The sequence below is a fragment of the Marmota monax genome, unplaced genomic scaffold (assembly GCF_021218885.2).
Source record: "Marmota monax isolate L192 unplaced genomic scaffold, Marmota_monax_Labrador192_F-V1.1 WCK01_AAM20220418_F8-fsc00038, whole genome shotgun sequence".
Taxonomy (NCBI): domain Eukaryota; kingdom Metazoa; phylum Chordata; class Mammalia; order Rodentia; family Sciuridae; genus Marmota; species Marmota monax.
Genome location: NW_026692498.1, coordinates 6,780,302 through 6,832,495, shown reverse-complemented (window position 1 = coordinate 6,832,495; position 52,194 = coordinate 6,780,302). Strand labels below are relative to the sequence as shown.

The following is a 52,194-nucleotide window of genomic DNA, read 5'->3' as shown; positions in this document are numbered from 1 at the left end:
TTATGCCAAGTCCTCACACTCTTGATCCTTGATAAATAAGTCAGGGAAGTTCTCTAGCTGGTATCCAGAGAGGCGTGTACAAGGTCCTTTCACCACAGTGTCCTTTGTGGAAACAAGAGTTGGGAGCAACCTTGGCACTTCCCAGCAGGAGAGTGGACTAAGTGACGTGTGATGGAGGAAAACTACAGAAATCTGCAGTAGTGAGAACCAACACAGGAAGATTTTAAACACAGTAATATTGAAGAAACAGAGTAAGGAACAAAAATGAGATCTGTACCATTTATACAAACTAAGAACACATAATACCATTTATATAAGCTAAAAACATGAGAGCCACGAACAGCGTCAGGAGGCAGGCACCAACGTGAAGCGTGGGTACGACCAGGGCTTCAATCACTGATTTGCTGGAAAGTTCCTCAAGGGACCCATGCATCGACCTCTTTAATCACTACCAGCAGTGTGTTCAGAAAGCAATAAAAGAGAAAGAGGTTCCTGGCAAAGAAAAGCCTGAAAACTCTTTTTGATATTATCAGTCATCTTTTTTTCTTAATTTTTTTTTTTTAGTTGCCAATAGATTTTTCACTTTATTTGTTGACTCATTTGTGGTGCTGAGGATGAAACCCAGGGCCTCACACATGCTAGGCAAGTGCTCCACCTCTGAGCCACAGCCCCAGTCCCTTAACTGTCATCTTGAAAATAGATTCCTATATCAGAAAATTGAGGACTCTGGATTTTGTCAACTAAGACTATGAAGATAGCTGTGGAATTCAATGAATTTAGGAGGCAGATGTTTTATTTCTTCTCTATTGATGTTTTCCTTTCACTTGTAAAAGATGATGAACCACCACTCTGCTTTGAGATGATTTCTCACTTGTTCTGGCATCTTCCAGAACTCAGTGGGCTAAAACTGAATAGTTTCTTGGGATTATGGTTGCAATACATGGTCTGGATTCAGCTTTAAATATATCTTGGGGGCTGGGGATGTGGCTCAAGCGGTAGCGCACTCGCCTGGCATGCGTGCGGCCCGGGTTCGATCCCCAGCACCACATACAAACAAAGATGTTGTGTCCGCCGAAAACTAAAAAATAAATATTAAAAAATTCTCTCTCTCTCTCTCTCTCTCTAAAAAATAAAAATAAATAAATAAATATATCTTGTATATAAATTATTGATAAACTAGTCAAGATGATCAGGGTTGCCTGACTTCTTGGTTTTGCTGCAGAGGACATTAAGTACATTGTACTGGGGTCATTGTTCACGAAAGCAATTGGTTAGGACCTCTTTCTTCTCTCAGGGAGCTAATGCTTTAAAAAGGAATCCAGGCACAACAGTTTCATCCAGTTTATTTTTATATAGTAACTAACAGTTAAAGATTGCTGGTGGCCTGGGTTAGCAAAGAGGAAGATATTTTTTATCAGACAGTTCCCTGCCTTAATAAGAGGTGTTCAATTAAGACATGAAAGCTTCAAGATGTTAAAATGAACACCATTTCAGAGCTCACAGCATAGTTCTGGAATTACATTACTTGGAGTTGCTATGGCAAAAGAACCCAAACTACAAAAATTTGTTATTGCCAGTTATCCACCCAAGTTAATGAATTAAGTCATGCTGCATATCATAAAAACATCAAAATGGTGAATCTGGTTAAATAGAGGGGAAAAGTGCTTGCTTCATTTGCCTTGTTTGCCCACCCTGCCCTGTAACGTCTATAATCATAATGATGGAATAAATTTTAACATTTAGTTTTTATAAAAAAAAAAAATGAATACACAAAAAATGACATTAGATACTTCAAAGGACCCATTCATCTGTAACTGGGATGGGAATGGGGATAAAAGATACAGAAGAAAAATACTAAACCAAAACAAGAAGGTGGCCTTGCATCCACTGATGCTTGTCATACCATGTGAGACAAGAAAGATAATGAACTCTGCTCTCTGCTCCTGAGGACTAAAAGAAAAGGAGATGTGTGCAAAGGACATGAACAGGCAACTCGTACAGAAAGCACCAATGGCCTATCGAGAAGAAATACCTGAGTCTCGTAAACAATGCAGGGAATACGCATTATAGCAACAAGAAAAATATTTTTCATGTATTTTCAGGAATTTGAAAGATTATAATAGAAAGATTCAGATACTTTGCTGGCTGATGGAAATCTACGTTGATTTAAGTATTGAAGGCAGTAATTAGCACTGTCAAAATGTAAACTGCTTAAGGCACTTATCTTGCAGAAATACTCAGGTGTGCAAAGGCACATTCGCAAGGACATCCCCAGCTGCCCTCTCTAGGAGGGAAGCAAGTGGGGGCTATGCCCAAGTTTGACAAGAGAAGATGGGTCAAGTACATTATGCTGCTTGTAGTATGAAACACCATGAAGATGGTGACAGCTGGGGTGGCTTGTGTGTACTGATAGGGAAAGAAGAACAACTACTTCCCCACACCTTCAGCCAGGACGTTCTGCTGCCTCCATGTCTGTCAGTCAGTAGTCATAATCACCCACATTTACCTAGTGCGTCACCTTTGTGATTTCATTTAGTCCCCAAAACGCACATATGACCTGGGCTCATCACCCAGTTTTGTAGGGTGAAGAAGTGGTCACAGCCCCGATGGTTCCCTGGACCCTGCTGAACTCTCCCCGTGGAAAGAAGTAGGCCTCACATACATACTGACCCCACCTGGCTGTGCTTTTTGACAAAGCCCTTGAAACTGACCAAGAACTGGTTGCCATAGAGATGGCCATAGAGATGGCCTGGAGGACAGTTCCAGGGCTGGCGGGTGGGAGTGGGGAATGAAGCCGGACACCAACATGCTAAACACCCATCAACAGTTGGTCAGGGCCAACTCTGAAAGACCAGCTCAGGACCTGGGCCCTCAGACTCCAGAGACAGCCACAGGCCTACTCCAGCTTCTGTCCGGCTTTTCCCCGGCAGAGCAGGTGAGGGAAGCGGGCCCAGTGCGGGAGACTGCCAGCAGCCTAGAGCAGGCCAGGGCCGGGGGAGGCTCTGAGAACCCAAGAGCCTGGAGCTGAGGTCTGGGTGACCTCTGGGACAGGGACTGTGGGGAAGCCTAAAGGATATGAGGTGAGGATGAAGAATGAGGGAGCAATTTAGGGATCACTGCTGGGGGAGCAGGTTTTGGAAAAGAAAATTAATTCCTTCCATCTTGGCTGTAGAAAGTCCAAGGCCCTGTGGAACATTCAGAAGAACTGTTCTTCATTATTTGTTTTAATTCTTTATTTTTTTTCTTGGTTAATTGATTCTCTTTTAAATATTATTATTATTACTTTTTTTGGTACCGGGGATTGAGCCCAGGGGTGCTTAACCACTGAGCCACATCCCCGCCCTTTTAATATTTTATGTAAAGACAGGATCTCATTAAGTTGCTTAGAACCTCCTAAAGTTGCTGAGGCTGGCTTTTTTTGTGTGAGGAGGGGAGGGGTACTGAGATTTCTTTCCCCCTTTTTTGTGTGTGTGTGTGTGTGTCAGGGATTGAACCCAGGGCCTTATGTCTATTGCCAGGCAAGCACTCTACCAACTGAGCTATACCCCACCCTTTTTTTTTTTTTTTTTTTTATACTGGGGATTGAACTCAAGGGCATTTGACCACTGAGCCCCATTCCCAGACCTATTTTGTATTTTATTTAGAGACAGGGGCTCACTGAGATGCTTAGCGCCTCGCTTTTTGCTGAGGCTGGCTTTGAACTTGAGCTACTCCTGCCTCATCCTCCCGATCTGCTGGGATTACAGGCGTGTGCCACTGCACCCAGCTTAAAAATTTATTTATTTATTTTTAAATTTTCAAAATTTTAACTGACACATAATAATTGCACATATTTATGGGGAACAATATGAAACTGGATAGATGTAGACATTATGTAATGAGCAAATCAGGGTAATCAGCCTTTCTATCTCCTTAAACATTTATCATCTCTTTGTTGGGAATCTTCAAACTCCTTCTTGGCAGCAGAGGGTGACAAACAAATCTGGATTCTGGCAATAGACTCCACGTGTGCTGGTCCTCCCTCTACAAATTACAAAGGCTGTGTGACCTCAGCTCTTAGACCTCTCTGAGCTTCTCTGATCCTGTTTTTGCATATGCATGATGGGGTGATAGCCCTTGGGAAGGTTGACTGTGTTGTTGCCTCCAAGTACTGAGCACAGGAAATCTGCTTATTCAGGCTGTAGTTTTAATACGGAGAATGGTGGTGGGTGGGGATCAGTGTGAGAGGTAATGAGGGCCAGCCAGTGTTCACAGGAGGCCCTTGGGAGGCGCAGAGTGGTCCAACAGGCTGCTCAGAGCTGGCCCCCTCTCTGGTCCTTGCCCAGGGGAGCCTGGGGAATGATGATGATGTGCCCAGGCAAGGCCGGCCACAGAGGTCTCAGAGCGCAGGGCAGAGGTCAAAGAAGGACTGCGGAACCCAGGGGCGGAACAAGAAAGGACAAGCCTCCGCTGAGGCTGAGGAGTAAGCAGTTGGGCATGGGGTGGGAGGGATGCAGGGGGCCAGGAGGATCCTGATGCTGACCCCTGTCCTCTCCCTCTTCAGTCTCTTCCCGGCTCCTCTCCGGAAACCCTCCTTCCCCTTCCAGTGGGCCTGGGAGAACTTCATCATGGATGGTCAGGCTCTGCTTCAGACAAGTTCCCCTGAGGCCCCTGGCCACCAAGTCCTGCCCTCGCCCCTAGCAATCCTCCAGCACAAGTCCAGGCGCAAATCCATGCTCAACTTCCCAGAATCCCTTGATTTCTGCCAAAAGACGGAGATGCAAAATCTGGAACAGAGACAGCAGCTGGGGGCCTGGGGTGGCATCCTCCTCCCTCCCAGCAAAGGGGAGAACCAAGGGCTGGAGCTATCTAGCAAGTGTGGCTTCTGGCTGCCTGGGAAGAGGTCAGGATCAGAAACAGAGTCCGAGGAGGCTGCAGAGCGGGAGGGCCTAGGTGTGGAGGAGGTGGAGAGGGGTCTGAGCCCTGGGGAACTGCTCCAGATCCCCAGGAGGGGCTTGATCTTGGAGGAGGAGCGGTTCTCAGAGGCAACCGAGGAGGCTGAGCAGTGGGATCACAGCGCCCCCCACAGGAGGAAGGGCAGCTCTCAGAAAAAAGGTCAGAATTCTGGAAAGGAGGCTTTGGAAGAAGGGGAGCTGCGGGGCCAGAGCCAGGGAAGCAGCTCCAGCTTCAACAGCTTCAGAGGGTCACAGAGGGGGATGTCAAAGGCCAAAGAGGTGCAGGGGCCCTGGGACCTAGAGAAGCTGCACGGGCAGTTACAGCAAGAATTGAACTGTGGTGAGTGCGCCTGCCAGGCCTGGGTTCCCTGGAAGCCGCCCTGGGGGGAAGGGGCAGAGTTCAGACCGGGCTGTGCTGTGCTCTGGGGGATGGCGGGGGGACTGCCCAGTGGGCCAGGAGCCGGGGTTTCCCTGACTTGGTTCCACTGCTAATAGGCCCCCAAAAGCAGTCCTGGAAGGCCTTCCGGGCTGCCTCCATCCGGAGTGAGAAAGCCCATGACTTGGGAGAAAAGGAAAAGTTCCTGTTTGCCAGCTTCCCTAATCGCACCTTCCACAAACGACATGAGGCCACCAGGTAAGGGGGAGAGCCCAGAGGGTGGGAACCAAGGCAAGGGTTGGGGAAGGGGCCAGTTCTCCAGCAGGCCGTCACTGCACGCTCATCCATTCCTTCGTCCATTCATGGTTCCGTCTTCCTGCCCCACCAGTCATCCTACATCCACCCATCCACCCATTCATCCATTTTTTTCCTTTCTCCCTTTTTTTTCGGTGACACCAGGGATTGAATCCAGGGCCTTGTGCCTGCTAGGCAAACACTCTGCCACTAAGCACACCTCAGTCCCCATCCATCTTTATTTTTGGTACCTAGGATTGTTGAACTCGGGCACTCATCCACTGAGTATTTTATTTAGAGACAAGGTGTCACAGAGTTGCATAGCTCCTCACCGTTCCTGAGGCTGGCTTTGAACTCTTGATCCTCCTGCTTCAGCCTCCGAGTCGCTGACTATATCTCCTGATAGCATCTATTCCCAGCTTTCATTCACCAGATTGTGTCTTCCAACTGCCTATTGATACAACCCATTTCCACTCATTTCCCATCTTTCCTTGTATCCATTCATTAACCTATTAGCTAACTGATTAATGTAACATAGGTCGAGTGTCTGCTCATGAATCCTCGGGATATAAAGATAAAAATACTTGGCTCAATCCTGAGAAGCTCAAGGTCTGGGAAAGGAGAGAGATGGGCAAGTACAACAGTTCAGGCAGATGGTTCTACACTTGGGCTTGAACAAGAGGCCATGGGAACAGAGGGGAGAAACTGGAGGCTATGAGAGGGCTGTTGGCAGTGACTAGGTAAGAGTTGATTACCTGAACCAGGCGGCTAGGTGGATGGAGAAAAGGGGATGCGCTTAAGAGATATTTAAAGACTACCTCAATGGGCTTGGTGACTGGTCAGAAGTGGCATGAGAAGTCAGGGAAAATTCATTCAGCATTTTTTTTTCATAATGACTTTTATTTATTTATTTTTCTATGTAATGCTGAGAATCAAACCCAGTGCCTCCCACATGCTAGGCAAACGCTCTACCACTGAGCCACAACCCCAGCCCTCATTCAGCATTTTTTATTATAACACTCTCAATCCTTTTTTTTAATGTACTCAGTTGACAATTTAACATTGTATATATGTTTTTGAATTAGGTATACACTGTGGCATGGCTAAATCAAGCTGATCCCCTATGCATTATCTCACTATTTTTTTAAACACTTAAAATTTACTCTTTTTAGTGATTTTCAAGCATACAATCACATTGTAGATCTCTTGGACTTATTTCCCCTAACTAAAATTTTATACCCTTTGCCAACACCTCCCCAGTCCTCCCCTGCTCTGAGACACTGGTAATCACTATCTTACTCTAGGAGAACAGTTTTTGGTTTGTTTTGTTTTAGATTCCACCTGCATGAGATCATGCAGTATTTGTTTTTCTAAACCTGGCTTCTTTCATTTAAAATAATGTCTTCCAGGTTCCACCACGTTATTCCAAATAAAGTTTCCACCGTTTTTATAAGCTGAATAGAATTCCATTATGTGTATATACCACCTTTTCTTTATCATTCATCCATTGATGGACACTTAGGTTGATTCTATATCTTGGCTATAGTGCATAATGTTTCAGTAAACTTGGGAATGCAAATGTCTTGTCAAAATACTGATTTTGGAGCCAGGCACGCCTGTAATTCCAGAGGCTTGAGAGGCTGAGGCAGGAGGATCATGAGTTCAAAGCCAGCTTCAGCAATGAAGAGGCACTAAGCAACTCTATGAGACTGTCTCTAAATAAAAAACAAAATAGGGCTGGGGATGTGGCTCAGTGGTAGAGTGCTTGCCTTGTGTGAGGCATTGGATTGGATTTTCAGCACCACCCATAAATAAATAAAAGTTCACTGACAGCTAGGAAAAAATATTTTAAAAATACTGATTTTGTTTCCTTTTTTGGAGGGGTGTGCTTAACCATTGAGTCACATTCCCAACCCATTTTTGTTTTTTATTTTGAGACAGGTTTTCACTGAGTTGCTTAGGGCCCTCCTAAATTACTGAGACTGACTTTGAACTTGCAATCCTCCTGCCTCAGCATATTGATATGCTTGGATTACAGGCCCAGCTAGTTCCTTTTTTGTTTGTTTGTTTGTTTGTTTGTTTTGGTACCAGGGACTGAACCCAGGGGCACTTAAACACTGAGCCACATTCACAGCCCTTTGTGGTATTTTATTTAGAGACAGGGTCTCATTGATTTGCTTAGGGCCTCACTAAATTGCTGAGGCTGGCTTTACCTTAGCCTCCTGCACAGCTGATATCACAGGCTTGCTCCACCACGTCCAGATTCATTGTGATTTTTAATCCACATTTATCTAATAGTGATATTGAACATTTTTTTTTCTTTCTTTCTTTTTGGGTAGGGAGGGTACTGGGAATTGAACCCAGGGGTGCTCCACCATGGAGCAACATCCTCAGTCCTTTTCAATTTTTTATTTTGAGACAAGATTTCACTAAGTTTCTGAGGCTGACCTTGAACTTTCGATACTCTTGCTTCAGCCTCCTGAGTAACACTGCTGCTCCTGGCTGAACAGTTTTTCATATACCTGTTGGCCATTTGTTTGTATTCTTTTGGGAAATGTCTATTCAGGTCCTTTGCTCGTTATTTAATTGGGTTGCTTTCTTGCTATTGACTTCCTCGTATATTTTGGATATTAACCTCTTACCAGATGTAAATTGTGTTGGTTTTTCACTGCTGTGACCAAAATACCTGACACCAACAATGTAAAGGAAGGAAGATTTATTCTGGCTCATGATTTCAGAGGCTTCAGTCCATGGTTGGCCAGCTGTTAGGCAGGAACATCAAGGTGGAAGGGTGTGGTGGAGGAAAGCTGTCAGTTCATGGCAGCCAGGAAGGGAGGGGGTAGGCAGTTTAAGAGACAGAAGGCGGGAGGAAGAAGGGGCTGGGAATAGAAAGAGTCTTCAAGGCCATGCCCTCACTCACCTACTTCCACCTACCTTCTACTGCCTGGAGTTAGCACCCAGTGGTCCAATCAAAGTATTAGTCCATCAAATGGATTAATCCACTGATACAGTCACAGCCCTCATGATCCAATCATTTTCTAAAAGCCCACCTCTGAACCTGGCTGCACTGGGGACCATACTTTCAACACATGAGCTTTTTGAGGACATTTGAGATCCAAACCATAACATATGGTTTGTCACTGTTTTCTCCCATTCTGTAGGTTGTCTCCTTGATTTTTTCCTTGGTTGTGCAGAATGTTTTAGCTTGATGCAATCTCAAGTACCTATTTTTACTTTTATTGCCTGTCCATGAGAGGTCCTATCCAAAAAAACCATTGCCCAGACCAATATGATGCGGCTTTCCCCATGTTTTCTTCTAGTAGTTTTACAGTGTCAGGTCTATGTTCAATGTTTAATCCATTTTAAATTGACTTATGTATGTGGTGTGAGATAAAGGAATCTAATTCTTCTGTATGTGGATATTTGGTTTTCCGAGCCTGATTGATAAAGATCATTATTGAAAAGATTGTCTTTCCCTATTGTGTGTTCTTGGCATCTTTATCAAAATCAATTGACTATAAGTGCATGGATTTATTTCTAGGCTCTGTATTCTGTTCCATTTGCCTATATAACTGTTTTATTCTAGCACCATGCTGTTTTAATCTCTATAGTTTGTGTGGTATATTTTTAAACCAGGCAGTATAATGCCTTTAGTTTTTTGTTTCTTTTTCTTCCCCCTTATGATTGTGCTGGCTTTCTAGGGTCTTTTGTGATTCCATATGAATTTTCATTTTTGAATTGTTTCTCTCTCTTTTTAACTAGGAATTGAGCCCAGGGGTGCCCTACCACCGAGCTACATCACCAACCCTTTTCCTTTTATTTTTAAATTTTGACAGAAGGTCTCACTAAGTTGCCCAGCATGGTCTTGAACTTGCTATCCTTCTGCTTCAGGCTTCTGAGTACCTGGGATTACAGGCACAAACCACAGTACCTGGAAGGATTGTTTTGTTTTTCTTTCTGTGAAGAATAGCCTTAGAATTTTTTGGAGTGGGGAGGGGGTACTAGGAATTGAACCCAGTGTGCTTTACCACTGAGCTACATCCTCAGCCCTTTTTTTTATTTTGAGAAAGGGTCTTGCTAAGTTGTTTAGAGCCTCACTTAGTTGCCTAGGCTGGCCTCGAACTTGTGATCCTCCTGCCTCAGCCTCCCAAGTGGCTGGGATTTCAGGTGTGCACCACTGTGCCTGGCAGGTCATTGGAATTTTGATAGAGATTCCATTTATTCTAATTGCTTTGGGTAGTGTGCTGCTATTATACAAGAATCCACATCTTTCATCTGTCTGTTTTTCTATTCAGTAATCCTTTCAGCATTTTGTTCCTTTCCCATCCATTCATTCATCTTTCTGTCTGTTGCCCATCCAACCAAATGTGCCTCAGAACTTTTCTGGTAACTCCTACAGGATAAGGAGTCAGAGAGAAAAGCAACATTGTCCCCTGCCTTCAAGGGGAGGTGAGCAATGATGGAGGGCCTCAGGCTTTGCATGAGTGGCTGGGGAGGTCTGCGCACAGATCAGAGTTGGGCTCACTGCTGGAGAGCAAGGAAAGGCCTAAGGGGGGCCCATGGCCAAATGGCCAGATGCAGCCTCCCTCGGGTCTGACATTCATGACAAACCTGTTTCCCAGGCCCTTGGCTCACTGGGCCCCAAAGTCCTTCTGCCCAGGTCCTCAAAGCTGGTATGAGCTATGCTTCCATACTCACCTACCACCCCTAGCTTTCCCTGAGGTTCCTGGTCCCTTTGACTTCTTCCCGCCTCCCTCTTCCCTCTCCCCACACAGAAGCCTGCTGCAGAGTTGGGAGCGGCAGCAGCGGGAGCAGCAGCAGCAGGCTGAGCTGCGCAGGACTCGGGAACATCGGGTTCAGCAGCAGGTGGCCCGCTGCCTAGCATCCTATGCACCCCCAGGGGGCCGGGGGCCCAGTGCCACCCAGCGCAAGGTGGAGGAACTGAGGTAGGAGCCTGGCATGCCAAAAGTCTATTGGGGTAAGGCAGAGAAGTTTGCTGGATGTCAGGCTGCAGGACCCCAAGGCAGCTGGCCAGACCACTTGGCAGCATTTTACAGATGGCTTTTTTTTAAGGGGGGGCTGTGGTGCTGGGGACTGTCCAATGCTCAAGATCAAAAGTTCTGCATGCATTTATCACATTTCCCAATTTTGTTCTTCCAATTTCCAATGACAGATATGCTTATTATTATATTTTTTAAGTATGACCAAATTTAATACATTTTTTTTTAGAGAGAGAGAGAATTTTTTATATATATATATATATATTTTTTTTAGTTTTTGGCGGACACAACATCTTTGTTGGTATGTGGTGCTGAGGATCGAACCCGGGCCGCACGCATGCCAGGCGAGCGTGCTACCGCTTGAGCCACATCCCCAGCCCAGATATGCTTATTATAAAGATGTGAAATCACAAAAATAATTAATGTAGAACTTGGTCCTATTCTAGAGACAACTGCTGTGCATGGTCAGGTGCATTTTTATCCTCTTCCATTTTTCTAAAATTTCAAAGCAAATTTATGAGTCAGACCCATGAAATAAAGAGCGTCACTACCCACATAATCCTACAGATGAGGAAAACTGAAACCCAGAGAGCTTAAATGATCCACCCACTCTTGAATGAGCAGCAGAGCTGGAGTTTTGGCTCCAGCAGCCGTTCAATACAGTCCTTGCTACACTGCCCAGTGCCCAATCTTCAGGGAAGGGCACCAGATGGTCGTCCAAGAGCCCAATCTTACGAAACAGAGAGCGTTAATAATCTGACCCTGCAGGCTGCAGCTGGTTCCAGGGAGGCCCTTTCCACCCCTCCTCTTCTCTTGACCTCGGTGAGTGGCAGGGAGAGGGATGAGGGCCACTGAGGCCTTGGTGGGGCTCTGATCAGCTATTCTCTGAGTTTTGGTCTTGTCCCTGCAGTTTACAGATGAGGAAATGGGCTGTGAGAGGTCAAGTGTTTTAGGGGATCCTTGGCCAAAGATTGCCAAGCCTCCAGTTAATCATTTGTTTTTTGAGCAATGGGAAGTGTGAGATTCAGCTCCAAGCAGTACGTGCCTTTCTTTCTCATCTGGGAGATGAAGGCATACACAGATCTTTCCCTGGCTATCTTCCAGTCTTACAGCCTGGGAAATTTGCTGTCTGAGCTAAATCTGAGACTCTACCCTGCCCAGCAGGGGCAGGCACAGAAGAGGTAGCCTGATGGCAGGGAGATATATCTTCCCATCATTCCAAGATAACAGACAGAGGGCTGGGCTGTCACTTAGTAGCAGAGCATTTGCCTAGCATGTATAGGCCCTGTGCTTAATCCCCAGCAGCACAAAAATAATGACAAAAAAAAAACCAATATAACACACAGAACTGACATCCACTGGCACTGAGTCCTTTTTCTCTTGGGGCTCCAAGACATGAGCTTCCTGTCACTTCTACCAAAAATAGGATAAAGTATCCAGGAAGAAGCTGAGAGCAGTGGTGCAAGCCAGTTGTTCCCAGATTGCTTGGGCCCAGGAGTTTGAGAGCAGCCTGGGCAATACAACGAGATCCTGATCCAATACAATAACAGCAAAATTTGTATTTTAAAAGTATAAAGCAATGCCAGGTGCAGTGTGCATGCCTGTAATCCCAACTACTTGGGAGGCTGAGACAGGAGAATTGTGAGTTCAAAGCCAGCCTCAGCAATGGCAGGGCACTAAGCAACTCAGTGAGACCCTGTCTCTAAATACAAAAATAGGGCTGGGGATGTGGTTCAGTGGTTCAGTGGCCCGGAGTTCAATCCTCAGTACCAAAAGCAAAAACAAAAAAAACCCAAAAGTAGACAGCAAGAAAAACGCACACACAACCATGGAAAAGACAGATACTTAATGCCAGCTTGTGATGCTGCCCCACCCCCACCCAAACTTGAAACTGCTGTAAATTCCCTCTTGAATGGTGAAGCCCCATTTTGCAGGCACTTTTCTTCCTGGCCATGTATTTCTAAGTCCACATCCTTTTCTCCATGAGGGAAGGTTCCTTCTTGGGCACCTGGCCCAGCGAGGCAAGAGTTTTCTGCCAGAGAGCCAGAACACTTGCCAGAGAGCCCAGCTCGTCTCAAGTTTCTTCTACTTCTCCCTCCTGTCTTATCCAGGTGCTGCCCCCACATCCCATGGGTTGTCTTGGGTGCTTTCCTGAAGGACATATGGTCCCATGTGGGGTGTGGCCAGAAGGTCCCCTTCCACCAGGATGCTCTCAACAACAAGCAATGGCATTCAACTGGTTGAGCAAATTTCTGACAATTGTACAAACTGGGCTTTTGTAAATGGCATCAGCTACCCCAGTGGAGCCCTGACCTTTCAGGAATGTTTCATTTCAACACATTTCTTTGGTTTCTCTGAACCTTTTCCTAAGCTGTCTGCTTAGAAGGAGCAGAGCCACCACTGGCAAGCCTGGAAGGTAACCAGAGCCCAGAAAGGGGACTCCTCAGTCACACAGCCAGCAATCACAGCATGCTCCTGTGTGAGGGGGAATGACGGGTGGACTACAGGGAGGGGGAGCTGGGAAGCCAATGCTGGCTCCGTTCCCTTGGGGATAGCAAGGACAAGGAGCCAGCCCTGGCTAGAGCCTGGCCTAGGGCTCAGGGCTCAGTCCCTCACTTCCCAGCTGCACAACCTTAGAGAAGTCCCTTGACCTTCCTGAGCCATCAGTAAGGTAGGGCAAGTAATTCCCACCCTGGCAGACCTGGGAGGGGTCCAGAGCCAGGATTATGTATGAAATGGCTTTATAAAGGTCAGAGCAGGGACCTTTATAAAACCCTTAGTGAGGACAAGCAGGCTGTGGACAGGGATGGGTTGTGTTCATCCCCATAGCACTATCTCCCCCACAGGCGCCAAGAGCGACAGCGCTTTGCTGAGTACCAGGCGGAGTTGCAGGGCATCCAACACAGGGTGCAGGCCCGGCCCTTCCTATTCCAGCAGGCCATGCAGGTGAGGGCCAGCACCTGTCAAAGCCAACAGCCACCAGGGAGCGTGGAGCCAGCTGAGTGGGCAGGGTAGCCAGGTGGAAGTGGGGCACTCAGGTGGGGTCCCTGTGTTGCTGCCTCCAGGGAAACCCGAGACATCCCCACCCCCAGTCATCGATGCTCCACGGTGGCCTCTGCAGACCTGATGCAGAGAAGGAAACCCCTTCTTTCCTCAGACCAATGCCAGGCTCACCGTGGCCCGGCGCTTCTCCCAGGTGCTGTCAGCACTAGGAGTGAATGAGGAGGAGCTGATGGCTGAGACACATAAAAGGGATACAGTGGGAACCTCCAGGAAACCCAGGTGAGGTAATCTGGATAGCCAAAGACTGGATCTACAGAACTACTGTAGGACAAGGAACCAAGAACAGACTTTGAGCCCTACAGGGTTTCCCTCATGTCACTTGGGAAGGCAGGGACCAGGGTTATTGTTCCTGCTTCCAATGAAGACAGAGGGGCAGGGCCTTGCTTAAGGACATAGGAGTGAATAAGCAGCCAAATCAGTCTGGGACTCTGCAGCTTTCTGAGCAGCTGCACACTAAACCCCAGTAGGGGCTAGTGCCACGCTGGTCATCCCATACATACTGTCCCTTACACCTTAGAATAACCTGGTATAGAGCAGGGATTATGAGGCCCACTTTGCAGTAAAGAAAATTAAACTCAAGAAGGGGGAGTCACTTGCCCAGGGTCATTCAGCATGCTAGCATAGGTGCAGGATTTGAAGCCAGTGGGTCAGTGGTTTCCTGGGCATGGAGTGGAGGCTGTGGAGCCCAATGGCCTTCATCTGTGTCTTTAAGGAGCCACAGGTCAATGGGGGTGAGAATGGAGCCCTCTTCTCGGAGCCCCCCAAAGACAGAACCCACTGGCAGCCAGCCTGATAGGCACTTTTCCGCCAGCCTGGACAGAGTGCTGTCCCCAAGATGAAAATTAAAGGCTTTATGGCAAATACAGTGTGGGATTTCTGGGGGGGGGGGTGAGACTCTGGGCGGGGAGTAAGTGATGAATGGGTGGGGCAGCAGGCCTCGCTTTCTCCACATCCCCCAGGAGCTCTGACTGTTCTTGCCGTCTCCACCCTGCACACACAGCCCTGCCTCTCCTTCTGAGTGGTACATCTCAAGAAGCAACAGCTGAGACTTCTCCATGCAGTCAAATTCAAAAGGGAAAAGAACGTGAGCATGGTGGCTCATGCCTGTAATCCTAGCAGCCAGGGAGGCTGAGGCAGGAGGATTGCAGAGTTCAAAGCAGCCTCGGCAACTCAGTGAGACCCTGTCTCAAAATACAATATTTTTTAAAAAAGGGCTGGGGATGTGGCTCAGTGGTTAAGGGCCCCTGGATCCCTGGTACCCGTCCCCCCCCCCCGAAAAAAGGGGGGGTGTTGAAAAGGTTCCTGTATTTGAGTACTCCCATGGGGTGGGGGTGGGACTTTAAAGGGGAACTCATAACATATCCTAACATCTGAGATGGGTCACACAGGGAGTCCACAAAGGGAGCAACCTGTGGGGGGGGGGTTGTGTGAACCGGGCTTTTAAGTCCTGGTAATTTTAAATTAAAATCCTTCTCAAGTTTTAAAAAAGAAAGAAATATAAGTACACACAAATGTGTCCAATTTTGTATTCAATTTCACGGGGTTTACAGGCGCACAGAAGCTCCTACAGCACCTGAGCAATTTAGAGCAGGTTAAAAAAAAAATCCAGCCGAACGCGAGGGCAGGATGCTCACAATACTGGTTATGAGAGTTCCGAGTTGGGGCCTCAGAAAAGAGGAAAACATTCTGCACCATCTAACACCCCAAGAAGCCCACTAGAAGGGCGCCCACTAGTGAGAGGGAGCAGCCTGCAGCAGCTGGGGGAATGAGCGGAGCTCAGGAAAAGGCTTCCAGTTCGGGGGATGCTGATTTCAAAAGGATCCAGTTCCTTGCAGCTCTGCGATTCGGTCTTCTGGAGGAGAGGCTAACCCCGAGCCGAGTAGTGCATGCGCACAGACCGCCACCGCACCGAGGTGGCCGCGAATACGTAATCGGACCCTGATTCCGGCCTTCCCGTGAGCCTTTGGGGCCGACTCCCGTGCGAACGCCGGAAGCAGCCATTCTTGGTTTCCGGCAATAGGACAGCGGCGGCCTTGCGACCCGGAAGTGTTCCCATTTTGCGTCGTCGGGGCTCGGCGGCTACCCGGCTCCAGGCGTACGCACCACTATGGGGTCTTCGAAGAAGCACCGCGGAGAGAAAGAGGCGGCCGGGAGCACGGCGGCGGCCGGCACTGGGGGGACCACCGAGCAGCCGCCGCGGCATCGGGAGCACAAGAAACACAAGCACCGGAGTGGCGGTGGCGGCAGCAGTGGCGGTGAACGACGGAAGCGGAGCCGGGAACGTGGGGGCGAGCGCGGGAGCGGGCGGCGCGGGGCCGAAGCCGAGGCCCGCAGCAGCGCGCACGGGCGGGAGCGCAGCCAGGCCGAGCCCTCAGAGCGGCGCGTGAAGCGAGAGAAGCGCGATGATGGCTACGAGGCCGGTGAGGGCGGGGCTTGCGCGGGGGGGCGGGGCGGGGCCCGGGCGCCTGCTTGAAGCTCGCCCGGGGCTCTTTTCACCTGCATTTGTTAAAGGGTGTTGGGATTAAAGGTTGATCCTCTGCACTGAGCCCCGTGAAGACGAACGTCTTCTGTTTTCCTCAGTTGTCTCGCATGACAGGCTTTCAAATAAATGTGTTGGGGGAATAAATGAACGACTGGATGAAGTGGTATCAGTGTGTCCCGAAGCAAGAGAAAACCTGGTGTTGGGAAAATCGCGTAGAGACCTGAGGCAGTAAGGTGGGCGGGGTCTAAATACGGAAGGACCCTGTGCATTATGCTCTGCTCTGCTCTGCTCACGGTAGGGAGCCTAGGATTTGAGTTAGGGAATGGGTCAGATTCATGTTTGTGAAGCCCACTGCATTGAGAACTTGTTCAAAGACAGGACTGGAGGCCCAGGAGTCAGGAGGGCTATAAACCCACCAGTGAGGGCTGATTGTGGTCTAAACCAAGAATTTTGCTAGGAGGGAGTGATTAGTAATGTTAGACTCCACAGGGGATCAAGCAAAACCAAAACTGAAGAAGGAGGCTGGTGACCTTGGAGAGGCTGGGATCCAGGGCCATGTAGAGAGAAAGAGAACTTGGGTATTTAAGAGGAGGTAGGCTATGGGGATAGGGATTCAGGAAAGGATTTGCTCCTAATGGCAGGATGTTCTATCCAGTGGTGTCCAGCTTCTCTACATAGTGTTCAGTGAAGTTCTTTGCTGTTTGTGAGGTGGACAAGGGAGGTCCAACATGCTAAGTTATCAGTGTCCTGAACATGTCACATAGAAGAGTCACCAGTGTTTCTCAACTGCTTGAATTGCATAGAGGACACGGTCATGCTGCAGACAGCCCCTGCTGTGTGGGGAGAAACAGACCCAGAAATGATGGACTGTGCCAGAGTTCATGGCAGAATGGTTAATTCTGATTAGCAATTGAATGGGGCTTCATGAAGGAGGTGGTATTTTGATCTTTGCATTTGGATAGGATTTTTTGTCAAAGAGGGCAAGTCCAGATTAGATTGTTAGATTCCTGACAGTTTAGATTGAAGATACAGAATATACAGAAGTGGAGAGGGAAAAGTGAGGGGTACAGAAATTTGGACCTCTTGGGTCAGGAAAGGAGGATGCATAGAAGAGAGAGAGAGATCTGTCAACGGAAACTTGTATAGAGGAGCTGTTGGGGAGCCCAGAGAGGAAGAAGCTGCTGTTGTCTGGTGTTCAGGAGGCCCAGGTGCTGGTGAGGGGCCCTCATCTTTGACCCTGCAGCTGGAGTCGGTGATGCTGGCTTCTTGGCCCTGTGTTCAGCCCCTGCCATGCCTCTTGTTGTTTCAGCTGCCAGCTCCAAAAGTAGCTCAGGAGATGCCTCATCGCTTAGCATTGAGGAGACCAAGTGAGTACTATTTCCCTTGAGCTTCTGCTTTCTTCTTCTGGGGCAGCCATATTGGATGACATTCTCACACTAAAGTGGGCCAGGTGGAGTTGGAAGGGTCGTATGAATTGTCTTAGCTAAGCGTTTGAGTTATAGAGGGAGGAATTAAGACGCAGGAAAAAGGATGATATTCACTAGTTGGGGACAAGCCAAGACTAGCACCCATATTCCCTGGTAGGGAGACCAGTGCCATTTCCACTATCCAGGGCTGCCCAGGTTAGGGTGTATGTTTAGGATAGGGTTACTCATTCCCACCCTAATTTTTACCTCCTATTTGTCCAAAAATGCATGTGGTGCCCCATTTCTTGTGGGTTTAGTTTGTTTTTGTGGTGTTGGGGTGGAACCCAGAGTATCATGCATACCAGTCAAGTGTTCTTCCACTGGTCTACATCTCCAACCTGACATCCCATTTATTTGGCAGCCCCTAACACTTATATCTCTTGTCCTTAGTAAACTCCGGGCGAAGTTGGGGCTGAAACCCTTGGAGGTCAATGCCGTCAAGAAAGGTAAGTTTAGGGCTGAGGATGGGGTCAAGGGAGGTACAGCGATCATCTGTAAGGGTCTGTGAAGAAAATGGTGTTAGAGTGCAGAGGCAGCAACACTTAGTGGTTGTGTGTGTGTATCTGCCAGAGAGCACAAGGCCTCTCCTTGCTGTAGTGGGGATCTGGTGTGTGGCTTGCTCTGGTTCACCATGGCATCCTCACTCTGGCTGGAAGGTGCTCTTAGTCGGGCTGAGACTTGCACAGTTGCTGCAAACTGACTGGACTGCGTGAGATTGGTTTTTTAATTAAAATAGAACGACATGATTTGAGGAGGTTTGGAAAGTGTAGAGGGTCCTGTCGTTCTTTGTGGGGGACACAGAAGTATGGGGATGGAGCGGGGGCAGGGAGGTGAAGGGTTCTTCCCCTTTCCCTGGCTCCTTCTGGCCCTCTGAGCTGGAAGGGGGCAGGGTGAGTGGCTCCCTCCTCTCCCCACCAGCCATGGGCAGGCATAGCCTCACGTCTGGGCCCCCCTTCCAGAGGCGGGCACCAAGGAGGAGCCCGTGGTGGCCGATGTCATCAACCCCATGGCCATACGACAGCGAGAAGAGCTCCGGGAGAAGCTAGCAGCTGCCAAGGAAAAGCGCCTACTGAATCAAAAGTTGGGGTGAGGGGTCCCAGCCAGGGACAGGCAGAGGAGGCTGCTATTCTTGCTGCCTCATGGGTTGGGGTTGGGCAGCAGGTGGTGAGCTCCCCCAATCCTCACTCCCTTCCCTCCTCAGGAAGATAAAGACACTGGGGGAAGATGACCCCTGGCTGGACGATACTGCAGCCTGGATCGAGAGGAGTCGACAGCTTCAGAAGGAGAAGGATTTGGCAGAGAAGAGGGTGAGCAGCAGGGGAGCTGGGGTGGTTGCTAGGGGCCTCTGGGGGCTGCCAGGTGAGGCTGGAGCCTGGCCCTTGAGAGGTGAGATGGCTCAGAGAGGAGGGGGGCTCATGGTCGGGCCATGAATTATCTGCAGCTTGCCTGCGAGGCCTTCCCTTTTTGTGCTTCCTCTTGTTAGAGACCTGGGTGTTTGCTGGTGATGCTGAATGGCCCGAGGTCACAGGCCACCCCTCTCTGTCCCATAGGCGAAACTGCTGGAGGAGATGGACCAAGAGTTTGGTGTCAGCACTCTGGTGGAGGAGGAGTTTGGGCAGAGGCGACAGGTAAGGCTGCAGCAGCTGGGGAGGGCAGGATGGGGGTGTTGCCACCTTGGTGCTGGGATCTCAGGGTTGGGTGAGTTACAGCTCCTGACTCAGGTGGATCTTCCTCCTTAGGACCTGTACAGTGCCCGGGACCTGCAGGGCCTCACTGTGGAACATGCCATTGATTCCTTCCGAGAAGGGGAGACTGTGATCCTTACCCTCAAGGACAAAGGTGAGCGAGCTGGGTGTTCTGGAGGAGGTCCCAGACACTGCTGAGCCAAGGGCAAGGGTGGGTGGTCACTGCCTCTGCCCTGTCAGGTGTGCTGCAGGAAGAGGAGGATGTGCTGGTGAACGTGAACCTGGTCGATAAGGAGCGGGCAGAGAAGAATGTAGAGCTGCGTAAGAAGAAGCCTGACTACCTGCCCTATGCCGAGGACGAGAGTGTGGATGACCTGGCACAGGCATGCCAGCAGGGTGGTGAACGGGGCAGGGCCTGGGCTGCTGAGGAGATGGGCTTCATGGCTTGTAAGGAGCCACCCTGGGTCCCAATCTGTACCTCTTGCCCTACAGCAAAAACCTCGCTCTGTCCTGGCCAAGTATGACGAGGAGCTGGAAGGCGAGCGGCCACACTCCTTTCGTCTGGAGCAAGGCGGCACCGCCGATGGTCTGCGGGAGCGGGAGCTGGAAGAGATCAGGGCCAAGCTGCGGCTGCAGGCTCAGTCCCTGAGCTCTGTGGGGCCCCGTGTGGCCTCAGAGTACCTGACACCTGAGGAGATGGTGAGCGCCTCTGTGCATCCTACTGGAGTGCAGATTCTTTGTGCCCCTTGGGCTGTGGGCTGCCAGTTTGCACTCGGGGAGGTTGAGCATTGGCACAGGGCTGGGTTCCTAGGTGGTTTGTAAATGGCTGCCCTGGGGAGGAGCTGGGTGTTGACGAACAGAGACTGTTGAGCCAGATGTATCCAAGCTTGTGTTCCGGCTCTGCAATGCAGCCAGCTTGTGTCTTGGGTGAGTCATTTAACTGAACCTGAGGTGCCCATCTGGAGTGGCAATGACAGCAGCCACCTCATGAGGCTACTATGAATAGTGATAATGTTTGCAGATGATAATTTTAGAGGCTCACATGGATTTTGGGCTCAGAGGGATTGTGAACAGAGGCAAACAACAGGTGTGGTTGGTGTCTTGGCTAAAGGGGAAAGAGTCTTGGAGCCGTACTACCAAGGCTTCCAGGCCTGGCTCTCCCACTTAGGAGCTGGGCAACTTTGGGCAGGGTATGTACCCTCTCTGACCTCATTTCTCTCATCTCACAGTAGAGTGCTAATAGCACCCACTTCACATGTGTATATGGGAAGTACTGGGGACAGTGCTTGGCACAGAATAACACTAAAGAAGTAGTTACTGAACTGGGTGTGGTGGCACATACCTGTAATCCAGCAACTCATAAGGCTAAGACAGGAGCATGTCAAGTTCAAGGCCAGCCTTAGCCACTTAGTGAGATCCTGTTAAAACGTAAAAAGAGGGGTTGGGGTTGTGGCTCAGTGGTAGTACACTTGCCTAGCATGCGTGAGGCACTGGGTTCGATTCTCAGCACCACATACAAATAAGTGAAAATAAAAGTCCATCAACAATTTAAAAAATATTTAAAAAAAAAAAAAAAAGTGGGGCTGGGGATGTGGCTCAAGCGGTAGCGCGCTCGCCTGGCATGTGTGTGGTCCGGGTTCGATCCTCAGCACCACATACAAACAAAGATGTTGTGTCCGCCGAAAACTAGAAAATAAATATTAAAAAAATTCTCTCTCTCTTTCATCTCTCTCAAAAAAAAAAAAAGGTAAAAAGAACTGGGGGTGTGGCTCATAGGCAGAGCACTCTGGGTAGTCCCACGTACAACTGAAAAACAGAAAATGGTAGCCGTTATCAAGGTCATGGAGGCCTGCCTTCCACATCTCTCATGTCTCCTCAGGTGACCTTTAAAAAGACCAAGAGGAGGGTGAAGAAAATCCGCAAGAAGGAGAAGGAAGTGATCGTGCGGGCGGACGACTTGCTGCCTCTTGGAGACCAGACTCAAGACGGGGACTTTGGTTCCAGGTGGGTGTGACTGCAGAGGTGGGTGTGAGGCTGGGCTGGCCTGGGCCAGGGCTCACTAGAGGGGCCTCCTCCTCCCAGACTGCGGGGCAGGGGTCGGCGCCGAGTGCCTGAAGTGGAGGAGGTGGCAGCCCCAGAGGATGAGGAGAAGGAGCCTGTGCCCCAGCCCCCGCCATCAGATGACACCCGTGTGGAGAACATGGACATCAGTGACGACGGTGAGGGGCTGGTCAGCAGCAGGTGGGGATGGGTTGGGGACCAAGGAAGTGAAATGAACAGGTGTCCTCCATCTCCCCACCAGAGGACGGAGGAGCTCTGCCTTCGGGGTCTCCGGAGGTGCTGGAGGAGGACGAGGCGGAGCTGGAGCTGCAGAAGCAGCTGGAGAAGGGGCGTCGGCTGCGGCAGCTGCAGCAGCTGCGGGACAGCGGGGAGAAGGTGAGGCCAGTGCCAGCGTGACTGTGACAGCCTGTGCCCGTGAGCACCCACATTTGTGTCAGCACAGGCGGCACTGCGTCCCACAAGGACTCTCCTTGGTGCAGAGCCGGGTCCTGAGCGAGTTTCTGGCCTTGGTGGGGGTGCCCTGCATCGGCTTTCCTTTGCCCACTCTTGGGCACTTGCTATGGGTGGGGCTCTGTTCTCAAGCCTGGGCATCCTTGGCAAGCAGGACAGTCCCAGGGCCCTGTTATTGTGCTGGGGACAGTGGTGACCTTGTGAGCGGAGAGGCAGGCAGTAGTTTCTGATAGTGACGAGAGCTGTGCGGAGTAAAACAAGGTAGCGCGAGGTCAGTGCTCAGAGAGGGCCTATCAGAGGCATCTGAGCTGAGGCCTAGGTAACACAAGGAGATAGAGGGGTGGAGGCTGTGGGACAGCAGATGTCTTCAGAAGTGACCCTGGAGTGCCTGAGGCCTGGGTAGGCTGGGGTAGGGAGCGAGCGAGCAGATAGATGGAGAGCCGAGGTGAGAGGTCAGCAGGGTCAGTTTGTGTGAGCTCTGGAGGCCATAGCCTTCCTAGCCTTCCAGGGCAGTTACATGAGGCCGGCCAGGCAGAAGTAGACATGGTGACAGAATCTCTCAGGAGCTTACTTTCTTGCAGGGGGCTGCAGGGTCAAGGGAGAAGTGAGTCCTTGAAAGAGGAATTGATTAGGTGTGGTATGGGTGGCAGGAGGGACCCTGGAGTGGAGACCAATTGGAAGGTCCAATGTGAGCTGTGGGAATGGCTTGCTTATTGTACCCAGGGAGAATTGGAGGGTCCCGGGTCTCAGTGGCATCACCCCAGAAACTTCTGGGTCTGCCCACAGCTGCTCCCTCCCCCAGGTGGTGGAGATTGTGAAGAAGTTGGAGTCTCGCCAGCGAGGCTGGGAGGAGGAGGAGGATCCTGAGCGAAAGGGGGCCATCGTGTTCAACGCCACCTCCGAGTTCTGCCGCACCCTAGGGGAAATCCCCACCTATGGTCTGGCTGGCAACCGGGAGGAGCAGGAGGAACTCATGGTGGGTCCCATGGCCCCCTCTTCTTGGCTGGCCAGCTCTGCTCTCAGCCACAGGCCTAGTGCTCAGGGGAGGGAGTGGGCAGCCCAGGCTGACCCTAATTTCACACCCCAGGACTTTGAACGGGACGAGGAGCGCTCTGCCAATGGAGGCTCGGAATCGGATGGGGAGGAGAACATCGGCTGGAGCACCGTCAACCTGGATGAGGAGAAGCAGCAGCAGGACGTGAGGATGGGTGTGGGCGGGGGTGTCCCTTGTGCCCCAGAACCCCCACCTCATCCCTAGAGTGGCTCTGAGGCCCAAGGGCTGGCTGGGGTTGGGAGGCTGTCCACAGGGTCCTTGCCTGGTGGGGAGTGACGGGGGCAAGGGGGTAGGAGGAGCCTGTGTGGCTCGCTTATGCCCCACGTGTCCTCCCCAGTTCTCTGCCTCCTCCACCACCATCCTGGATGAGGAGCCCATTGTGAACAGAGGGCTGGCTGCTGCCCTGCTGCTCTGCCAGAACAAAGGTGCGGGCTGGGTGCTGTGGCGGGGAGGCGGGGTGCTGCCTGTGGGTGAGGCAGGTGCAGTGCATGCCTCTGTCCCCCTCTGCTGCCTTTTCCTCAGCCCCAGTGCCATGAATATGGGGCCTTGAATCACTTTAGTTCTGGGCATTCGGTGGCAGCATCTGTCCCTCTGCTGTGCTGTCAGGACTCCGTGTCTCCTCAGGAAGGAGTGAGGCGAGACTGGGGTTAGGTCCCAGCTCTGCCATTTCCTGGGTGAAGGTCTTTGCCTGCGTGTGCAGTGGGCACACTCAGCAGGGCGGAGGCTCTCTAGCACCCACATGCTGGGGCTGCTTCAGGCTGCCTCGGAGCTGGGCCTGTCAAGGGTGTGGGCAGTCTGGAGTCTCATAGCCTCTCTGTCCCCAGGGCTGCTGGAGACCACAGTGCAGAAGGTAGCCCGGGTGAAGGCCCCCAACAAGTCCCTTCCCTCAGCTGTGTATTGCATCGAGGACAAGATGTAAGTGGGCACGCAGGGGTGCAGGCCTTCCCGGAACACGGAGTGGGTGGCCAGTGGTTCATACTGAGCCCCTTTATCTTGCTTCAGGGCCATCGATGACAAGTACAGCCGGCGGGAGGAGTACCGAGGCTTCACCCAGGACTTCAAGGAGAAGGACGGCTACAAGCCTGATGTTAAGATCGAGTATGTGGATGAGACGGGCCGGAAACTCACGCCCAAGGAGGTATGTGCAGGCCCCTTTGCAGATAGGGCCAGGCCAATGGTGACTGGGTCAGGGAAAGGCCAGAGCCCACTGAGGGGCCTGTCTTGCTGCCTCTGACTGGGGTCCTGGTGAGGTGGTAGAGTGACCTGGTGAGATAGGTTTCTGGCTCTTGTGGTCAAGAGTCAGCAATCCCCTCCCACCTGGCACGGGGGTCAGACAGGCACCTCTGTACCTCTTGCCTGCCTACTGCAGCCAAAGCCCCCAGCCCAAGGGCCACCATCCTTGAGGGCGTGTCCAGGCTTCTGCCGTGGCTCTCCACCCCACACTCACTGCGTCCAGCCCTAGCCCCGCGTGGCAGGTCTCACGCCAGGTCCCCTGTTATGCTGAAGTCTGTGCCCTCTCCCCCTCCCCCCCTCCCTGCTGCCAGGCCTAGCCCTGGAGTGCGTGAATCAGCACGCTCTCACCCTATTGGGAAGCTCCTCCCAGGTACAGGTGGCCCTGGCCTCACCTGTAGTCCCTGCAGCTCCTGGCCCATGCCCTGTGTCCCCCAGGCTTTCCGGCAGCTGTCCCACCGCTTCCATGGGAAAGGCTCGGGCAAGATGAAGACAGAACGACGGATGAAGAAGCTGGATGAGGAGGCGGTGGGTGCCCAGGGACGTGCTGCATTTGTGGGTGCTGGTGGTGATATGCCGGGCCTCTTTCTGCCCCTGTGCTAACTGGCCCCTGCCCACAGCTCCTGAAGAAGATGAGCTCCAGTGACACGCCCCTGGGCACCGTGGCTTTGCTCCAAGAGAAGCAGAAGGCCCAGAAGACCCCATACATTGTGCTCAGTGGCAGTGGCAAGAGCATGAACGCGTGAGTGGGAGGTGCATGGGGAGGGGGTGGGGGGACTGCGCCCACTTCCCTGGAGCTTTACACGTCTCTTCTCCCTGCAGGAACACCATCACCAAGTGAAGCTGGCCTCCCCCAAAGCCCCTCCCCAACTTTAATGTTAAATAAAGTTCCCTCCTTATTTTTTCCTCCCTGGTCGTGGTGCAGAGTCCAGGGTTATGCCCAGGAGGAGGGGTAGGTGGTACTCTCAGGCAGCCTGGGCCTCTTGTTCCTCATCAGCTGTGTAACTCAGGCAAGTGGCTGAACCTCTCTGAGCCTCAATTCTGCCTTTTGTAAGTCAAAACAGCTCTGCTTCATAGGATTTCATGTGCAGATTCAGTGAGCTCATTCATTCACTCATTCCCTTGGAATTTGGGCATGAGCAAGATAGGACAGATCCCTGAACACGTGAGACTCAGAGTCTGGCCTCTCTGCCAGTTGACACCCAGTCATCAGATGGCACAACTAACTGAACAGAGATAACAGAGAACAACTAGTCTGGATCCTTGAAGATGATCCTTTACCTGCCTTGGCCCCAGCCAGCTAGGGAAACCAGTGTGTACCCTGCCCTCTCCACCTGTGGTGGCACAGGTCCTGCTATGGAGATGCCCTCATGCCTTCTTGGTGGATACTTCCTGATATGACGTGGAAGGTGTTCTAGAGACTTGGTTCCCCTGGCATCTCCAGGACTGCTTGAGCCACTGCCCTGTAATCTCCCCAGTTAGACAGTTTGCAGGGTGGCCCAGGCCTGCCCAGCGCAGTGGGATAGGGATTGAGTTCTGTACAGGGTGGAGGGGCCACTACCTGTGTCCGCCCTCCTTGGCTGCCTCAGTCTGTGAAGGTGAGGGCCATCCCAGCTGCACCTTGTCCAGGGCCAGGTCGGCTGAGCCAAGGCACTTGAAGACTTGTCCGGCACAGCTGCACCAGGAGAGGTAGGGCTCCTGCTGGGAGGGAGCTCTTGGGGCAGCCTGAGCCATCAACAAGATACTTGAGAGCCCAGCATATGTGGACAGTGACCCAGCTGCTACCTCAGGCATCAGAGAAAGTGGGTGTCCTGCTCCCTATCCCCCAGATACATTCCAGATGGGTCACAGATTTTAAAATAAAAGAATGAAACCAAAAAAATAAATTGAAGGAAATGGTGAACTTTAAAATATAATCTTGGAGTGGGAGAATGTAAGGGACAAAACCCAGTTGCCTTAAAATAAACTATTAGTGTTGGACAATGTGATTTCTGTGTTGTAAAGACCACAAAGCAGGCAGGCCACTTTTTTCACTCTAGTTTGAACTCATTCTGATTTACTTTTCCCTTTGGCTGTGCCCTCAAGGTAGGTGCCTGCGGGGTGCACTTGTTGGGTCTAGGACTCGGGGAATCAGTCCTTTCTCTCAAAACTGCATGCGGTGCTTCCAGTGTTGGGACCGACAATCTGGTACGTCTGGCTGGCTGTTGAAGCTCGTGCCTTATTTGCAGGAAATGGACCAATAGGCTGCTTTATCCCAGGCCTGGTCTAGAGCCAAGATGGCTCCATAGTAGAACTTTCTGGCTCTATCCGTGGCCACTGGGCAGATTAAATGGCAAGTCAGGGAACAGAAGGGCTCCCTAAGACACCTGAGGGGCTCCAAGCTGGTGCAGTCTGCTTGCTTCCTCTCTGCATCCTGTGGCTCTCAGGCTGAGGACTTACTCTTTTGTTATGTATTCTCACCTACTCCCTAGGCTGTGCCCAGCCCAGGTGCCCCAATAGGAGGGGCTACCAAGTGCCCTAGAGGCCTGTGCACCCAGGTCAGGTAGGACTCAGCTTTGCTGCTCAGTGGTTGGGCAAGGCCAGCAGTACTTCCCCTGACCCTCAGGCTCCTGGGCCCAATGATGCTAGAGTGCCAGCCTCAGGGATGATGGTCCCTTGGGCAGGGATGCCAGGTGAGCCCAACAGGCACTGATGTCAGATGTCTTTTCCATTTACTACTGTTTGTCCTTGGGCAAGTTACTCAGTCTCTGTAAAATGGAGTCCATGAGCCCAGATTTCTAGGGCTGGTGAAAGGCATGGTTGAGAAATCCATCTCTTAAACATTGGCTGCTGGCCTGCATAACCAGAGGAGCCAAACTAAGGCTTCCAGGGCGCGTGGGGCTAAGGCCCAAGGGATGGGTAACCCTTGAACAGGGCATGACCAGATGGGGTGGGAGGAAACCTAGCTCCTGCCTCCCCCATGGTACCTCACAGAGGGCAGGAAGTTGGGGGGGCTCGGCCACACCACATAACACCCCTCTCTGTTCTCATGAGCCATCTGGGCATGGTGAGGGGAACCCCTGGACAGGCTGGCTGTCCAACACTGGTGTGGCCTTTGTTCTGAGTGAGAGCAGGCCTTGTCCACTTTGCTCTGAGATCCTGCCCAGGTGCCCCAGATCTTAAAGCCCCAAAGCTGTATTCCAGCTCCATTGGTCAGCTGTGGCCCATTCTGTATTCCTTTCTGGTTAAGAGAGATTTTTTTAGTCAGCTTTTTTTACTGCTGTGACCAAAAGACCTGACAATTTTAGGAGGAAAACTTATTGAGATCTCAGTCCATAAAGTGTCAGAAAAGTGTGGTAGAGGAAAGTGGCCAGGATGTGGTCACCATGAAGCAGAGAATGAGAGCTCCCCTCACCACAGACAAAATGTATATCCCAAAGGCACACCCCCAGTGATCCACCTCCTCCAGTCACACCCTACCTGCCTCCAATTAATACCCAGTTAATCCTTATCAGACTGATTAGTTTAAGGCTCTCACAACCCAATCAGTTCACCTCTAATCTTTCTTGCATTGTCTTACACATGAGCTTTTGGAGGGACACCTCATAGCTAAAACCATAACAGATACTTAAAATATATAAACAGATGAATGTAATGCCAGCTGGGATTTACTATATAATCACTCCAGCATAAATAAATAAGAAAAATATGGAGGGGCAGGGATATTAGGCAAGACTAGCAAGATGTCGATAGACTTAACACTGGGTGATAGGCACGAGGGATTCATTATTACATTCCATCTATTTCTGAGTTATTTTGAATTTTTTCCATTAAGAAACTTTGCTTAAATAGAAGAAAAATGTGTTGGCTTAGCAACAGAAGAGCGTACAGATGTTCAGTGAAAGGTGTGAACAAGAATGTTTACAAGAGCATGTTATAACAGCTGCCATCTCCGTCAATGGAAGGATAAAGAAATGGTGGATGTTCACATGTAGCAGAACAAATTCATGGATGAATCTCACAGACACAGTACGGCAGTAAAGAAGCCAGACATGAAACTACACACTGTCTGCTTCCGTTCAGTATAGGAATAGGCAAAATTATTTCTACTATTAGAAATCAGAACAGAACAGTGCTTGGGACATAAAGAGCAAAAAGGCAGCCACCTGACCTTCCTAAGATCCCATGAGTTATCTAAAATGATCTAGAAAATTTCTTTTCTACTTAAACAACAACTTTCATATAGAACTAATATTTCTATTTGTCCTGCTTTCTATTGTTTTTCTCCTTTTTGAATAATTATTGTTTTCCCCTCTAGTGCTGGAGCTGGAACCCAGAACCTTGTTCGCATGCTAGGCAAGCACTTTGCTCCTGAACTACATCCCAGCTCTGTTTTTTTTTAAATGATCGAGTTTTTTTTTTAAATATATATAATATTATATATATACATATATAATATAAAAATATATATTTTAGTTGTAGGTGGACATAATATCTTTATTTTTATTTATTTATTTTTTTATGTGGTGCTGAGGATTGAACCCAGAGCCTCACACATGCTCGGCGAGTGCTCTACCACTGAGCCACAACCCCGGCCTGTTTTTGATGTTTCTTTTTACTTTCTTGGAAGTTCTACACCTGTGTCTATTCTTTGAAGCTTTCCCTTAACATTTTAACATGTGCATAAACAAAGCATAAACTTAATTCTGTTTCCCTTTAAGCCATAGGGAAGGCTTTGGATCCCTTTAATTATAGTTGCCCCTTCTGGTTTTAGATAATTTTATTATCCAGTATTTTTTGTTGGCTTTTAAAAAATATATTTATTTAGTTATCTATTTGTTACCAGGAGTGTTTAACCACTGAGCCATATTCCCAGCCCTTTTTATTTATTTATGTATTTGAATCAGGGTCTCACTAAGTTCTTAAGGCCTTACTAAGTTGAGGCTGGTTTTGAACTTGTGATCCTCCTGCCTAAGCTCCCAAGCTGCTGGGATTACAGGCTTGTGCCACTGCACTAAGAACTATCCCCAAGTCAGCCATCACTGCCATCATCATCAATTCATGTTTTTATTAAGAAGCCTCTCTTCTCCTAACTGAGGCACACACCCGTCATCCTAGCAACTCATGAGGCTGAGGCAGAATGACCATAAATTGGAGGCCAGCCTGGGCAACTTGGTGAAACCCTGTCTTAAAAGGGCTGGGGATGTAACAGTGGTGAAGTGCCCCTGGTTCAATCCCTAGGACAAAACAAAACAAAACAAATAAAAACAGCAGTAGCAGTCTCTCTAGCCACTTTCCTTCTCTGAGTTCATCTTTTATCAAAGTCCCACTGTTGCTCAATCTGAGTGTCCTTTCTTGTGCTGGGTGGCCATCCCAATCATGGGGCTGTGATGAGTTTCAAAGCTGCTTCATCACCCAAACTTCTCTGAGGTCCAAATATTCCCAAGACAGAGTTGGCCTCAATTAAGGCCTCTACTCCAGCCAGCTGGGCTCAGTCCTTCCTGCAACCCCCATGTTCTCTTCCCTGAACTCTGGGCACACCTCATGCTGTCCACTCCTGCAGTTTCTCAGAGTCCCTCAGACTGCCATTCCAGGCCTGGAGGCCTCTAGCCCTACCTTTCTAGTTTCCTTCCTCCCTGACACAATGCCTGCTTTTTCTCAGACCCTGGAACTTTTCCTCCGGGTTGGGTGGAGGGCACAGAGAGAAACAAAATAGCCCTTCTGTGCCAATATGTGCTCTGCCTTGGGAAGGTTTTAAGGAAGGGTCCCCCAAATCATTGATTTGTCAGCTCTGGCCACAATAAGAGGGGGAACAAGAAAGCTGAGGGCAGATGGTCAGCACTTCCTGCCGAAGCCCTCTCAGCAAGGCAGGTGTGGGTAGAGACGGCAAATAGACCTTGATGGCCAATGCCAGCCTATGGCAGACATAAAGCAGCTGGGGGACCCATGTGGAAAAGGATGGCACTTGGGGACTTCAGAGAGGAGACCAGTGAGGAGAGGCAGGGAAAACAGAAGTCCAAGAGCTTCAGGGGGCTGTCAGAAGGAACTGCTGAAACAGTGTGGTGAGAAGGCCTGGGGACAGGGAGGACCACTTCAGAGATGGCAGTTGGTGGGTCTTCCCCCCGACACACACACGCCCTCCCGCCAAGGATCCACAGCCCCTTGAATTCTCAGAGGACAATGGAAAGGATGCATATAGTTGTCTGCAGCTGGGTTCCTATAGGGGACTCACGTAGCAACAGGGCTGCCATGAGTCCCCTGCACCCCAATTTGGGTACAAACTGAAAGGAGTTCCAGCAGGACAGTTCCCTACCCTCCAAGTGCTCCCCAGTCACATACTCCAGCTTCAAAGTGCTGAAGAGGAGGATGTGTCCCCAGACATTCTGATAATGCCTTAGTAAATGAATACCGCTAAGTATGTGGAACTTGATGCCAGTTGTAGAGTCCACCAGACACCCCAACTTTCTTTCTGCATACTGACCACAGATCACAGAGTGCCTGTCACCTGGTCAGCAGCAGGCTTTCCCAGCAGGCTGAGCCCAAGACAGAGCCTTGAACATTCCCAGCTGTTTTTGCCCAAAACACTGAAATAAACCAGTCTGGCACAGAGCCGGATTCTTTAAACCCTTCCATACACTCCTTTGTCCACTCACTCACTGAAGACAGACCCGGTAGTGAGGTGGCAAAACCAGACCTGACAAAATGAAATTATAAGAACACTATCTTGAAAAACCAATGCCTGGGGAAAGGGTCAGTTCAGCCTTTCTTCAGGAAACCTAATTAACCACAGGTGCCTACTTTTGGATTTAAATAACTGTCGTCTAGGAATCTGACTACTCCCTTTGGAACTGTAAACACCCCTGAGGCTTCAGAGACAAGGCTAGACATGGCTGTGAAAAGAGCTGGTTTCTCTTTATCACTTTTTGCTTCTGTAAATAGGCTTCCTGTAAATAGGGAAACTTCTGTAAACAGGGAACCTTCCCCAACTCTCAACACTCCCCTCCCCAACAAGGCCTTCTGTCATGTAGACTAGAATTTTTTAAAAGATATTTTTAGTTTTAGATGGACACAATACGTTTATTTTGTTTATTTAGTTTTTTTTTAAAATATGGTGCTGGGGATCAAACCCAGTGCCTCATGGATGCTATGCAAGCAGTCTACTGCTGAGTCACAATCCCAGCCCTAGACTAGAAATTTTATGGCACCACATAGCCTATAAACGTTGTGAGAAACTGTGGATCAGTGCTCAGAATTTGGTGTTTTCTGGGCCCGGTGGTATAAAATAAAGTTTGGAGTTCTCCTTTTTTTTTTGGTACCGGGATTGAATTCAGGGGCACTCACCCTCTGAACGGCATCCCCAGCCCTATTTTGTATTTTATTCAGAGACAGGGTCTCACTGAGTTGCTTAGCACCTCTCTTTTGCTGAGGCTGGCTTTGAACTCATGATCCTCCCAACTCAGCCTCCCAAGTTGCTGGACTCACAGTCCCGCCCCATCACACCTGGCTTTGGAGCTCTCCTTCTGTCTGAGTGTTGCTTGCTGCTTCTGACCTGTTTCCCCCAACAGTAGAACACCCTGGTCTATTTCAGGGATATGCTGCAGTGCTCTGTGAGCAAGTTTTCCTAACAAAAGCTTTGGACTGCTCACCCTGGCGAGTGGTGCTTCTTTTTTTTTTGAATCCCAACTAGCCCCATCTCAGGAAGATTTGAGGCAATCCTTTGTGGAAATTCCCCTGCCACAGCTTTTAGGATGATGCCACATTAGAGTTCAGCAGTTGTTGTTTGAGGCATCTGGACCCTCAGACTGGCCTGAAGTTACTGTTTCCTTTTTGCATAATTGGGTGTCATGTTTTAGGGTTCTGCAACCCCGGGCAAGTTGCAGATGTGCTGGGTGGATGTGTTTATTGTGGCCCCTGCTGGTGGCTTCTATTAATACTGGCTGAATACATTGCCAGTAACTGCTTGCATCTCCTCACCTGGGCCAGGGTCCTGCAGGCAGAACCAGGAGGAAAGTCAGCACTCTGTCCAAGCAAGAGGTACTAAAGCAACGGACAGCCCATACTGTCCAAGTGTTAATGACTTAGACTGGTTAGTAACAAGTGTATCAGGTGCTTGGCAACTCACTGAAGACCTAGCAAGGGTAAAATAGCAAAGTAGACATTTTAGCATCATCAGAATCTGTCACAATCACTGAAAGAATTAACGGAGAGATTTCTAAGATTTTTTTTCAGATTAGAACTTGTAGCCAGTATATTAACTACAGACATAAATGAAAAAGAACTAGAATCAGATTCAAAATCATTTAAATGGAATTAAAAAATAAATGTTGAACAGGGTGTTATGGCTTGGATCTTCTGTCTGTTGCAGTACTGAGGACTGAACCCAGGATACTGCACCACTTCACTAGGTCCCCAACTCTTTTTTTTTCTAAGTTGTTGAGACTGGCCTTAAACTTGAGATCCTCTGGCCTTAGCTTCTCAAGTTGCTAGGATTTCAGGCATGTACCACCATGCTCAGTTATGGTTTGGATCTTAATATTCCACAGAGGTCATATGCTTGGTCCCCAGCCTATGGCACTATTGGGAAGTGTGGAAGCTTTAAGAGGTGGAGCCTAACAGAATAACAAATTAAGTTGTAAGGTCATTGGGAGTTGCTCTCGAAGGGGATGCTGGTCATCCTCTGCCATGTGTTCCCTTCGTGATGTACTATGCTGCCACAGGCCTAAAGCAACAGTGTCAAGTAACCATGAACTGAAAACACGAGCCAAAATAAAACTGTCCTCCTTTTAAATTGTTTATCTCAGGTATTTATCACAGTGATGGAAATTAATTTTAAAGGAGATTAAAACTGGGCTAGGATGTAGCTAAGTGGTAGAGTGCTTGCCTAACGTGTGCAAGGCCCTGGGTTCCATCCCCAGCACTGCAAAAATAACAAGAACCAAAGCAACAAACAAACAACATGCCTTATTCCTTCCATAGGCACTTGGATTCTCTTGCAATATGCCAAAGGATCAAACTTGACATAATATGAGCCACTAGTGGGGTACTATATTTTTATACTCATGATATTCTGACAGTGGTTCCCCCTGAGGAATACTGCCCACACTTTTTTTTGCAAACTCCTCAAATTGGTAAGTAGAGATGGCTGGACCTTGAATGAGGAGAAAATCCAGGGTCCTTAACCCAAGTAACTTTTGAGGGGTTGCCTCAGCAACTACTAAGGATTAAGTGCTGGCCTTCTGCCTTCAACTGTAAAGGAAGGACCTACACCAATTTGGCTTCTTTGGATAGTGAAGCCAGCATAGTCCATATTTAAGATTTTTTCTAAAGCCCTGTACTGGGCCACCAGACAAGAAGTCATGTTTAAGTGGGCCCCTACAACAGGAAGCCTTCAGGAGATCAGGAAGCTGTAAGGCAGGCCCGCTGCTGAGCCTCATCTCCCTTAGCCCCATGGAATTACGTTCTCAAAGCTGATTGGAGTCTTTGGAAATTATATGCCACCTGTATTCACTAGCCCTGGCACTTCCCATGCTACTGAGAAGCACATACTCTGTAGAAGGAACCCACATGTACTCCCTATTCCTCTTGTAAGAGAATCCAAGCACATAGATTCCAACAGACAGCACCTGCAGTTCTTTCCTCGGTTTGAAACTTGACCTGTTTGCACATGGGCAGGCAGAGCAATCCTGAAACAAAGCCTGATGAGAGGGATGGGAGACACCCTGGCGCCTTGCCTCTCAGAGGGCTATCACAGAAGGGCACTGGCAATGGCTTCCAGAGTTCTCTACCAAAGAAATTTCCAAAAGCAAAATAAAATAAAATAAACAAATACAAGGAAATTTCTGGTAGGGCACCTGTAGCTTTAACATGCTGAGAACTGAACTTGAATTGAGATAAAGAACACAACAGACGGGAGCCACCACAGGCGGGCTACTGCTGAGGAAGGAAACAGTGAATTAGAGGGCCACACTGAGAAAATCTTGCAAAAGGAAGGACTAAAGAAACTAAGAGCAAGACCAAAAGAATTAAGGATAGAAGGTAAAGGTGCTAATATTCAGATAATAGGAATTCTAAAAGGAAAAATAAACATGAAGGGAAAAAGTGAGCCCCTTGGATCAAAAAGGCAGAAAGAATGCCGAAAAAAAGGAGATAAAAGGAACTGCCCACACCTCCATATCACAAAACCTTACAAGTATCAGGGAGAAAGCTTAGAGAGTGTGCCACATACAAATGAAGGAGAAGTCAGTCGACATCAGATTTTTCAACAGCAATGCTAGGTGCAGGAAGACAAAGTTGCTTCTAAACCATTAAAGAATTTAGAATCCAGAATTTTATATACATCCAAACTGTCATTTAAATATGATGAATTACTTCCAATATGCCAATTATGACAGAAAGTTAAATGGATTAAATTCATCAGCTAGAAGATAAAAAAATGATTCAGTTCTTAAAATCTAGATACAACTAGAAACATCTCAAGCATGGGTGTACCAAGATGAAAATGCAAAGGATGGAAAAAGGCTTGTTAGGCAAAAAATACTAGCTAGAAGAAAGCTAGGGTAGGTGTATTAACACCAGATGAAATGACCAAACGCACGTGGAGGAGCCCCACAATCATAGAGGTTTCCAGTCCCTGAAGATGACAGCAATTCTGACATGTTGTGTTTATACACTCCAGCCTTGTATATGTGTATTCTTCTTGAAAGATTTTCAAAAATTGGGCTGGTGGGGCTGGGGTTGTGGCTCAGTGGTATATTGCCTGCCTTGCACATGAGGCACTGGGTTTGATCCTAAGCACCACATTAAAAAAAAAAAAAATATATATATATATATATATATATATATATGTATGTATATATATATTAATTGGGCTAGTGTGTGGCTCAGTGGTAGAGAGCTTGCCTAGTATTTTTAAGGCTCTGGGTTCCATCCCCAGCACCGCACACACATACACACACACACATACAGATACATACATACCTAAAGATACAAGAAAGCCATATAAAAAAAGAAAGTGAGGGGGCTGGGGATATAGCTCAGTTGGTAGAGTGCTTGCTTTGCATGCACAAGGCCCTCGGTTCAATCCCCAGAACCACACACACACACACACAAAAACAAACAAACAAACAAACAAACAAACAAACAAAACGAAAGAAAGAAAGCCTGGTCAGCAGCAGGCTTTCCCAGCAGGCTCCTGATGGAATTTAAGAAGATGGTTACCTTGAGCCTTGGGAGGGAACAGAATGGAATGGGTAGATAAGTGGGGGGTATAGGACACATTGTTGGGTTATTGTTAAAATCCCATTCTCATGAAGGTGATTACAACATTAAACATAACCAACCAATTAAATACAATGACTTACTATATTTTAATTTTTATTTAATTTGGGTTCTTTTGTGTATGTGGGGGTGGGAACAGGGGGTTGAACATAGGGCTTTGTGAATGCAAGGCAGATGCTTTGCCACTGAGCTACATCCCAGTCCTTATTTATTTTGTACCAAGGATTGAACACAGAGGTGTTTAACCACTAAGCCACATCCCCACCCTTTTTTTGGAGACGGTCTTGCTAAATTGCTGAGGGCCTCACTAAGTTGCCCAGGATAGCTTCAAACTTGTGGCTTTCCTGCCTCAGTTTCCTGGGGTTGCTGGGATTACAGGCATGTGCCACCACGCCCAGCTATTATTTCATATATATGTTTTTGGGTTTTTTGGGGGGGGGTTTCCTTCAGTGTTTTGGGCAAAAACATCTGGGAATGTTCAAGGCTCTGTCTTGGGCTCAGCCTGCTGGGAAAGCCTGCTGCTGACCAGGTGACAGGCACTCTGTGATCTGTGGTCAGTATGCAGAAAGAAAGTTGGGGTGTCTGGTGGACTCTACAACTGGCATCAAGTTCCACATACTTAGCGGTATTCATTTACTAAGGCATTATCAGAATGTCTGGGGACACATCCTCCTCTTCAGCACTTCGAAGCTGGAGTGTGTGGCTGGGAGCACTTGGAGGGTAGGGAACTGTCCTGCTGGAACTTTTTTCAGTTTGTACCCTATCGTCAGTGGGTAAAAAGTTCTGGAGGTCGGCTGCACCACATTGCAAATGTACTTAATGCTAATGAACTGTATGCTGAAAAAATGGCTAAGATGGTACATATTATTGTGTATTTTACCACACCTAGGAAAAACACTAGAAACCAACACTTAAAAAAAAAGTTGTATCAAGGGAAACTTTAGCCTTTTTATCCTACAAGGGTTGACTGCCCTAGCCCCACAGGCTACCTGGTAATTACAAAGGGAAAATAATAATACCTCACAGGTATTTTAGTCAGCTTTTGTGTCACTGTGATCAAAACATTAAAAGAACAACTTAGACAGGGTAAAGTTTATTTTGGTTCATGATCAGAGGTCTCAGTCCATAAGTGGCTGACTCCATAGCTCTGGGCCTACAGTGAGGCAGAATATCATGGGGGCAGGGTGTAGGGAAGGGAAGCTGCTCCCCTCATGGCAGCCAGGAAGCAGAGAGAAAAGGGGGAAGGTCCACAGGGAAGAGGCACCCTTCCAGGTCATGCCCCCAGTGACCCGCTCCTCCAGTCACACCCTACCTGCCTACAATGACCACCTAGTCTGTCCAAATAAGATGGACCGATTAGATTACAGCTCTTGTAATCTGACCTTTCACCTCTGATTAATCCTGCATTAGCAGGAGCTTTTGGGGGATACCTCATATCCACCATAACAACATGGAAAAAGTTTAGAAGCCACCCCCTTTTCCCAGGTGATTAAAATCAGTATCTGCTGTAACCAGACCTCTCCTCCTGAAGCATGTGATGTCCCTTACTTGCACTACCTAGAGTAGTCACTCAGAAACAACAGGACACCATACTTTTATATCAAGAGGTGCAGTAAGACCTTGGTCCTGTGCTGTTGGTGCTAAAGCTGTTTGTCTCAAATCTAAGCACGCAAAAGCAATCATACAAATCCAACACCGGATATTTCTGTCGGGTGATTGAGCTTGTCAAAATAGCCAATTCTATAAAGAAAAAAGTTAAGGGGTTTCTTCTAAATTAAAAGTAACTAAAGAGATATTAACTAAAAGTAACAATGCTGTGTGTATAAATAGAATATGGCAAAATGCTCTTAGCTGACTCTGTTGAAGGGATATGGGCATTATTTTACAATTCAACCTTTATTTAAGTTTGAAAATTCTCATGTTTGGTTTGGAGGAGGAAAAGCTGAACAACTAGGAGCTAAGTACAACTACAAATGTGGGGAGAAGAGCTACAGAATAAGCCCAAAGGGGTGTAAGTGGAAAATATGACAAGAGCCAAAATTCATGAAATAGAAACAGGTACTAATGAATGGGAATGAAGGCAAAAAGCTGGTGCTTTGAAGAGACTAATAATGAACTTCTGCCAAGAGTGACAGGGATACAAGGAGAAAGCATAAATGATATTTGATATGAAAAGGAAATAACTATGGATACAGATTTACCTTATAAACATAAGGTAAGTCTACAGATAACTTGTGCCAGTAGATTTGAAGCCATACTTAAAATGAGAAAATATGGAAGTATTTTTCCTTGAGAGTATAACTGACTCAAGAACAGGAAACCTTACTAATCTATCACCACTAAAAGTTCAGAGCTGGGTGTAACTCAGTGGAAAAGCACCTGTCTGGCATGTACAAGGCTCTGGATTCCATTCCCAGCATCACAAAAACAAAACAAAAATCTAAGTCAAAATCTAGTCACCTCCTTAAGAAATGCCAAGTTAGTTTTACAGAAAATTTTACTAAACATTTTAGAAATCCAGAATTCCAATCTTTGTTTGGTGGTAATAGGGATTTAACCCAGAGCCTTGTACATGCTAGGCAAATGCACTATACATGACCTACATTCCCAATCTGTGATATAATTTAATCTAATTTATTTGTCTTGGTACTGGGGATTGAACCCAGGGTACTTTACCACTAAGCCACAATCCCTGCCCTTTTTATTTTTTGAGACTGTCATGCTGAGTTGCTGAGGCTGGCTTCTAATTTGCAGTCCTCCCAAACTGGTAGGATTACAGGCGTGCACCACCACACCCTGCTCTCCAACTCATTTTGTGTTGATATGAACTTGACATAAGAAAACAAAACAACAACAACAACAAAAAGGGCTGGGGCTCAGCAGCAGCGCACTTGCCAGGCGTGTGTGAGGCACTGGGTTTGATTCTTAGCACCACGTATAAATAAATAAAGGGGGCTGGGGATGTGGCTCAAGAGGTAGCGCAATCACCTGGCATGCGTGTGGCCATATCCTCAGCACCACATATAAACAAAGATGTTGTGTCCGCCGAGAACTAAAAAATAAATATTAAAAAATTCTCTCTCTTAAAAAAATAAAAAATAAAGGTCTATCAACAACTAACAAAAAAAAAAAAAAAATCAAGGGCCACAGAAATCTGAAAAGCTTAAACCATATCACTTATGAGCTTACAATTTCCCCGAATATCAGGAACCTGAATCCAGCAATGTAAGACAAACAAAAAAACATTGTGACAGTTTTTGCCAAGAATGCAAGTTTTTTTGTTTTGTTTGGCGTCTCACTATGTTGTTCAGGTTGGACTTGAACTGGTGACTCAAGCATCCTCTCCAATAGCTGGGATTATAGTTGTGTGCCACTGCACCTGGCTTATAAGAATGCTCTAATGTGTCAAAATGTCAAGATACTTCACCACATTTACAGATTAAACAAAAGCTCCACATGATGTGTTCTGGATGCCATTTGTGCTTCTTGGTGCTTATGCCCGGGTAGCTGGGTGACAAAGTGTGAGATGGCTGTGTAAGAAATACCCATCAGAAGTGACATGGCTATAAAAGCTGGTCTTGAAGTGATAAGAAGTGCAGAGACAGGAGGGCCCCAGAGTGTCAAGTACCATGCCAGGAGGGGCCACAATGCATGGATTGGCCACAGCTTCAGTGGAAAGGGGCTCTTGGGACATTCTCAGTGCATTCTGGGAGATCTCATCAAACACGGTTGGATCCCACCACAAAGTTAGGGAAACAGATAACAGAGAATGACAGAGAAAGTAGCACACAGAATTCAAGGATCTTCCCACCATGCACAGCTACAGTCTACAGGTACTAAATAGCTGATAAAAAATGGAGAAGTAGAGATTAAAAGATTTTACGGGTACTAGGGATATAGCTCAGTGGTCAAGTACTTGCCTAGCATACACAAGAGGCCAGGTAGATTATGGAATCACCGAGAAAGCTGGAGAAAAAGTAAAATCAAACTTATAGATATAACACCAAAAATCTCACACTGACACAGCCCATAAAGGGGGAACAGTGGAGTAATTAAGGGGAAAAGACAGCCTCAAATGTTAGAAAACTGAAATTAAATCAGCTACCTGTATAATCTGAGAATCTACAAACAAGCAGGCAAATTCAAAGAAACAGAAGGAAAAGGTCAACAAAAAAATGCACCTCTTGCAAAGCTAGCCAAAGAAAAGCAAATACACAGAGTATGAGACACAGTTGTTGGTTCCATCTGCCTGTACCCCCCTCCCAGCCTTTTTTGGTAAGAGTACTTCTCTATTCTGTGGGAAACATACATCATACAGATAAGGTGTGGTTCATTCTTCTCCCTCAGGCCTGGCCACAGCAAGTGACCCTAGCAATACCAATCAGCCTTCCCTGAATCACAGGGATCCTCAAGGAAGGGCCTCTGTCTATGCAGGCTGTGTATAAACTGGAGCTTCCTGCAGAAAACATCTGTAGGAGGCAAAAGGATCCATCAAGCTGAAGCCAGAGATGGCTCTGAGAAATGCTGGCCTCTGACAGCTTTGCTCCAGGCACCATTCCTCAACATCACGTGAACAACTCTCACTGGCTTCTGCTAAAGAAGGTGATTTTTTTTTATCATTTACAGGTAAGAGATCCTAAATAATACAAATATTATGCATGATATTTTGCCCCAAAAGTTAAATATTAATGAAATGTACTATCTTGAAAGGCAGAGGTCTGCCCCTAAAATTAAGGAATTTGACACTCTGGACACACCTAATAAGTCCTACCAAATTCTGAAGAAACTATCATTTATTCAAGTCTAAAGATGATTTAATGTCTCCAAACTTATTCAAGGCCCTAAGCAACTCAGTGAGACCCTATCTCAAAAGAAAAAATAAAAGGGCCTGGGCATTGGGCTGGTGTTTTGGCTCAATGGTAGAGTGCTTGCATAGCATGCATGAGGCCCTGGGTTGCATTCTCAACACCACCTATAAATAAATAAAGGTCCATTGACAACTAAAAAAATATATATATTAGGAAAAAAAAAAAGGCCTAGGGATTTAGCTCAATGGTAAAGCACCCTATTCAATTCCCAGCACACCCCGCCCCCCAAAAAAAGTGAAATTGGCCCATAGACACAAAAGTCCTAAATAAGTAAATAAATAATATACTGAATTATGCAAAACTAAGCAGGATTTGCAACTGCATGCACTTGATCTCAGCCCCAACTATTCAGAAAGCTGAGGCAGAAAGGTCAGAAGTTTGAGGTCAACCTCAGCAACTCAATAAGGCCTTGTCTCAAAATAAAATGGGCTCTCTGGATATAGTCAGTGGTGGTGTGCACCTGAATTCAATTCCCAGCACCAGAAAATCCAGTAAAACAAAAAAATAAAAATAAGCAGGATTGCTGGGTGTGGGCGCACGCCTGTGACCCAAGTGGCTTAGAAGACTGAGGCAGGAGGATCATGAGTTCAAAGCCAGCCTCTACAACTTAGTGAGGTCCTAAGCAACTCTGTCTCTAAATAAAATACAAAAAAGTACTGGGGATGTGGCTCAGTGAATAAAGATCCTTGGGTTCCCTCCCTAGTATCAACATTAGGAAACCTATTAGGCAAGTTTTAGGAAACCTATTAAGCAAGTTAGTACATTAATACAATAATTTGATTATCTCAGCAGATGTCAAAATTCATCATTGTTGAATAAAATGGGGAAAATACATGTCAATAATCTAAGAACAGAAGGAACCCTTCAGCTAATGAAAGAAATCCACCAGATGCCTAAAGCAAGGACCCTATCTCATGTTGAAAGAGAGCACCATTCCCACTAAGAAACAATTATGGGTGCCATTTGACACCCTGGAGGCCCTGGTCTCTGTGTCTCACAAGGAGAAGAAACCGAGGTAAAGGGTAAGATAAAAGATGCTACTAGCAGTACATGACTTTGACTAAAAAGCCAAGAGAATCAACTGAAGAATTATTAGAACAAATCAGAGTTCAATTAGATCCATGAATTAAGCAACAAAGCTTTCCTATATGCTAGTGACAGTCAGAAACGTCATTTCAAAAGATCCCATTCATACAGGGTGTGGTGGTGCATGCCTGTAATCCCATCGGCTTGGGAGGCTGAGGCAGGAGGATCACGATTTCAAAGCTAGCCTCAGCAAAAAGCTAGGCACTAAGCAATTCAGTGAGACCCTGTCTCTAAATAAAATACGAAATAGGGCTGGGGATGTGGCTCAGTGGTCAAGTGCCCCTGAGTTCAATCCCCAGTACCACCCCCCCAAAAAAAAAGATCCCATTAAGTAATACATAACAAGTAACAAATAATTTTACAAAATTCCTAAGACTAAATCAAATTAGAAATGTAAAAGGCCCATATGAGAATACCTACACTTTACAAAAGAACACATATACCTACCTCAGTCCTGGAGAGGAAGATTCAGAACCGCTAAGATAGCCATTTCTTCCTAAATCAGACTACATGAAACCATGCCAACGAAAATCCCAACCAGACTCTTACATGAAAAATTGGGAAGCTCATTCTAAAGTTCTATGTAAGAGAAAATGCAAAATGGTCAAGGGTGGGGGCAGGGGAATTGCATCCCAGGTCCTAAGCACACGGCAATACATGACACGAGCACATGGACCCTCTGATCAGACATCTCAAAGAGAAACCCAAATACATGTAGGAGTTTGAGACAGGGACTTGCTCTATTGCCCAGGCGAGCCTCAAACTCACAATCCTTTTGCCTCAGCTTCCCGAGTGGATGGGATTATAAACATGTGACACACTGCACCCAGCTTGCAGGAAATTTTTAAAAAGGTACTTCCAATGAGGAATCAATGATTTAATAAATTTTATATCTGAATGACTCTTCTAGGAAAAAAGTTAGCTCTCTACATCCTATAAAAAATAAACTTGAAGGCGGGCATGGTGGCACATGCCTGTAATCACAGTGGCTTGGGAGGCTGAGACAGGAGGATCAAGAGTTCAAAGCCTCAGCAATTTAGCGAGGTCCTAAGAAACTCAGTGAGACTCTCTCTAAATAGAAAATACAAAACAGGGGTGGGGATGTGGCTCAGTGGTCAAGTGCCTCAGAATTCAATCCCTGGTTACCCCCCCCCCCAAAAAAAAAAAAAAAACCCAAACAAACTTCAAAAGAAAAAAAAAAACACTTCAGATGAATTTCTGTATCTGTGTGAAGATATATCCTGAATTCATCTGATTTCTGTATACACACGTACATCATTTTACACATGTATATATACATATGTATTCAAGGCCAAAACAAGAGAATGTGCATGAGAAGCAGAGAAATGAGGTAGAGCTACAGAGAATGTGGAGACTGGTAAAGTCCTTCTGGTTGTTTCAGAAATGGGATATCCTACAGTGTATGTGTAGCTTACACCTCCAGTAATAACCAAAAAACATCCTGAAGAAACAAAATAAGAGTCCTTAAGGACAGCTGCAGAGCTCAAGGAAGGCCCAGTGGCTTACAACAAGAGGTAAACAGGAGCATACTTGTGGAGTTGGTGAATGGGTGAGTTTTCCCCCAAAGGTTACTGCTTCTTGATGAAGTATGAGCCTGTAACTACCAGGGAAGGAGGATTTAAGTTTTAGACACCCCAGAGTAGACCGGCTGGGCAGTGCTTAGTGTCCATTTAGGCTTAGAGGGATTCATTTAAGGTACAATGAATGGGCCAGGCTGACTGCTTTCTGGCCCAAGTGCCTGGAGTTCAAGCATAGAGGTGAATGACCAGGTTCACTCAGGGTTAGAATTTTACTAGACGAAAGGAATGGCAGAGACAGAGGAGTGAAGGTGTGGACAACAGACCCCACACTACAAAAGGAGGAAAGTGAAGGCAGAAGGTTAATGGTAGGAATATTAGGATTGAAAATAAGGATAGAAAACTTTTGTAGAGGAGGTAGCTAAGAAAGCTAGGAAGTGGTAAATGCACAGGTTATCTAAATTCTGAAAATACTGCAATATTTAGTGATATCAAAGGTTCGGGGAGCAAGTAGGGGTGTAGAAAGCAAGATGGAATAGAAGATAAGGACATTCAGGCTGAAGATCTCAAGGAACCAGGGATAAAGTGCTGAAAAGCTCCATCATGGCGGGGATGCTCTGACCCAGCAGGGAGAAAGACTAAGCCAGGATTGAACTCTTTTTAATTTATTTTTTAGTACCAGGGATTGAACTCAGGGGCACTCGACCACTTCCCCAGCCATATTCTATATTTTATTTAGAGACAGGGTCTCACTGAATTGCTTAGCACCTCACTCTTGCTGAGGCTGGCTTTAAACTCGTGATCCTCCTGCCTCAGCCTCCTGAACCACTGGGAAGGATTACAGCGTGAGCCACCACATCCGGAAGGATGTGAACTCTTTGATGCCTAGGACAATGCCAATCATAAGGGGGAGAGGACAGTTAGAGGCAAAAGCTTCTAAGAAGAGGGATCACAGGATTTCCAAGAGGGTCAATGTCTACTAGGGAGGCTGTGGCAAGAGGATTATAAGAAAGTCATAAGGAGGCCACCAACCCTACTTCTGGTGCTGATGCACAAAGGAAAAGGGCGAGGGTGAGAACACAGCCTCCATTTAAAAAGTTATACAACACACACACACAAAGTTATACCACAGCCTGGTGTAGTGGTACGTTCCTGTAATTCTAGCTACTCAGGGAGGCTGAGGCAGAGGGATTGAAAATTTGAGGCCAGCCCCAGCAACTTAGCAACACCCCACCTTTTTAAAGAATTATATAGGGCTGAGATGTACCTCAATAGCATAGCACTTGCCTAGCATGCATATGGCCCTAGGTTCCATCCCTGATACTGAGGCAGGTGTGTGGGTGGAAAGGTTATATGACAGTCATATCATCAGGGAATAACCCAGTTTTAAAATGGAATCAGGAGATGGTTAAGACACAGAGGTTCACTGACCACAAAGCAGATGTTCTGGAGGTGATGAAAAGTTAAAAGTACAAGAAAGATATGGTTTAACGAGGGGATGCACAGCAGCAGTGGTAGGAATGATTAGAAAGGCTGGGGAAGCAGCTCACAAGGCACCACAGGATTCATCCAGAGCATCTATAGAGGCAGGTGTGTGGGCATAGGTCCTTTGCTACAACCTTGAATGCTTATATCGGTGTTAACTGCAAGAGGCTAGGAAGTAGGACTGTTCCTAATTGTGAAACACACAAAAGGAGGTACAGCACAGGGCCTGGCACTTTCTAAATGCCCAATAAGTGTGTGTCAGTGAATCACTTGGGAAAGACTCAGCCAGTTCCCATTTCCTCCCCCATCTGGCCACAAGCCCCAAGGCCTCTACCAAGAAGCAGGTTTTTAGTTTACCACAATTCTCCCTTCCCACAGAGAGCCACTCAGACACCAGTACAAGTCACCACCCACCAGGGGTTTAATTCTCCTAGGACAAAAGGTCAGTTCAAGAGGGTCCTGCCTTGTCCCCATCCAGGGGTAAAGATCTGCAGGGCACCCTGGGAATGTCCAAGCCCAGAGGAGCCTGGGAGTAGTCCCTGAGCAAGTGGAAAAGTGGATCCCAGAGTCTCAGGCCACCTCTTCCTCTTCACTCTCCTCCTCACTCTCATGATACTGTCTGCGATTGGTGTTAACAAAGAGGTCAGAATCATCTTCAGAGGCAGACTCTTCTCCTGATGACTGTGGCTCAGCTGGGAGTTCTGGCTGAGTTTGTCTGCATGGAGGAAGCAGAAAGAATCAGCCTAATACCTTCTAGGAAAATCAAATCTGCAACCAAGGAGTCCCCAAAAAGGAGGATCATTTGGCCAAGCAGACACACAGGCGTTTAAAAATGCAGCAGTTCCAGAGAGAGAGAGAGAGACAGAGAGAGAGAGAGAGAGAGAGAGAAAGCAGCAATTCCTTAAAAAACACAAGAAGAGACAGAGAGTCAGAGCCAATAGTGGGAAAACAAACACTGTCCCCAACCCCAAAAGTTTACTACAGCCATTGGTTTCAGTTAGGAATCAAAACAATTCTAACACTTACTAGGCCCATATTCCACGCCAGGTACCGTACTAAGCAACTTTATAAGCATTAGCTCTTTCTTACAAAGCTCCTATCTTATACCTGAGAAAACAATCTTAAAAGACTAAGTAACACGCCTAGAGTAACTTAACTATAAATGGCAAAGGTAGGAATTTAACCCAGGGCATCTAACTTTCAAGCCATATTCACAACCACATGTTCTTCCACATGTTTAGGAACTCTCACCAGAAATGAGAGAGAAATGTAGGCTCTACTTTCTCCAGACAAAGGTAAAAACCCTATTTTCTCTTCCCTACACTAGGGTGTGCTCCTCACCTGTTCCTGTTGTGTTTCTCAGCCACTTCAGAGAAGGCCTCAGGCCTGTGCCAAGAGAAGAGCCAGGTCAGAGAGGACAGAGAAACCTCTCAGCAAAAGAGCTGTTTCCAGCTGTCCCTGCCAGGGATGCCACATTCTTCCCTCTCCCAATTCCCTAGCTAGGAAGTCAGTATCCCCCAGAAACCACAAAACTAAGGGTCAGGGGCATCCTACCAGAGGCCCTCCTTCTGCAGAGAGCGCACATGGTCCTTGCAGAGAACAAAGGAGATCTCAGCCTTCACCTTTTCTCCCTCTTCAATGGGGTCAACAATGAGAAAGTCCCCTGTAGGCAAGAAAAGGCATGCTTGCAATGGGGAGCCAGGACCACAGGAAATGATTCTGTCTCCTAGAAGGCTGCCTTTCTCACCTCTCTTAATCCAGATGTTCTTGCGGTATTTGGATGGCATGCTCACCAGGAAGCGCTGCCCTTGGGCTGTCTCCACCTCATGCAGATTATTCCCTGGTGTCCTGAGTACCTGGTCCAAGAAAGACCAAAAGACAGCTTTATCAGTCACAAACACCCGCTGAGCTGCAATGCACCCTACTCCCACCCCAGGGGTCCTATGGAGTGGAGGGGTTGGGAGCAGAGCAGCCTGTGCCCAATGCCACTCACCCTCACGATCTGTTGCTGGTCAGAGGGCACCATGTGCTCCCCCAGCACCTCCTTCACCACATGCTTCCTCTTGGTGGCCTGTGACATGCTGGGTCCTGTCCCAGGGTGGTTAGGAACAAGAATACTGTAAGCTCCTTCTCTGAAGTTATTTTGATGACAGTTTCAGAAGCCAGGCTGTATGAAGATATGAAGATGGGAGGGGCCATTTACTGGAGAGTGACACAGCATCCTGGTTAAGGATTCAAGGTCTCACTGCCTAGATTCAAATTCTGCCTTGGCTATTCCCTGTTTTTTTTTTTTTTTTTTTTAATTCGCTTATTTGCTTTTGATACTGGGGATTGAACTTAAAAGTGCTTTACCAGTGAGTTACATGTCCAGCTTTTTTTTTTTTTTCCGAGATGGGTCTGGCTAACTTGCTCAGGGCCTTGCTAAGTTGCCGAGCCTGGCCTCCAATTTGTGATCCTTTTGTCTCAGGCTTTGGAGTTGCTGGGATTACAGGCTTGCTGCAGCAAGGAGTGTCAACTTCTCATTAAAAAACAAATGACAGGGGCTGGGGTTGTGGCTCAGTGGTAGAGTGCTCGCCTAGTGTGTCTGAGGCACTGGGTTTGATCAATGTCTAAAAATAATAATAATAGGACAAAACTGCTCACCTTTTCTATGCCCCCCCAAAACAATAGCTAACTCAACACTGCTATAAAATAAGATAATGAAAATGCCCCCAGCATGCATACCACACGAGATGACTCCTGTTATCAGAAGTCCTGTTGTGGTCAGGAACTATACATATTTCAGAGAACTTGAGATAAATTGTACCTTTCTCGACATGAATATCATCCCATCTCTAGCACAGCCACGTAACACAAATGCTCAATCTCTTAACACACTACAGGCAGAGACGAATTCAGTGACCACCACGACTGTCCAAGCCAGAAATGCGTGAAGGGTCGAGGTGAAGCAAGCTTGGTCTGCGGCAGCTGCCGTATCTCGGAAGACCAGAGCTGGTATCACCGAAACTGATAGTTTCCAAAGGAAACTCCGACGTGTCTCTAATTGCCGTCTCCAGTCCTCTGCTCCCTTCACCCGGAGGAAAGACCCACACTTACTCGTTGGCCCTTGGGTACCACAGGCGCTGCACAAGCAACCTTGTTTTCCAGCTGGACGCTGAGAGCGGATAGTTCACGACTAGAAATTTCAAAGCCGAGCCAACGAAGGCACAAAAATGGGACTTGCCGGTGATCACCACGGAACAGCAGTTCTGGACTCCGGATCGTGGCGTTCCCAATTTCCGCGAGTCCAACTACAAGGAGGACAGCAGTTTGAGTCGGACCCTGTCGTGTGCTTCCGGCGCTCACTCAAAAACCTTCCGGCCGCACTTCCCCTACTTTGTCCGTTCCTCTAACTTTTCCTACCGCAGGGTCCGTCAGACCCAAGTCCTTGGGTTCTAAGTACCGGGTAGTGAACAAAGGAAGTATCCTATTCGGAAGCTTCTCTCTCTCAGACTGGAGGAGCAGCCCCAGAAGCGACACCACAGAGGGCAGCGTGGCTTTCCGCCAGGGGCCAAAAAAGAGCGGCTAGTGTCTACATGACTGAGACGTAGGGCAATCCAACTCTATGGCCCCTCAGCGGCTAGAAGTGCCCAATTACTTTTTTAAGGCGGGTCTTGAGACAACCCGGAAGCGGAAGTCGAAGAAAGTTCTAGTGGCTTGAGGTATCGGCGGGAGCTGCCAAGTAGCAAGAGCAACCGTTACTGGAGCCGCAGCTGCCTGTGAGCGTGAGCCTCCCAGCGGGGCCCTAGCTGGAGGCTGGAGGAAGGGCGGGGAGGAGGGGAGGAAAGGGACCCCATTGCTGTGGCGAGCCAGGGAGTGCACCTTAGGAGAGGGTTCGGCCGCGGGGAGGAGCGGCGCGTGGCGCGTGGGAGCGGCGGAGCGTGGAGGGGGCGGGGCGGCGCGCGCCGGAGGCGGGGCGAGGCCGGCTGGGGCGGTGTGAACCCCACGGGGCCGCGCGAGCTGGGGTAGGCGCCGCGGGCCTGCGCCTTCGCTCTGAATGCCGTGTGAAGGGCGGGTGAGGCAGAGACCCTGTTTTGGTTTTTCACACCGCATGGCTGCTCGAGCAGTGTCAGTGTCATCTTTGCGCAGCCAAGGTCACCGAGAGTGTCAGCTCTAGGGCGCGTCCGGCCACCGACTTTGGGTGTCTTTCTATTGCCCTGCGTGCGCCACCTGTTAGAGCTGGATTGTTTCTATTGGGACTGCACGGAAACCTAGTTCCCCCAGGGAGTGGAAGACATTTCTTTTCTGAATAGTAGGGAGATTGTCCCTGGTTCTCAGTTTTCTCTGTGAAATGAGGGATTTCACCATAATGGCCCACCTACGTTTTAATATGAGATTGCTCTTGAACCTTTGGGAGCTCAGGTCCTCAGCCCTAACTTGCTTTTTCTTGAGATTCCTAGATTAAGCTCGATCAAGATGACCACCTCCCAAAAGCATCGAGACTTCGTGGCAGAGCCTATGGGGGAAAAGCCAGTGGGGAGCCTGGCTGGGATTGGTGAAGTCCTGGGCAAGAAGCTTGAGGAAAGGGGCTTTGACAAGGTGTGGGTTGGCTACGTATACCAGGGGAGACCTGAGGGGAGAGATGGCAATTTCTTAGGGCAGACTGGGAGTGGGAACAAGCTAGGGGGGAGGAGTAGACAGTGGTGGATAATCCGAAGTGACTGGCTACCTGGGAGAGATGAAGTAGGGGCAGAACCTGCCCTACTTCATGGGCTTGTGTGCTCTAAATGTCACAAAAGTGGCATTGTTCTCCTATCCAAATATCAAGCAAGATTGACTCTGCTTAGCTTCAGAGGCCAGAGGGGATCTGGCACATTCAGGGTGGTGAGGTGGTAGACAGCTGTCTTGCTTTTATTCTCCACAGAACTCAGCAGCATGCCTTTTATTTTGCCTGTTTTGCAGGCATATGTCGTCCTCGGTCAGTTTCTGGTGCTAAAGAAAGATGAAGACCTCTTCCGAGAATGGCTGAAGGACACATGTGGTGCCAATGCCAAGCAGTCCCGGGACTGCTTTGGGTGCCTTCGAGAATGGTGTGATGCCTTCTTGTGATGTTCTCTGGGGAGCCCTCAATCCCTAGCCCCATTATCAAGTCTCCAGAGTTTGCAGCTGAGTGGGGGCTCCTTGTCCTCTACAAAGGAAAAGATTGCTGTTGTTGTACTCCAGGGTCTTTGGGAGTTCTCTCCCCTCACCATTTCAATCTTTTTTGGAATTTTTGCTCTTGCATGCAACTCCCTTTTTCTTTCCCCTGCCAGTTCCATGGAAATCATTAACCAGCTTTTCTGATTGGATTCCTGGCCCCTTCCCTCACCCCCACCTTCACCTCTGGTCTGTTTGATGCCATTTGGCACCTTTTTTGGCATAACAGTCACTGTCCTTGTAAAGTTTTTTAGATCAATAAAGACAGTGGCCTTCATGACTGAGTGTTGTGTGTTGAAAAGTAAGTGGGCTGAGAGTTGCCTCTTCCCCAGAGCTGATGGTGTCTGCTGCACTCCTTATCAGTGCAGAACGAAACTGACACCTTCCCTTCCCACTCCTAGAGGGTAGCCACCCTAGCCACATGGGCCTTGGCAGGTGGCTTGGAGTGTCCCAATCCCAGGATGATGTGGGAGAGAGTGTGGGTTGACTTCCTGGGAGCCAGGTAGGCTATGGTGTTCCAGCTGTCACTCAAGTCAACAGCTAGGCAGCACCTGGTGGAAAAGTCAGTAGGAGTCAGGTACCAGGAAGAGGGTGGACTGGATATAGGTAAGAGTTCACCTACTGATCACCCCATCATCTCTCATGCCCTAAAAGGCGTGGGCAGGGCTCTTGCTATCTGCCCAGATGTCTTGGGGGGAAAGCAGTAAGGGAGTTACACTTGAATTTAGTATATTTAGGTCCTTTTCTCTCTTGCTCTTTTCTTTCTGTACTAGGGATTAACACAGAGCTTTTTGTAGGCTAGGCAAGTATTCTACCACTAGGCTATGTCCCCAACCCATTTTATTTTAGTTTTTGGTACCAGGGATTGAATCCAGGGACACATAACTACTGAGGCACATCCCCATTCCTTTTTAAATTTTTGAGACAGGATCTTGCTAAATTGCTGAGGCTGGTTTTGAACTTGTGACACTCCTGCCTGAGTCTCCTGAGCCGCTGGGATTACAGGCATGCATCACCATGCCTGGCCCTTTTTATTTTGAGACAGGGTCTTGCTAAGTTGTTCTGGCTGGCTTCAAACTTGCCGTCCTCCTGCCTCAGCCTCTTGAGTTGCTGTGTGTGACAACGCCATGCCCAGCTTGATCCTGTTTTTTCTTGGGACATTTATGAACCTTCCTGAAACTGAAACTTTTGCAAACATTTTTTTCCTTTCATAATAATAAACCATTGTTTTGTTTTTTAGAAGTGAAGAGACTTGGGACTCAGAGAAGTTAATTTGCCCATAGACTTGTTGCTGAGAAATAGCCAGGCTAATTCAGACTGTAACTTGGTCATGTCACTTAGTCCCTCTCGAGTCTCAGTTTTCCCACTTAGGAAATGAGATTGTTTTAGGGATCAAATGAAATGCTAGCTGTATACCACCCATTCATGCTTGGCATTCATCCCTTCAACAGACCATCATTGAACAGCGACTTACTTGCTGTATAAACAAATTGTTCACACAGTCTCTACTGGCTGAAGAGGCACAAATGATGGATATTAAAACAAATGGATAATATGAGTTTTCAGGGACGTCAAGATAGAGAAAAATTAAGAGATTAAGTTGACAAAACTACATTAATATTAGAAATTCTATATAAAATCATAGAGTGAAGAGACAAACCTGGAGTGGAAAAGATATTTGAAAAAATATAAAGTATCTAACCCAGAGCATGTGGAACGGTGGTCAAGAAAAAGTTGGAAAGAATAGAAAAACTGGCAAAAGACATAAAAGGCAGTCCCAGAAAATATACCCTAACAGCATGTGAAAAGGCTTGATTTCATTAGTAATCAGAAAAGCAAATCCCATCAACGCCCACCCAATTGGCAAGAATCTTAAAAAGTCGGACAATAACAAGCATTGAGCATATGGAGCAACAGGAACTCCTGTGTTGGTGGGAGTGTGAATTACTGTGAGCACTCTGGGAAAACACTTGGGCGTTATTTTACAAAGCTGACACACCCTGTGAGCTGGCAATTCCACTCTTAGGACTATGCCTTGAAGAAGCTCCTGAACACCTGCACTAGGACATTTGTGAGTGTGCATAGTTCTGTTGATTATAATAGCCCCCAATGGGACACAACTGGTGGTTCTCAGTATGAGGATAGATAAGTAAATAAAGCTGCACAGTGGTGAAAAACCAACAAAAAGATGGGGTCCGCTCATGTAAAGTTAAGTGAATTCTTGCTTAAGGATCCCTATATAGATGGTAAGTCTAGAAAGGAAACCAAGAAGCTAGGCATAGTGCTGCACACCTAGAGTCCCAGCTGCTAAGAAGGCTAAGGAGGGTTGCAAGTTCAGTGCCCATTGCTGTGCAAAAAAAAAAACAAAAAACAAGGGAATGCTTATTGCAAAAGTTAGTAGTAGGTCCATAGTGTAGGTCAGTGGTGGAGCACCTGCTGAGCATGGGCAAGATTCTGGGTTCCATCCCCAGCACCAGGGGGAAAAAGTCAATAATAAGAAAAAAATCTGTGGTAGAGGGTGTGATAGTGGAAGGGCTTGGCAGTGGGAGTGGCATTTCCATTTTTTTGACCTTTGGGGTGGTAATGTAAATATTAGCTACTTATTAAATTGGTCAGGGGCAGGGTGTAGCTCAGTGCATAGCATGTGTGGGACCTGGGCTTGATCCCAGTACTAAAAAAAAAGTTTTGTTT

The 52,194-nt window shown here is 47.8% G+C and overlaps 4 protein-coding genes across 7 annotated transcripts; 3 read left to right on the top strand and 1 right to left on the bottom strand.

Annotated features, from left to right (window-relative positions):
* Positions 1 to 1,199: 1,199 nt before the first annotated feature.
* Positions 1,200 to 14,528, top strand: Tsga10ip (testis specific 10 interacting protein). Of its 2 annotated transcripts, XM_058579468.1 has the most exons (8): positions 1,200 to 2,935; positions 4,326 to 4,462; positions 4,544 to 5,274; positions 5,430 to 5,568; positions 10,380 to 10,550; positions 13,451 to 13,550; positions 13,762 to 13,886; positions 14,380 to 14,528. In XM_058579468.1, exons 1-8 carry the CDS (start codon positions 2,789 to 2,791, stop codon positions 14,504 to 14,506), a joined length of 1,677 nt encoding a protein of 558 aa, XP_058435451.1. In that variant the 5' UTR covers positions 1,200 to 2,788; the 3' UTR covers positions 14,507 to 14,528. The 2 variants fall into 2 exon arrangements, with proteins under 2 accessions (XP_058435451.1, XP_046300433.1); XM_046444477.1 differs by lacking the exons at positions 1,200 to 2,935; positions 4,544 to 5,274 and having other exon boundaries at positions 4,345 to 4,462.
* Positions 14,529 to 15,692: 1,164 nt separating this feature from the next.
* On the top strand, positions 15,693 to 25,001 carry Sart1 (spliceosome associated factor 1, recruiter of U4/U6.U5 tri-snRNP). 2 transcript variants are annotated; one of them, XM_046445197.2, is made up of 20 exons: positions 15,693 to 16,087; positions 17,459 to 17,516; positions 18,006 to 18,061; positions 18,575 to 18,701; positions 18,817 to 18,922; positions 19,166 to 19,243; positions 19,355 to 19,454; positions 19,541 to 19,683; positions 19,793 to 19,999; positions 21,180 to 21,304; positions 21,383 to 21,519; positions 21,603 to 21,736; positions 22,614 to 22,787; positions 22,899 to 23,009; positions 23,203 to 23,290; positions 23,690 to 23,780; positions 23,868 to 24,003; positions 24,534 to 24,623; positions 24,716 to 24,837; positions 24,918 to 25,001. In XM_046445197.2, exons 1-20 carry the CDS (start codon positions 15,775 to 15,777, stop codon positions 24,934 to 24,936), a joined length of 2,415 nt encoding a protein of 804 aa, XP_046301153.1. In that variant the 5' UTR covers positions 15,693 to 15,774; the 3' UTR covers positions 24,937 to 25,001. The 2 variants fall into 2 exon arrangements, with proteins under 2 accessions (XP_046301153.1, XP_046301154.1); XM_046445198.2 differs by lacking the exons at positions 15,693 to 16,087; positions 17,459 to 17,516 and having other exon boundaries at positions 18,031 to 18,061; positions 18,534 to 18,701.
* A 19,724-nt stretch (positions 25,002 to 44,725) lies between these two features.
* On the bottom strand, positions 44,726 to 47,964 carry Eif1ad (eukaryotic translation initiation factor 1A domain containing). 2 transcript variants are annotated; one of them, XM_046445194.2, is made up of 6 exons: positions 47,425 to 47,964; positions 46,322 to 46,495; positions 46,076 to 46,184; positions 45,883 to 45,991; positions 45,670 to 45,714; positions 44,726 to 45,043 (listed from the first exon to the last, which is right to left on the bottom strand). In XM_046445194.2, exons 2-6 carry the CDS (start codon positions 46,406 to 46,408, stop codon positions 44,899 to 44,901), a joined length of 495 nt encoding a protein of 164 aa, XP_046301150.1. In that variant the 5' UTR covers positions 46,409 to 46,495; positions 47,425 to 47,964; the 3' UTR covers positions 44,726 to 44,898. The 2 variants fall into 2 exon arrangements, with proteins under 2 accessions (XP_046301150.1, XP_046301151.1); XM_046445195.1 differs by lacking the exon at positions 47,425 to 47,964 and adding an exon at positions 47,135 to 47,304.
* A 336-nt stretch (positions 47,965 to 48,300) lies between these two features.
* Positions 48,301 to 49,566, top strand: Banf1 (BAF nuclear assembly factor 1). The gene is made up of 3 exons (XM_046445196.2): positions 48,301 to 48,382; positions 48,760 to 48,906; positions 49,270 to 49,566. The coding sequence occupies exons 1-3, from the start codon at positions 48,365 to 48,367 to the stop codon at positions 49,414 to 49,416; spliced, it is 312 nt and encodes a 103-aa protein (XP_046301152.1). The 5' UTR covers positions 48,301 to 48,364; the 3' UTR covers positions 49,417 to 49,566.
* The last annotated feature ends 2,628 nt before the right edge of the window (positions 49,567 to 52,194 follow it).

Coding starts and splice junctions, on each gene's coding strand:
- Tsga10ip (XM_058579468.1), top strand. CDS start 2,789: ATGAAGCCGGACACCAACATGCTAAACACCCATCAACAGTTGGTCAGG. Junction 5,569..10,379: donor AAACGACATGAGGCCACCAG/GTAAGGGGGAGA, acceptor CTCCCCACACAG/AAGCCTGCTGCAGAGTTGGG. Junction 10,551..13,450: donor CGCAAGGTGGAGGAACTGAG/GTAGGAGCCTGG, acceptor TCTCCCCCACAG/GCGCCAAGAGCGACAGCGCT.
- Sart1 (XM_046445197.2), top strand. CDS start 15,775: ATGGGGTCTTCGAAGAAGCACCGCGGAGAGAAAGAGGCGGCCGGGAGC. Junction 19,684..19,792: donor GTGTGGATGACCTGGCACAG/GCATGCCAGCAG, acceptor CTTGCCCTACAG/CAAAAACCTCGCTCTGTCCT. Junction 23,291..23,689: donor GCTGCTCTGCCAGAACAAAG/GTGCGGGCTGGG, acceptor CTCTGTCCCCAG/GGCTGCTGGAGACCACAGTG.
- Eif1ad (XM_046445194.2), bottom strand. CDS start 46,408: ATGTCACAGGCCACCAAGAGGAAGCATGTGGTGAAGGAGGTGCTGGGG. Junction 45,992..46,075: donor GAACATCTGGATTAAGAGAG/GTGAGAAAGGCA, acceptor TCTTGCCTACAG/GGGACTTTCTCATTGTTGAC. Junction 45,044..45,669: donor GAGAAACACAACAGGAACAG/GTGAGGAGCACA, acceptor TCCTCCATGCAG/ACAAACTCAGCCAGAACTCC.
- Banf1 (XM_046445196.2), top strand. Junction 48,907..49,269: donor AGGAAAGGGGCTTTGACAAG/GTGTGGGTTGGC, acceptor CCTGTTTTGCAG/GCATATGTCGTCCTCGGTCA.